The 72,089-nt window shown below is 42.9% G+C and overlaps 2 protein-coding genes across 2 annotated transcripts in view; one reads left to right on the plus strand and one right to left on the minus strand.

The window, feature by feature from the left end:
• LOC123762453 (uncharacterized) overlaps window positions 1-3,656 on the minus strand; it is a 13,574-nt gene extending 9,918 nt beyond the window's left edge. Inside the window, exon 1 of the mRNA XM_069324069.1 lies at window positions 3,495-3,656. Coding sequence (XP_069180170.1) covers window positions 3,495-3,645 — 151 coding nt within the window. The 5' untranslated portion in view covers window positions 3,646-3,656. The remainder of the gene's footprint in view (window positions 1-3,494) is intronic.
• A 9,504-nt stretch (window positions 3,657-13,160) lies between these two features.
• LOC138364441 (replication factor C subunit 3-like) lies at window positions 13,161-44,255 on the plus strand. The gene is made up of 7 exons (XM_069324077.1): window positions 13,161-13,388; window positions 18,649-18,786; window positions 21,775-21,940; window positions 23,041-23,240; window positions 29,272-29,390; window positions 36,223-36,391; window positions 43,931-44,255. Exons 1-7 carry the CDS (start codon window positions 13,302-13,304, stop codon window positions 44,117-44,119), a joined length of 1,068 nt encoding a protein of 355 aa, XP_069180178.1. The 5' UTR covers window positions 13,161-13,301; the 3' UTR covers window positions 44,120-44,255.
• Window positions 44,256-72,089: the final 27,834 nt, after the last annotated feature.

The following is a 72,089-nucleotide window of genomic DNA, read 5'->3' on the forward strand; positions in this document are numbered from 1 at the left end:
GGTATGGGAATTGATTTGGAGGAAGGAGATAATAAAAGTACGTGTTTGTGGGAGAAAGGAATTGGCAAAATGATCAGGGAAAGAGAAGGGCCTCAAAATAACAATTCACTTAGGGTATATTACACTAACAGTAGAAGTCTAAGAAATAAAATTAACGAATTAAATGCTCTTGTCTGCACAGAAAAAATAGATATTATTGCACTTACCGAAACGTGGATGAATGTAGAAAATAGAGAACTATTAGCTGAATATCAAATAAATGGATTTAAACTATTTCACACAGATATTAGACGAGGAGGGGGAGTAGCCATATATGTTAGGGACAATTTGAAATGTAGTCTCAAAGAGGGAATCAAAACAGAGCCACACACAGAAACTATTTGGATAGAATTATACGAAAAAGCAAATAATATTATAATAGGAGTTATATATAGGCCACCAAATTTAGACAGAATGGAAGCAAAGCATCTATGGGATGAAATATCTAGAGCATCTAGATCTAACAGTATTTATGTCATGGGTGACTTTAATTTTAGTGGAATAAACTGGTTGAACAAAACAGGGAATAGTGGAGCAGAAGATTTTCTAGAATTAATTGACGATTGCTTTCTTACGCAACACATTAAGGAACCAACACGGGAAAATAATATTTTAGATTTAGTGTTAACTAACAGGGAAACACAAATTAATGACATCGAAATAGGGAGTGAGCTAGGGAACAGTGATCACAAAGAAATCAGATTTAGCATAGAATGGAATAGACCTGTAGGAGAAAATTCTGTTAAAGTGCCAGATTTTCGAAAAGCTGATTTTAATAGCCTTAGAAATTTTTTGGGTCAAATTGATTGGAAAGTTTTGGGTATGGGGTGGGAGCCGGTCTTGGAGCGAGACATGAACCCAGCAATAGGTGACGTAAATGGGGATTTCGATGTGGATTCAATATATAACTTATTTAAGAATATTCTAAACAAAGCACAGGAACGTAGTATACCATACAAATTGAATAGATCGAATACCAATGACCCAAAGTGGATAACAAAGAACTTGAAGAACCTTATAGGTAAAAAGAGAGCTTGGTACAAAAGGATTAAAAATGGGGAGGTCACTTTAGAACGGGAATTCGTACAACTGGTTAGAAATGTTAAAAAAGAGATAAGGAAAGCAAAAAGAAACTATGAAGTTCGCATAGCAGGGCAAGCAAAGACAAATCCTAAAGGGTTTTTTCAGTTATATCGTACTAAGACTAGGGAAAGGATAGGTCCATTAAAAACTGAGACAGGTCAAATAACAGATAGTGATGAAGAGATGAGTAGTATTTTTAATAAATATTTTGTATCTGTATTTACTAAAGAGGAACTTAACAATATGCCTTCAGCCGAACAAGTCTATGTGGGTGGGGACGAGGACAGGTTGACGAGTTTAGTAGTTACCAGGGAGGATGTTCTTAAACAAATAGTAAAACTCAAACCAAACAAATCCCCAGGGCCGGATGAAGTGTTTGCCAGGGTGCTTAAAGAATGCAAAGAGGAGCTTTGTGACCCACTGTCAACCATATTTAATAAATCAATAGAGTCAGGCAGAGTGCCAGAGTTTTGGAAAGTTGCTAATGTGATACCAGTTTTTAAGAAAGGAGATAGATCACTTGCGTCTAACTATCGACCAATTAGCCTAACGTCTATTGTGGGAAAGTTACTCGAATCTATAATAGCAAATAAAATTCGTCTTCATCTTGAAAAACATAAATTAGTAATTGAGTCGCAACATGGTTTTATAAATGGCCGTTCATGTTTAACAAATTTGTTATCTTTTTATTCTAGCATTGTTGAGGCAGTTGATAGTGGTAAGGATTGCGATGTTGTGTACCTTGACTTTAGCAAAGCTTTTGATACAGTGCCACATGAAAGACTGATTAAAAAGTTTAGAGTCTCATGGTATTGGGGGTGCTATATTAAGCTGGATTAGGGCATGGCTATACCAAAGGAAACAGAGAGTTAGTATAAATGGAGTCAAGTCAGAGTGGGAAAATGTTGTAAGTGGGGTGCCTCAGGGCTCTGTCCTGGGACCTCTGTTGTTTATAATATATATAAATGATTTAGATTCAGGTTTGAGTAGCAACATTTGCAAATTTGCCGATGATACGAAAATCGGTAGGGAAATTAATTCGGAGGAGGACTCACTATCACTTCAAGTTGATCTAGATAGGGTTTTGAAATGGTCGAAGGATTGGCAGATGCAGTTTAATGCTGATAAATGTAAAGTTCTGAGGTTAGGTAATGATGATAGGGTTACAAGATACGAGCTAGATGGTGTTGAGATTGCGAAGTCGAATTGCGAAAGGGATCTGGGAGTTATGATTAGTAAGAATTTAAAACAAAAGGATCAATGCATAAATGTTCGTAATAAGGCAAATCGGACACTTGGATTTATTAATCGCAGCGTTAGTAACAAGACACCTGGTGTGGTTCTCAAGCTATATCTTGCTCTAGTTAGGCCCCATTTAGATTATGCAGTTCAGTTTTGGTCGCCATATTATAGAATGGATATAAATTCACTTGAACGTGTCCAGCGTAGGATGACTAAGTTAATTCCCCAAATTAGAAATCTTTCATATGAAGAAAGATTGACAAAGCTTAAGTTGCATTCACTGGAAAGGCGAAGAGTTAGGGGTGACATGATAGAGTGGGTGAATGGACATAACAAAGGGGATATTAATAGGGTATTAAAAGTATCAACACAAGACAGAACACGAAACAATGGGTATAAATTGGATAAGTTTAGATTTAGGAAAGACATGGGTAAATACTGGTTCAGTAACAGGGTTGTTGATTTGTGGAACCAATTGCCGCGTAACATTGTGGAGGTGGGGTCCCTCGATTGTTTCAAGCGCGGGTTGGACAAGTATATGAGTGGGATTGGGTGGTTATAAATAGGAGCTGCCTCGTATGGGCCAACAGGCCTTCTGCAGTTGCCTTTGTTCTTATGTTCTTATGTTCTTACTTAAAATTTTCTTAGATTAAGGACCTGCCCGAAACGCTGCGCGTACTTGTGGCTTTACAAGATTGTAATTACTATGCTATGTATCCTCACAATCCCAATGTACCTTCTTGTATATATATATATAAATAAATAAATAAATAAATACAGTATGCTAAATTTACGTATAATGTTTTAAAGGATCTTCTTGATTAGAAATTCATTTTCAATTCGTGTTTACGAACAGCTACACCATTGGAAAGTGTTTAAAACGTAGAGATCCTTTAACCTTTGACCTTTAACATTTGGTGTTTATTGTCTATCATTTTAAATGTTGGAACTGTAATGTTCTATACATGGGGAAATTACCTCACGAAACTTCAAACACCGTATATAGTAACTGCGGCCGGACAGTGGTCGTCGTTCGGGTGACTGGCCGTATAACCTATATGAAGCTGAGTTACATATTTATTTGAGGCCAAAAGTTAAAAATTCAGCAACGTTGAGAGAAATCTACTAACCTGGTGGCACCAGCGACCACAGGGAGGAATGGGTGTAGAGGCCAGCTAGAGGTTGCTGCAGGTGGGTTGAGTGACCAGAGTGTGTGACGACTGTGGTGGACCAAGATGATACAGCCAAGCAACAACGGCGCAATATACCAGGCGTGAGCATGTGGGGTAAACCCCGACGCCAGTTGACTTACCATCTCGTCCATTTCATCAACCGTTATTTTTACACCTTAGTCTTCTTATACATAAAATTTGCTTCCCTGCTCTCGTATCTGATAAGATATATTAAATGTGAGTGTTTCATATTGCTTTACAAATGTTTGAGGAATGAGTTTTACCTCAGAAAATGTTTTATAAATGTGTTCGGCATTTAGAGTCCGGGAGGAGGAGTGGGGGATCACCAAGAATGAAGGGACAGACACATACACGTCGTATTCCTGTGTGATAAGTCATCTGCTATTTAAAAGAATTCGAATATATTTTACTATTGCTTGATAGCATTTGAGAGCATAAAGCCTCTGTATAGTTGTAAAGCACTAACCAAGCTGAGGACGCGGGGTGAGTGAAATATAATCATAGCCTAATAATCTAAGTATACTGTGTTTAGGTTTTCCCATCAGGCAACAAGTTACATGCAACAAAGCAACAGTCGCTCATCGTAGCTCTAATGTTTACATTCAATGACTTTTTTTAATTTAACAAATAATATTATGTTTATGTAGATTAGGATTCGTTGAATAAATTGGACAGTTAGCTTAATAAAAGATTGGGTGATAAGGTTAGTCGTTAGAATGTTCAATATTGTTCAAAACCTTAATCATGACTTTCACTTATGAGATGGCAACTTGTATTCTGGAAGTGCACTTACTGCGGCGGTGCAAGGACACTCGGCAGCGACGCGGTGCAACAATACATACAGGACCTGACAACTTCTGATCACTTTTCACCCAATCTCCCTCACTAGTTGTCTCTGTAAATGTCTTGAAAGGATGCAGGCGATGAGTCACAATAACGTGGCTAAAGTATGTTGACCAGACCACACACTAGAAGGTGAAGGGACGACGACATTTCGGTCCATCCTGGACCATTCTCAAGTCGATTGTGTCATTCTCACAATCGACTTGAGAATGATCCAGGACGGACCGAAACGTCGTCGTCCCTTCACCTTCTAGTGTGTGGTCTGGTCAACATCTTGAAAGGATGGTTCTCAACCATCTCCTTTACAGAATTAGTAACATGTTGTCTCCCCAGATATATGGCTTTACGGATATATGGATATATGGCTCCAAATATAGTGTTAATATTCCTGTCAACCTTTGGAGATGAATGAGATGAGGTGAGGCGTTGCCCGGGCAGCACGGTGAGGTGTTGCCCGAGCAATATAAGCGGCAAGAATAGCAAACATTAACTAGTCTACTTTCAAGTGTGGTCTAGAGCAGACACTTGCGAGATACTGTACCGACGCTCAGTGCGCTCAACTCACACCAAAGTATCACCTGTGTACTTCTGTATATTCGACCAAATATATATATAGTATCTTAGTGTCTGTGTTTATTTGTCACCAAATAGAACGGTTACATTGGTGACCCCGGAGAGTTTCGACGATACCCAGCCACGATGGACTACAACATGGACTCTCACTGGACCTCCACTGCTGCTGCTTGCTGTGGACCGCAGGTACCTGTCATGGAACGTTGCCAACACCCTTGCCATAGCTATGATTTTCATCGCGATCGTCTCTGCATTTTCATCTACTACGGCTTGCTGCTCCACGATCACTACTCACTCATCTGGCAGCTTCATCAGTAACTACATAATGTGTGATCTACAGCCTGTCCTGCCGACTCTCCGTCGCTGCCAGGGCACTGCTTGTTCTACAGGGGCGCCCACGAAAGCTGCTCTTTCGTCAGATTCATCTACACGTTCACTGCATTCTGATACTCTGCCGACTCAAGCACTTTGCGCAGTACAGGACTTACAGCTTGCGTTTCCGACTCTTCGTCGCCTCCAGGACAATTCAGCTCTAGCAGTGATTACCTCGTTGTCCTAACTACGTGCCTACATTACCTCCTAATGTCCTGGTGCCCGAGCCCATCCGCCCCGGATCTAAATGCTCCACCAGCGACCCAAGGACGCAACAATTATGCACATTCTTCTCTCCTGCTACACCGAGCTTGTCCACACACTGCCTACATCTTTTGGTACCAGACTACAATTTCCACAATCAACAATGTAGTACTCGGCGTGTACAGTCCTAATCAACCCAAGACGCTACAGCTTCGACACAGAGCAGACAGCAGACTACGACCGCATCGAGCCGCCACGCTCTCGCTCCCCGAGTTTAGACACTCACAAATCTCAATCGAGCCGCCACGCTCTCCCACATAGAGCTCCACGACTCCGGCCTCACTCAGCTCTCTGCTCTGCTCCAGGCTTCGTCTCAACGTCTGCGACACTGCTAAATCCAGAGACACATCCGCCGACTACGCAGTTCACTTTTCGACCCCAATTACCAGCCGCACCACAACCTGATCCTACGACGACGGACGATCCTGTACGACCTCCCACCCTACGACCCCAGTTAGATGACATCAGCGAAGAGGAGGAAGTTAACTTTGATGGTTATGTAACGCGAGCAGGGCGTACAATTCACCGACCAGCTAAGTTCCTTGATCAAGTATTTTTCCTTTCATCCCCTGGGAGGGGGAGTTCTGTAGCGAGTAGATTATCCCAATAATATTCTCGCTCCAAATATAGTGTTAATATTCCTGTCAACCTTTGGAGATGAATGAGATGAGGTGAGGCGTTGCCCGGGCAGCACGGTGAGGTGTTGCCCGAGCAATATAAGCGGCAAGAATAGCAAACATTAACTAGTCTACTTTCAAGTGTGGTCTAGAGCAGACACTTGCGAGATACTGTACCGACGCTCAGTGCGCTCAACTCACACCAAAGTATCACCTGTGTACTTCTGTATATTCGACCAAATATATATATAGTATCTTAGTGTCTGTGTTTATTTGTCACCATACTTTACGTAACAATAGAACCGTTACAGCTTCAACGGTGGATAAGAGGTTATTTATCCAACAGGAAGTCTGTTGGATACTGTTCAAGGGCATAGGAGTGTAACGAGAGATTTTGAACCTGGCACTCCACAGGGAGGTGTCTGTTCAATGTGTTAATCAATGCACTTTTAAGCTCAGTAACTAGGAGACCCAGCGAACACATCATTAGCTATGCGGATGATATACTGATCCACACCAATGGGGTACACCAACACCCAAAATGTTCTGAACGCTGTATTGCACACATGTCAGGAACTAGGCTTAGTCATCTCAGTAGAGAAAACAAAGATCGTGAACCGACGTCCACCCAGACGAGGTGGGGCCGTTCGCAAGATGCAGCTGCATGATGGCTCTCTGCTCGACTATGTAACCAGATACAAATACCTTGGTCTTGAAGTTCCACTGTACCACAATGTTGTAGCCAGACTGGGTCATCAATGTAGAGAGAGGCTCCATGCTCTCAAGGCTGTGGCAGGCTACCATCCAAGCTATGGTGCAAAGGTGAGAATTGTCAAAATGATGTATCTCTCATATATTAGGTCTCTGATTATGCTGCACCCATGCTTGCCCTAGTGCCTGAGAGAATGCTTGGAGGGTTCGAAAAGATGCAAAACGAAGCCATGAGGATTATCCTCGGGTGCCCCCGTACAACTAAATTACTAAACATGAGGAAGGAACTGAATATTTCATGTGTAAGTGATCGTACCACTGAAATTAATGCTTTAATTGGTATCAAGATGCTTAGGCTAACCCACCCTAACCCCTGCATTGAAGCCCTCCAAGCCTTCTTTCTTGAAGGTCAGCATCCCTCCAAATGGATTGCCGTAACTGCCACTGTGCTCAGAATGTATAACTTTCATCACCTCTACCAAGAGAGACACCAACGACATTTTCCTGCCCCATGGGAGATCACTCCTTTCCAAATTACTGTCCCCCCCTTTCCCACCCAAGAAGCTGATTAAAGAACAAGCCTTGCTTCGACAAGAAGCAAAATACAATGCCTTAAGCCAAATTGATGCTGTAGTCAGAGAGCGCTTCCTTTCCCAGATTATTTACACTGATGGATCCTTGCATCAGTCCTATGGTGCAGCTGGAAGTGCAGTTGTTGTGACAGGGAGAGATGGTTCCTTCTCCCATGAGTGTGGAGCGCGTATCAGTAACTGGGTCTCCACTCTTCAAACAGAATTGGTTGCCATAATCATTGCACTCGAACGTGTAAATAAATCCAGAGTTGACACGCTAATTGTAAGTGACTCCTAATTGTCATCCTTGACTGCTCTCAGCTCTCATAACTGTGACGTGCTTATCTCTGAAGCTAGACACAGATATAATGAAATAATCAATGATGGGGTCAAAGTTTGTCTCCTGTGGATTCCTTCCCATATTGGTCTCCGAATGCATGATAGAACTGATGAGTTGGCCAAGACTTTTGCTCGTAAAGAAGGAATTGATTACCAACTTGGACTGCCTTTGAGCAGCCTGAGGGCAGCAATATTCCGAGAACATCAACTAAATTTCGGAGACTTGAGGCAAAGTGAAATTCACACCAGTTCCTCTATCTGTCATCATTCTATTATGCAGGAAGTACCGCACGTCTATGGGTCATCCAATAAGGTTAGCAGACTTCTAGATGTTACCACTGCTCTACAAATTAAGGGACCCAGAATGTGGAATGACCTTCCCTATCATGTCAATGACTGTACCTCTCTCAACCAGTTTAAGAGAAAAACTAAGTACTACCTAATTAACTCTATGTAACCTACCTTATCCCCTAAATGTCAACCCATGTCTTACTATTTTCAAACAATGCTGTTTGTTGACCAACTTGTATAACTACTGATTTCTGCCATGTCCCCTCCCCCCCCAACCTTTTTCAGTTTTCTTCACAATTTATACTTTAATCTCAATTACTATTAAGCTTTATTCTAAGTGGGTTTTTCTTCCCTCACCTCACCTTGCCCGAAACGCTGTGCGTACTAGTGGCTTTAGGTATTGTATGTACTACGTAGCTCTATCTAGAAATCCAACATTATGTTTGTAACTCATCTACTATGTATGTACTTTTACTTGAATAAACATTTTGATTTTTACTTTTTTGAAATGAAGGAGCGCGGTGATAGTGATGTTTACAGAGGTGCATTTTTGATTGATTTGTAGCAAGTATATTATGTCAGTAATATACTTGCTCCATATTCTCATTAGCTTATGTGCAGATAATGAGATGGGCCTCTTAATTCTACTTGGTCCACAAATTACAATTAAACCATATTTATTTATTTAAAAAAGCAAGAGTAACGCCAGTTCATAAAGGAGGTAATCCGTCAGACATAAACAACTATAGACCAATATCGAACCTACCCATACTATCAAAAATATTTGAAAAAATTATCTACAAACAGCTCTACTCCTACCTTGTAAAATTCGACATTCTTAGCCCCTGTCAGTTTGATTTCCGCTCCCAAAAGAATACCAACGATGCAATTATTAGTCTCCTTGATATAATTTACTCAGCCCTTAACAAAAATGAGTTTCCGATTGGACTCTTCATTGACCCGAGAAAGGCCTTTGATATATGTTAATCACAATTACCTCTTACGTAAACTCCATCATTATGGAATCCGAGGCCATTCACTGGACTATATCCAATCCTATCTTAGTGATAGACACCAATGTGTAACCATCAATAATATAACCTCTCCCACTCTACCAATAACCGTTGGAGTGCCACAGGGCAGCATCTTGGGACCTCTCCTATTTCTTATATACATCAATGATCTGCCTAATGTCTCTAACATTCTGATACCTATTTTTTTTTTTTTTTTTTTTTTTTTTTTTTTTTTTTTTTTTTTTTTTTTTTTTTTTTTTTTTTTTTTTTTTTTTTTTTTTTTTTTTTTTTTTTTTTTTTTTTTTTTTTTTTGAGATATATACAAGAGTTGTTACATTCTTGTACAGCCACTAGTACGCGTAGCGTTTCGGGCAAGTCCTTAATCCTATGGTCCCTGGAATACGATCCCCTGCCGCGAAGAATCGTTTTTTCATCCAAGTACACATTTTACTGTTGCGTTAAACAGAGGCTACAGTTAAGGAATTGCGCCCAGTAAATCCTCCCCGGCCAGGATACGAACCCATGACATAGCGCTCGCGGAACGCCAGGCGAGTGTCTTACCACTACACCACGGAGACTGCACAAACAAAACAAATTTTGTTTGTTGATGATACTACCCTCATCTACTCTAACCCCAACCCACATACACTAAATAATGTTGTTATTAATGAACTAAAAAAAGTCCACTTATGGATGTCAACCAACAAACTAACACTTAACATAGAAAAGACCTACTACATCTTATTTGGAAGCAAATCTACAAATGCAATTCAGCTTCAGATAGACAATGTAAACATTAGCAATAAAAATGACGGAAAGTTTCTTGGCCTATTCCTAGACAAGAGACTCAACTTCAGTACCCACATACAACACATAACTAAGAAAGTCTCTAAAACAGATGGGATACTCTCCAAAATCAGATATTATGTACCTAACTCTGCTCTCATCTCTCTATATTATGCATTAATCTATCCCTATCTTAATTATGGTATCTGTGCATGGGGTTCAACCACTGCAAACCACCTCAAGTCCATCATCACCCAGCAAAAATCTGCTATCAGAATAATAACAAATTCTGCTTTCAGACAACACTCAGCCCCCTTGTTTAACTCCCTAAACATGCTAAACATAATCTCACTCCACAAATTCTCTTGTGTCAATTACATTTACAAAACCCTGTTCTTAAGTGCAAATCCTGCTCTGAAACTCTCCCTGGACAGATGTAATAGGACCCATTATCACCACACCAGAAATAAATATCTCTTTGGTATCCCCAGAGTCAAACTTAATCTGTGTAAACACTCTATGCAAATAAAGGGACCCAGTCTTTGGAACTCACTCCCTAATGAATTGAAAAGCTGTCCAACTTTTGCGACATTCAAAAACAAAACTAAAAAGTACCTAATTTCATCTTCATAGTTTTTTACCTTTTGCTGTAAAATTACACTGTATGTATTGCTACCCAATCTCCCAATCCTTATGTACCCAATCTGAACATCTTTACCATTGTGATCATTGCTGTCTTCTTATATGTGCTATCAATCTGCTGTATGGTGTCTATTAATCTTGTTTAAATTACCAATCACGTTGTCAATGCAATCAATCAGAGCTTTAATATACCAATGTGCTTTACTATACTTACTAATCTCTCTCATCTCATTTTTTCTTGCAATGTATCTGTTATCATTTTATTAATTCTGCTAGAATTTACCTACTTAAAATTATCTGTTAGATTAAGGACCTGCCCGAAACGCTGCGCGTACTAGTGGCTTTACAAGATTGTAAATACTATGCTATGTATTCTCACAAACCCAATGTACCTTCTTGTATATAAATAAATAAATAAATAAATAAATAAATTTATTTATTTATATACAAGAAGGTACATTGGGTTTGCGAGAGCACATAGTATGGTGTTTACAATCTTGTAAAGCCACTAGTACGCGCGCAATGTTCCGGGCAGGTCCTTAATCTATTAGATAATTTTAAGTAGGTAAATTCTTGCAAAATTTATAAAATGTTTGCAGGTACATTGTAAGAAAAAAAATAGAGATATTAGTAGGTATATTAAAGCACATTGATAGCTCTGATTGATAGCATTGACAAGCTTGATTGATAATTTGACAAAGATAAATAGGCACAATAAAGCATATTGATGGCACATATAAGATGACATCAATGATCACAATGGTAAAGTTTTTTGGCTTAGGTACAAATATCTCTACCAGTACTCAAAATGTACTACGTTCAAGCAGTTAGGTCACTCATTGACTGTGTTGCTCCTGCTCTTACATCCCTCAGTGATAACTAATGGGAGAAACTGGAAATGTCTCAAAATGATGCCCTCAGAACAACGCTGGGAGCAACTATATGGACGCGTCTAGAGAATCTAAGAATGGAAACCAACTTACCAGCCTCAGAAAACTGGATCAAAACAAAGAATAGCCACCATAACAGCAAAACTTGTTGGAACCACCGACAGACTGTCAATCAAAGATAGTATACACAGATAGCTTCACAGAAACCTTCAATATAGAACAAGTGCATGGACGGATAATATGGTCAAGGTTCTAGAGAAAGTGGACTTGATATGGACCATTAAAATCAAAGGGGAAGATAGACCATATCAACACTTTCGGCAGACTCCTCCATAGGAAGAATCGAGTCTAAAGATAATCACTGAAGGATTTCCAGTTAAAAAATCAGCATGTGCCTGACTCGCAGAGGCTCAAAGAGCTTCGATCTGCACTCTTGTCCCGCACTCGAGCTCTGACTCCACCCACATGCAGAGTGCTATGCTCTACACACTCGCCCCTCATCCAAGCTCTCTATCCCCGGCCTCACTCAGCTCTCTGCCCTGCTCCGGGTTTCGTCTCAACTACTATGATATTTCACTACAATGCCAACAAACCGACTGCTGTAACCAAGACTATACTAAATAAATACCCCGCCCCCTCCCCCATCAACCAAATACGTACACGTAAACACACGTTACAGTGTTGCCTCCGGAGGCGGCTACTTTATTGTGCACCCCATACTCATCCTGTGAGCGGTAGCGCAAAAGGCGAAAGATTTATGCGTTTTGAAGGAAAACCAGAATTAGGGGGGTAGAAATAGCCTAAGCTACTCTATCCCTTTGAGATGTATTTATTGCTTATCTCAATAAACATACTTGAACTTGAACTTGGTAGCGCAAAAAAGGGATTACAGAGGGCATAAAAGATCTTTATCTGACCTCAACGGAGATTATTACACTAACAATTTCATCTATCCTTCACACCTTACAATTACAATATCAGCTAGTTACAGAGAATGTTTCATTTCTATAGCAATGTATTTACAGTTAATCATATACATTGATGGTAGGTCTTGTCGTTGATACATAATTGTGCTATGGAGATATTACAGGGCCACGGGGAAGCTGCTGTTTGTTATTTATTTATCCTCACAATACACTACTTGCTTCTTAAGCCCATATGTTGTTTATCTACTGGAAGCGAAATATGGATACAGCAGCCCATCCTCCTATCCAGTGCAAGGATTTCAGATATTTTATCCTTTTTGCAACCATCTTTGACCAGGGAGTGGGGGTGAAACCTCGATATAAGCATTTATATATACAGTGGCTGCCTGTTTTTATGAATTATTGAATTATTATTAATGTTCTTATTATTAATGTAATTATTATTCATAACACAATGAATTATTATTAATATTATTAAATCTGTGGGGATATTGAATAAATATGTTGCAGATTTTATTAGTCGTAAGTGGGATACGTGGAATTTTGTGGGATAATTTAAATAGCTGCTATAAAATTTGTGATATGGCTGTTACACCTATATACATGTCTTCATTCAATATTGTCTCAGCATATAATTTAGCCCACATTTACTAAACATTATAAGAAATTTATTTCAGGCATGAAGACCAAAAGTAAAAGCATCAGCGATGGAACTGTTCTAGGCTCGTATTCCATCAGAATTATCTGGGATAATAATAGGCTCGTGTTTACGTAGGGTTGTTTATTAAATATTTCCCGCGCAGTGGTTTTGTCGGCCTCTTATTTATTTTTCACTCTGAAAGTTTTTGGGCGGTGTAGAGGCTTACTGGTCTTTTCTTTGACCTTCCTCAGCTGGAAGGATAACAATGAGCTTGTGGGTTGACAAGTACCGGCCGAAGGAGCTGAGTAAATTAGACTACCACCTGGAGCAAGCCAACCACCTTAGGAAGCTGGTGAGTGGTGCTATTTACCTGGTTGATGGGGTTCAGGGAGTTCTTCTACTCCCCAAGCCCGGCCCGAGGCCAGGCTTGACTTGTGAGAGTTTGGTCCACCAGGCTGTTGCTTGGAGCGGCCCGCAGGCCCACATACCCACCACAGCCCGGTTGGTCCGGCACTCCTTGTTGGAATAAATCTAGTTTCCTCTTGAAGATGGCCTTCTGTGAAGTCATTTCCGTGAAGAAAATTTCACCCACTCTTTTTCTCCAATGTTCTACTACTTTTCCCTTCCGCAATATACTATCTTTCAATCCTGTCCTAACATGCTGTCCTACATACCTTTATTATACTAGTCACCTCTTACCTATCTCACTCATTACCCTCTATATAATAGTAAAGTAAATTTTATTCAGGAAAGAACATACATAGTTGTTTTACAAACATAATTATAGATTATAATTATGTTTATAATCTATAAGTCTCATAAGTTTATAATCTATAAGTTTATAAATCTATAAGTTTATAATCTATAAGCAGTCTCCGTGGTGTAGTGGTAAGACACTCGCCTGGCGTTCCGCGAGCGCTATGTCATGGGTTCGTATCCTGGCCGGGGAGGATTTACTGGGCGCAATTCCTTAACTGTAGCCTCTGTTTAACGCAACAGTAAAATGTGTACTTGGATGAAAAAACGATTCTTCGCGGCAGGGGATCGTATTCCAGGGACCATAGGATTAAGGACTTGCCCGAAACGCTACGCGTACTAGTGGCTGTACAAGAATGTAACAACTCTTGTATATATCTCAAAAAAAAAAGATAGAGCTAGTACATACAATACCTAAAGCCACTAATACGCATAGCGTTTCGGGCAAGGTGAGGTGGGGAAAAAAACACTTTAACTAAAACTAATAGTAATTGAGCTTTAAGTATGAATTGCATTAAAAAAAATTAATAAAATAAGATAAAAAAAAAAAGGGTGGGGGGGGGAACATGGTAGAAAATAGCCAATATACAAGTTGGTCAACAAACAGCATTGTTTAAAAATAGTAAGACATGGGTTGACATTTAGGAGTAAGGTAGTTTACATGGTAGAGTTAATTAGGTAGTCCTTAGTTTTTATCTTAAACTGGTTGAGAGAGGTACAGCCTTTAACATGACTGGGAAGGTCATTCCACATTCTGGGTCCCTTGATTTGTAGAGCATTTCTAGTTTGATTAAGTTGTACTCTTGGAATATCAAACAGGTATTTGTTTCTGGTGTGGTGCTCATGGGTTCTGTTACAACCTTCTAGGAAGCTTTTAAGGTCAGGATTGACATTACAATTCAGAGTTTTAAATATATAAAGTACACAAGAGAGGATGCGCAGTGACTTAATATCTAACATATTCAGAGATCTGAGTAGGGGTGCCGAGTGCTGTCTGGGGCCAGAGTTAGATATTGTTCTAATAGCAGCTTTGTGTTGGGTAATTAGAGGACGTAATTGATTTTGGGTAGTAGAACCCCAAGCACAAATACCATACCTTGAGGTTACCTTGAGGTGCTTCCGGGGCTTAGCGTCCCCGCGGCCCGGTCATCGACCAGGCCTCCTGGTTGCCGGACTGATCAACCAGGCTGTTGGACGCGGCTGCTCGCAGCCTGACGTATGAGTCACAGCCGGGTTGATCAGGTATCCTTTGGAGGTGCTTATCCAGTTCTCTCTTGAACACTATGAGGGGTCGGCCAATTATGCCCCTTATGTGTAGTGGAAGCATGTTGAACAGTCTCGGACCTCTGATGTTGATTAGAGTTCTCTCTCAGAGTACCAGTTGCACCTCTGTTTTTCAACAGGGGTATTCTGCACATCCTGCCATGTCTTCTGGTCTCATGTGATGTTATTTCTGTGTGCAAGTTGAGATAAGGATAGATGAGAGAGTAATAGAGCGTCACCAAGATTAATGATAATCTTTATTCAGGAGAATGTGCATACAAAGAACATAAGAGTAATGTACAATTGTAGGGACAGGAATACACATACTAATGAAGCCACTAATACGCAAAGCATTTCGGGCAAAATATAAATAAACTTAAAAATTTTAACTAAAAGTGTGAGGAGATAGAACACCTGATACTAAAGGAGAAGTAAGCTAACAAAACGAGGACGTTCATGGATAATAACAAATGAATGCAAAAACAGGTGATACTTAAGGATGACAGGCAGAGACTTTTACATTATGGAGACTGTACATGTAGCAATAGTCCAGTAGTTTATTTACATTAATAATATAATGAAAATACAAGGTGTAGTTTAGAAAAGCAACTAGTCTCTTTCTCATAACATTTTCTTTAAACATAACAGAACACATAATAAAATAGCAATTTAAGGTTGATGGTTAATTTAAGGTTATGTTAATTTTAACTTAACAGAACACATAATAAAATAGTAATTTAAGGTTAATGAGGCCAACACCAAAAATAAACAAGGAACATAAAGGACATGAGTATACACTTTAACAAAGAAATACAAGAAATTAGATGACAATGAATGTAGAAAAGTACATAATACTTAGTAAATAAAAATGTAAGGTAAAAGTAACACAAAAATAACTTATTACAAGAGAAAATGTGAGTGAAACTAGTTACATGGTTTTGATTATAAGATAATAACACCATATTAAGTAAATATTTCCTAGTCTCTTTTAAACTGGTTGGGAGACGTACAGCTTTTAATTACATTTGGGAGGTTATTCCACCATTTGAGACCCTTGATTTGGATTGCATTTCTGCTTTGGTTGAGTCTCACTAGGAATATCAATGAAATATTTGTTTCTCATGTAGTGATGTTTACTTCTAGGAAATGCTTAAGGTCAGGATTATTAGCATTGCAATTCAGAGTTTTATAGATATAGAAAACACATGAGAGTATGAGCAGAGACCTGTTGTTTAACATGTTCAAGGACCTTCTTGTACTTGTCCATGTGTACTTCACCTTCCATTATCTCTTTTTTATGTAATACTGCCTCCAAATATTTCAAACTCATTACTTCTTCCAGTGTCTCATCCTAAATTTATCCTTCAATTCAAAAAAATTACTGTACAATGTCTTGTATTAATGTATTAAGCACCAGAACTGTAGCTTATGTGTAGACAATTTTGATAGTTATCCTCTCACAGCCTGGCCTAGTGCCAGCCTTCTTTGGTGATTTTCTGGTAAATGAAGCTGTTTGTATTTGTGACTCGCAAGATGACATAATCTCAACCAACTGTGGTTCACTCAGGTTATTAAATTCCTAAAAAAAAGTTGCAAGTGTTTATTCAGTTCACTCTTGAGAACAGTTAGAAGTTAGAAGATTCAGTATTAGTTTTATTTAGAGGGAGGGTGTTATGCAGCTTTGAACCTTTAAAGTTTATACAACTCTTGTATTGTACGTGTTACATTCCTAGTTTATAATGGAGTTATTTTGCACATTATGCCTTGCTACCTAATCTTGTTAGAAATTATTTTGCAATTAGATTTGGAAACAGTCTCTAATATTTTCCAAATTTTCATGTATCTCTGCATGCATGCATTCCAGGATGTACAGAAGAATTTTAAGTAGTTATTGTAATTTAGATGTTTTATTGAGTGTATTTATGGAAAAAATTGCTCTCTGTGTATTCCCTCGGTCAGCATTTTCTCCATCTTAAATGAAGCAGTTAATGTGCAGCAACATTCCACCATACAGTATTAGTGGCCTTTTAAAACTTTAGGAGTTTTAAGCAAGAGGTGTCAAAAAAAGTTACCACAGGGATAACTGGCTTGTGGCGGCCAAGCGTTCAAAAAAGTACCATCATTGGTTTGGTGTTTCTTGTTTGAAAGGTTCTTGTTATTCATTCAATAATTTTTCTTGCAGTTATGACAGTTATTATATTGTGTTTTTAACACTATAGCACTCTTCGAATGTGACTTGCGTCCGATTTTTTTCACTTGAGTCCGAGCATTGGACAGGTCTTGTGTCTGATAAAAAAATATTTGTATAAAATTCATTTATTATCCGATCGACTTCAGGATAGTTTCAAAATGAGCGCCTTTAGAGTGCGCACAATTTGATAGCAAAATGAAAGATGTAACACGAAACTTGATGTCAGAACACTTGAAAGATTATAAATACATTTTTAGTCAAAATTTTAAAATATTTGTTAATATTCTATTTATTGTGCTATTATTATGGGACTAGTTTTAAAATGCATGCCTTTAGATTGTGAACAACTTGATACCAAAATGAAAGATATAACACAAAAATTTATGTCAGAACACTGGAAAGATATGAATAATTTTGTGATGATTAGCGTCCAAAATTAAAATATTTGTTAAAATACCAGTTATTGCTCTATTATTATGGGGAATAGTGTTAAAATACCCGCCTTTATATTGCGAACAATTTGATATCAAAATGAAAGACGTAACACAAAAATTGATGTTATCAAACTGAACGAGTATATACATTAGGCTGAGGTGTGCAAATTGGTGTTCGTTCACGGGTAATTTTAGACTTTGCTGCGGGGAGTCACGTTGTGCTTTTGGACATTATATGCATATATACACCTACAGGGAATTTAAATGCGAACACAATGATACCAAAACGAAAGACGTAGCACGAGAATTAAGGTGAGAAAACTGAAACACGTATACACATTTTACGGATTTTGTGCGCTCACGGGTAACTTTTGCCGATTTTAGGCTTTGCTGCGGGGAGTCACGCCGGGCTTTTGGACATTATATGCATATACACCTGTAGGGAATTCTATTGCAAACACAATGATACCAAAATGAACTACGTAGCACGAGAATTTAGGTGAGAAAACTGAAACGAGTATACACATTTCGGTGTCGCCGCGTGCTCGCCCGTACAATCGCCTGTACGCCAGGGGCGTGGCCTCTAAGTTGGCAGCGCGTATGCCCTAGGCGCGAAAGTGTTAAAATAACGTTTTGAGTGAAAATGGTTGAGTAGGAATAGGAGAGAGCTTGGACCCCAGACCGGGCTCGGAGAGTAGAACTCCCGAAACCCTCTGCAGGTATCTCCAGGTCAAAACTGGCCTTGCATGGGTCAGTAGGCCTACTACAGTGCCATTGCTAAAGAATCTAACTTCACAGGCAGTTGAAGTTAAAAATTTAGTAGGAATATTGTGAATACAGTACTGTATTGCTAATGTTTATACTGATATAACTACTATACTAATTATAATAATATAATACAATGTATTATGTATATACTATTCTTGTGTAGTTGTTATTGAAATATGCATATATAATTGTGTTTCCAGGTTGAATGTGGTGATTTTCCCCACCTGCTCATTTATGGGCCTTCGGGAGCTGGAAAGAAAACGCGTATTATGTGCCTGCTTCGGGAACTATATGGACCCGGTGTGGAAAGACTTAGAATTGAACATCAAAATTTTGAAGTGAGTTTTCTCTTTCACCAGTTGTTTATTAAACTTGACACACTTGTATTGAATTTCCCTGCTGGTCTGCTAGAGTTGTGGACTACCACTGGTATAACATAAGCCTCTGTGGTCTGCTGGAGGTATGTGTGATGAACAGTAAGCCTCTGTGGTCTGCTGGAGATATGTGTGATGAACAGTAAGCCTCAGTGGTCTGCTGGAAGTGTGTGTGATGAACAGTAAGCCTCTGTGGTCTGCTGGAGATATGTGTGATGAACAGTAAGCCTCAGTGGTCTGCTGGAAGTGTGTGTGATGAACAGTAAGCTCTGTGGTCTGCTGGAAGTGTGTGTGATGAACAGTAAGCCTCTGTGGTCTGCTGAAAGTGTGTGATGAACAGTAAGCCTCTGTGGTCTGCTGAAAGTGTGTGATGAACAGTAAGCCTCTGTGGTTTACTGAAGCTGTGTGTGGATTAACACTTGGGAAGCACAAAATATGTACAGGTATATCATACTTACCATTGTTATTATGACAGGCCTTGAATGAATTTGAGCCCACTTTTTAAGTGTTTTTCCCATGGTCCAGGGAGCACAGGGGCGACCTTACCTCAATACATCATTGAAGACTGTCCATGCTGTGACATCAAAACACATCAAACTATTCAACACCCCATTCTGAATTATCATTGGGACCTCCAGTAAGATAGCTATTAATGGTTCTGGAACAACATAACTAGCAACTAACCCCTATACCAGCCACAACCAGGTGACAACACTAGTTAGTGCAACCAGGTTGGGGGTAGGTGGCCACGCCTACACTTTGTACCTGGTGCTCACCAAGCAAAGCATGCTGTTCTGCAGAGAGAGAGTTGGCTAATTTAACTGGTTATTCTTTGAGAATTGATCTCTGCTCAGGGGAGTTCTGTGCTGTTTGTATCACGAAGTTGTGCCCACTTGTTTTGTATTTCACTAAACTTTCTCATACACTGGCTTCATGTCAAGGTTTTCTTCCCTGGTGCTGATTGTTGAAGACTAACTGCCACCTGGTATGTTTCCTGTGAGGTAGTTCAATAACCTTCAGTGTTACTGAACTACCCTATTGTTGGGTAGTCTTTGGAACAGTGTTACCCAAGCCAAGTCCTTGATGCTGGGTTTGTGTATTAACACAACATATTTCCAGTTTGTGCACATAGCCTTGTTTGGGGTGACTCAGTGCAAACTACAATACAGGTAATTTGATATTTCTTTTGAAAAGAATGACTTCTTTTCTTTCTTTTTGATTTGTTCATGTTTTCCTTTGCCCTTCACCATCATCTAAGCTGAGGTGTTTGGTAAGCAAATGCTGAGTAAGTTTCTCTTGTAGCTGTACTTCTATTTTATAGTGTTGACAGGGTTCCCTTTAGTTAATTTTTGAGTCGTCAGGCAGCTACAATGAGATACTATACACATTGCATGGACTCCTGGTGGAACCTTGATGACGAATGGACATCTGGACATCTGCTTTTCCCTGGGGGGCTGCCAGATCATGTGATGCAATTTTATCCGTTGGGTCTCAATATTGCTGTCACACATTCCTATTCGGTGATTCAGATTGTTACGATGCCTGGATCACTTATCTCCTGTGATCAAGGGAAAGTTGATGGATTTTTATAAGATTTCTTGCTGGTTCTTCGGGTGGGGAGACGGTGTCTAGTGCTAGCTTGGTCGAGAGGTGCCGGGAGTTGGTTGGTCTTGGTGAGCATGTGGTGTGCTTTCAGGGCATAGTGGGGTGGCTGGCCCCGGCTTTGCTGGAGGGCATTGAAAGACTGCATTTTGCCCATTTGGGTATGAGTTTAGGAGCAGCTGTTTTTTGCCTTCACTACCCAGTGTTCTCTGTGTGGGTTAGGGGCCAGTGCTTGCCTTCCTGATGGACTACTAGGGCTCCCCAAACATTTGCCTATCGGTATGTTTATGTGCTGTGCTAAGGTTAAAAGGATTATGGCCACATTATTCACTGCTCATAGCTCCTTAAGGCTCTTGTACCGGTGGTGCTGATCTCGACTGGTGGTGTGCATAAGGTGCTCGACTGGTGGTGCACATATCACCTTAAGGTGTTTCTAGGTATAGGGAATGATTCAAAACTCATGTGAGTGCATGCAGCTCATGTCCTGTGCCCCAGGGCTCCAGTATATAGACACCATCCTAAAAAGAATTTGTCAGCATCTGTACTGGCTGTGAGAGCCTCAGTACTGAGAGAGCGACTAAGGCTGGAGCATGCAGCTACAGCTCACAGAACCGCTGTGCAACTAGGGCCACAGCACCACTTAGTAATGAATAAAATAGGTAACTGCAGTTATTTTGCATTGATAGTGTCATAGATGATCCTGACTGTGATAAAGACTATGTACAACATTCAGATATCGGTGAATACAATATTAGTTATGATATTCATAGCATGAGGTAAAGACACAGCCCCCAGCCATTGTTTCCTGCATCTACACATCATGAAACAATTTCATGTTCCTTCACAATATAACCTTGTGGAAATGGATTCATATTTGGGATTTTGTGACAAGAGTATGATAATAACAGCAGTTCTGTGGCTAGTCATAGGAAAATGTGTAGAATATTGGAAGCATTTTTTTTGCATTAGTGATTGCTGGTGTTAGTCTGCTCATATCATATGGCTCCATGCTGTGTTTTGATTTCATCACCACACCCACCACACCTGCTTATTAGTTTATTATTGTGCATAATCATGTTGATGGTAATATATAACTTGTATAAATACAGTAATGCAATAAAAAAAAAACTGTTTGATCTGAGAATATAATACTGTATACGTGTCACTACATATAAGAGCACCATATTTTTGAGCATAGCGATATTTCACACATTTAACTAGATAAAATCCAAAAATTAAACACTTTTGAATAATATTACTGCAAAAAAACTAGATAAAAACATTCACAGACATGGAAATAATTATGTAAATTGACGTTTCATTACATTCAATGCTGGTTTTTTCCATCAGAGTCCCTCCAAAAAGAAGTTGGAAATTGTAACTATTGCCAGCAACTACCACTTAGAAGTAAATCCCAGCGATGTTGGCTTCTATGACCGAGTTGTGATTCAGGAACTCATTAAAACTGTAGCATCTGCACAGCAGCTGGACACCAGTGGCCAACGAGAATTTAAAGGTACACTTTCCCACAAAGCAAAGTACTCCCAGCCAAACATTTTACTACTGGATTTGAATATAAGGTCCTTAAATCTCCTTCGTGTCATTCCCAACCTCTTCTGTACAGTATTTGCTTAGCTATTATTTGCACTTATTTTTTTAGATTTTTGTAGATAGAGCAGTCACCCATCCTTGTGTAAACTGGAGGAACACTGATGTTTCCACCATTCCTCACCCATTCCCCCAGTGTTGTCTAGAGGAACACTGATGTTTCCACCATTCCTCACCCATTCCCCCAGTGTTATTGTCTAGAGGAACACTGATGTTTCCACCATTCCTCACCCATTCCCTTTGCTCACCTATTTCTTCCTGTTGACCTCCCAACAGGGCCTGTGTATAACTGTGTCGCACTTATTCCTATTATCGTGGGAAGACACTCTGAGCTCTCTCTCCTGCCAGCCTCCAAATAGCCCAACTGTTTGCAGTGTGTCATTGAGATAGTTATTAAGTACATATAATTATTCTAGGTTTAAATATCACCTCTATTCATATAATTGTTCTAGTTTAAATATGACCTCTATTCATTATTCAGTATTACTTGAGGTTGTGTTGTAATGCATAATAATTATAATTTACTGTAATTATAGTGTGTATTGAAATTACTGGACAGTACTGTATTTCAAGACATTACTGAATATTTTTTTCAGGTAAACTCTTTAATAAAAATATAGTGTAAATCATATTTCTGATATAAATTACTGTACCAGTATTTATATACAGTAAGCGAATTGTAGATTGTCTACGTTGCTGTCATGAATATTTCACAGTTTGATTCATTTTTCCAAAGTGAATGGCAAGATTGTCACATGTATCACGATTGGGCTTAAACAGAGGCAAGAAATGCCCATTTCGTACTTGACTTATGTTGAACTGTTTTTATGGTATTTATTATTGGGAATTGGAAGTGTGGATAGATAATTTTTGGACAACTATGCTTTAACTGTACAGTATATGAATTGAGTAATTGACAAATGATTTGAGTACTACAGGTTACTTTAGCAGACTCGTTTGTTCTGGTTTTCTTGTGTTGCACACAATAAATTAAGATCTCTCCTCTAGTGGTGGTCTTGACGGAAGTTGATAAGCTGACCAAAGATGCCCAGCATGCCCTTCGTCGAACAATGGAGAAATATATGACTACTTGCCGTTTGATTCTCTGTGCCAATTCTACATCCAAGGTGATTCCAGCCATCCGCAGTCGGTGCTTAGGCGTGAGAGTTGCTGCGCCATCCTCCGAGACTGTGGCCCAAGTGCTTCAGGTTAGATATTATTATGTTTATAGTTGTAGTGTACAAAAAAATGAAGAGAGCAAATAAGGCTAAATTAAAGTGTGTTGATGATGGAGTATTGGAATGGTACAGGCAGAGGTGGACGGGAGGGGGAAGAAGGGATGTGGCAAGATGGCCATTCATGCAGAAGGCAGTGAATTTCCTTAAGTCATCCTGGTATTAAGCAGATAACAGTAAGCAGGGAGAGAAAGCAGGTTAACACATCTGGTGCTGACAAATATCCCGAGACATTTCATGAGATCGTTCAAGACCGGAATTTCAGTGTCATTACTCCATTTTCCACATTAATAGGGCAGAGGGTTAAAGCCTAGAGGAATGAGAACAATATGGGTAGGAAAAGAAGATTAAAGATACTAAAAAGATGTCTTTCATATACATAACTACAAACTTTATAACCACTGCACCTCCAAGTGGGGCCAGGTTCTGGCACTGGTTCCCGGTAGGACTATAGAATTATGCAGCTGCTGTGAGCTAGTCGATGATACATTATCACTGTTAGTAGCTTCAGGGAGCCACCAGGGTCCATCCAGAAATTGATGTTTCATTACATTCAATGATGTTTTTCTGGGGGGTGGGGGGAGCCCCATCGGCTCCCCGGAGCTAACTGGGCTGATATGAATGTATTAGACCCTGGCATCAATTAATGCGCATAGAGTTCTAGGCCTACCGGGAACCACAAGCCAGAACCTGGCTCCCCCTCAGAGAAGCACGAGGAGCAATGGCCTATAGAAACACCCGTGTGGTTGGCAGCATTATATGTCTGCCATCAACTGGGTCAGGCACCCAGAAAGGTAATCGCCTCAAAACAAACCCCTATTCTGGTTAAAATATTGCTACTGAAAGCCAAACTATTGGGCAGAACTTCCCAAATAAAAACGAGCAAACGAACATGATGTCACCGAGGTAGGAAGAGGAAAGGGGAGCCCCAGACCCCTGTGCCGACTATCCATACCCCAGTCACCCACCACCCACTCATCAGTCACCCACCACACATACACCCACCAAGCCCACACCTGACACCCTCCACACATACAACCACACCATGAACCGTGAAGCCCTTTCACGGTTCGTCTCATTGATGGGGCTATGAGGGAGGGGGGAGGCTCATGCCATTTGCTCTCGCCTGGTCCCACAATTTGTGAGCCTTTTGGGTCATTTCATGCGGCCTGCGATGGCATTGGGTGGCCCCTCTTCCTTCAGGAGGTTCTGGGGTTGGCGGGGCAGGCCTCTTCTCCTGCGCTTTGTCGGGTCGTCTCGGAGTGGGATTGCTTGGGCATGGTTGAAACGACCTTGTCCCTCCGGTGGGTTTCCTGCCTGTTTCCGGTTCCAAAATGCGACTGCGGATCTCAGGTTCATTCTAGACTTGTCCTGTCTGAACCCGTGGATTTATTGTCCCCTACTTTTGGATGATTACTCTGTCCCAGGTCCACTTCCTTTTGGAGCTGGGTGCTTGGAAAGAACCAATACGTGTCCCTGGACCTCAGGGACACGTATTGGCTCGTCCCGATTCATCCAGCGTTGGGGTTCTCGCTTTCTTTTTCTTTCTTTCAGCTTGAATATGGCTCTTCGCGTTTTCACATGCCTTACCCAGGTTGTAGTGGTCTGTCTGCTTCTTTAGGAGTTCAAGTTCTGGCCTACCTTGACGACAGGCGGGTGTGGGCTCCCAGTTGATCTGCGTGTCTGCTCAACTGGGCAGACAATTGCGAGGGATTTGGTTCTTTCCCAGGTCACCGGGTTCGGGTTCCTGGTGGACTGGCAGAAGTCCTACCTGGTTCCCTCTCAGGTTGGGACTTGTGTGGGACACTCATTCTGCTTCCTTGTCTCTCCCACGGAAGGCTCTGCTTTATCTGCAGTCCCTCCTTCACCTGTTCTGGGTGGCTCCTGGGTCAGGCGGAGGTTGCTCGAGGGTTTGTGCAGTAGCCTGATCTTTGCCATGATGGTCTACCTGATCTTCACACACACGGGTTTGGCTTCATCAGCTGGTCTTGGTCATTCGGGGATGTCCCTTCTGCCTCTCTCACGATCGCTGGGTTCAGCTTCCGGGGGCCTTGCATCAGTTGCTGCGTTGCTGGCTTCCTCTTCGGGTTTTTTCGGGGTTCAGTGCCTTGGCGCCTATTCTCGCCCCTCGCCCAATGTGTTCACGGACTCGTGGCTGGGGCTATGTGACCAGTGCTCACCAGGCCGGCCAGGGGCGGTGGGGTCTGTCCTTCCGTTGGGTCCACAGCGAGGTGTGGGAGTTTGCGGCGTTGTGGATGGTGCTTCGAAGGGTTCGGGTCGCTCGCGGATCGACAATCCAGCTCCATTCGGACTGCTCCGAATGGTGACTCGTCTGCCGAGTTCTTAAGGTCGATGCCTTGCGGTTGGACTGGTTGAGGCGGGGTTACCTGTACCTCTTCATCCTGGTTCAGCTATTGCTCCAGATCCTAGCTCGCTTTGAGACTTACCAAGGGAGAGTAGTCCTCTTGGCTCCTTGGTGGCCTGCCCAGCCTTGGTTTCAGGCGCTGCTTGCTCGGTGTCCGAGCCCGAGGGTCTAACCGCAGCTCCACCTCTTTCAGCAGATTGGACCTGTCCGTTACGTAACTGGTTCGATCTTCTCCACGAGTCTTCGCGTCTGGTCTTTTGACGCGGGTCTATCACCAATTGTTTGGTGATCAGGTGGTTTCATTAACCACCGTGCTGCGCCGAGTTTATTGTGAAATTTCCCCCGTGTGCATGAAATAAAGTGTTCCCAAAAAATTCATTTTTCTTCGTAAAATGATAAATGTCCTTCCCTGAACATGTTTATGTAAAAATAAATACCAAATTCCACTTACTTTGGCTGTGGGGACGTGGACAAGGTGCGCTGTGATGTCATCAGGGCCTGGTCGCCCGTGCATGAATCACCCAGACACGGTCGTGTGCGCCATTCAAGTACCGAGTGTTGCCACAAATATATTTTCAATTATTTTGTTCTATGTATTTCCAATGCGGTTTTATTTGTCTTTTTTATCATATATGATGCATATTTGTTTCCTTTACAATATGTATACAGTAGAACGTTCATAATGTTCCATGGAACTGTGATACATGTGTCAGTAATGTGTCCTACAATAAATGTTTATTGTCGCATATTACTTGTTAAAAATTCACTAAAATTACAATATATAGTTTCACACACTATTTACACAGTAACACACTATATTACACACTCAGTACTTCGGAAGTGAGTAATAATCAACGAAGCAGTCCATGGTGCACAGCGCAACTTCCCTTTCGTTGCACCGGGTACAGATAAATTTTTGCTTCCTGTTTCTTCATTCTGTGTGCTTGCAAATAACGCACTCATGTACACCCTTGGCTTTAGTATTGTAGGTTGTATGTAGCCAAGCTTGTAAAGCATAAGGTAGTATTGAAAAGATTATAGGAAAAGATCAATTTGTAAGGTAGTCTTGAAAAGATCGCTTTGTATGGTCCCACACAGGAAGAGATTCAGCTTGCCTCAAAGAGTGTCCATCAGTCAGAAAGAGATTCAGCTAGCCTCAAAGAGTGTCCGTCAGTCAGGAAGAGATTCGGGTATTCTTGAAAATATCTATGGAAAACACAACCATGGAAGCCGCTAACATTGTTTATCTATGCCACTTGTATCAGATGCATCATCATTGAACACAGAAAACGATTCATCTATGTATCATCTGAATAAATTGGAGATAGCATAGGATTGCAAGGGTGACGCTCAGAGCTACAACTGATACGCTCGCTGTATCGTCCTCATAGGTGCTGTCCTTATTGCGCCTAGCTTCACGAATATTATGACCCTTATGTTTTTCAAACAATAAGGTTTGAATTTTACCGATAGCGTTATCTTTCAACACTGCATCGGACAGGTGTTTGGGAGCCAGAGGCGCGTGCGCGCCACCCATGGTTGCTCATTCAGTACTAACCCAGCCAGCAGCCCTAGGGCATTCTGGGAATTTTTTCCAAGATGGCTGCCTCTCACTGAGGGTCTTAAGAGTCCATTTCGTACACAACTAACCTCGCACACATTTAGAATGGGTACGGAAAAATCAAAAAGAGTTTTCTCGGTTGGCGCAGTTTCAATGGCGCAGGTGGGATAATGGTGTCCCACTTGCGTGCTTCGTCTCGGCGGCAGTATGCAGTTTCCTGGCGGTCCTACCATTGTTTCTTGTCCCTCCATAGGCTTAGTTCTGTTTCGGTTCGGGTTGTCCTGTCTTTCCTTTCGTGGTTTGTTTCAGGACCGTCATTTTATGCCGAATTCTGTCTCCTCGTATCGTGCGGTGCTGGTGGAGCCGCTGCAGCTTGCGTTTGGGATGGATGTTACTTCTCCGTTCCTCAAGCTGTCTTGTGTGTTGTTTCACCTCTGACCTGCTCATGCGCCGCCTGAACTGTCCTAGTTGTTGGACTGGGTGCTCTCCTTTCTCTCTTCTCGGTTTGTGGTTGCCCCTTTGGTTCAGGATTGTTTTTCCAAGGCTCTCTTTTTCCCTGTTGACATTGACCTCTGAGGATCAGGTCGGGAAGCTTCATACTCTCCTTCCGGCGCAGGGGTTTCTGTACTTTTGGTCCTGGTGGTAGGTTTGTTCGTTTGCAGCCGTCTCCTTCTTTTCTGGCGAAGGAGGAGACTGCTACTTTCCGGAGGGGTCCTTGGGTGATGCTTGGTTGGTTAGGCCGGGGGTGCATCATATGTTGTGTCCGGTTGTGGCTCTCTGCCGTTACCTGCATGCCACAGCCTCAGTGGCCGGGGATGCGCTTTGGATTGACCCGGTTTCCCTTCTTCCTGTTCCGGGTTCAGGTCTCCCAGATCATCCACAGGTTATTTGGTTCATTCAGCCTGCGGTCTATCCTCGTGCCCACGCCGTTTGTATATTTGCTGCTATCTTCGGTAGCATGTCTTGGGTTAACATTCAGGCATGGGGTTTTTTGGAGGTCGAACAGGTTTCTGGCTGCTCACTACCTAGTCATTGTTTCTGTCCCTGGTCGGGCATGAGTCGCATTGGGTTGACAGTTGCGGCCAGTTGTCTTGCCTTTGCGTTGAGGAGTGAGTGGCGATCGCCTCTCTGGTATGTCCCTCTTGTGTTATCTTTGGGTAAGTAGCTCCGGGGAGCCAATGGGGATCCCCCAGAAAACCAGAGTTGAATGTAATGAAACGCCATTTTCTGGGTGAGACCCGGAGGCTCCCCAGCAATCCTCCCTCCCTCCGGTCTGCAGTTTTTTGCGTGTTTTGTCATCCAGCCTCAGAACTGGGGTGTGGATAGCTAGCGAGGGGGACTGGGGCTCCCCCTTCCCACTCGCAGGGAAGGGGGATGTGGTGCACAGACAGCTGCGCGGTGACGTCATGCTCATTTGCTCGTTTTCATTTGGGGAGTTCTGTCCACTAGTTCAGCTTTCAGTAGCAATATTTTAACCAAAATAGGGGTCTGTTTTGGGGCGCTTACCTTTCTGGGTGCCTGACCCTGTCGATGGCAGACATAGAATGCTTCCAACCACACGGGGTGTTTCTATAGGCCATTGCTTCTTGTGCCTTTCTGAGGGGGGCCAGGTTCTGGCTCATGGTCCCTGGTATCCCTAGAACTCCATGCACACTGACTTATGCCAGGGGGTCTAATACATTCATATCAGCCCAATTAGCTCCGGGGAGCATCCGGGTCTCGCCCAGAAAATGGCGTTTCATTACATTCAACGCTGGTTTTTTGTTTTTTTAAATCTTGCTTATTTTAATGAGAAGCAGTTGAAGAACCAAGTTTGTCTTAATAAATCACTCATACCCAAAAATCATACGTGCCTTGCTTGCCCTAGTTTGGGAATAATTATTTAGGATGATTCAAGAATACCCTTGTGGAGTTTGTTACTGTATTGCCTCCAGGGCTCTTCTTGGTCATCAAAGCTTACAAGTCTTCCCCAGAAACTAAGAGTGTAGTATTGTTATGACCCCATTTATCAATCATTTATTACGAAATAGTTACTGCATATGCAAATTTTAAAGCAAAAAAATATTTGAAAATTTCAGAGTACATGCAAAAAGGAGGGACTTTCTCTTCCTCTAGAATTAGCCAAAAAAATTGCTGAAAAGTCCAACCGTAACCTACGACGTGCCCTGCTGATGTGCGAGGCCTGTAAAGTGCAACAGTAAGTGGGTAACCTAGTTTGTGGTAATATTTTCTTAATATTTTTGTTATACTATGCCATGCTCACCTCACTTTACCACTGTTGCCCTCACTGGTATATATTTGTGAGATCAGGGATGCTCTGCATACCTTACCTTGAGGTTACCTTGAGGTGCTTCCGGGGCTTAGCGTCCCCGCAGCCCGGTCGTCGACCAGGCCTCCTGGTTGCCGGACTGATCAACCAGGCTGTTGGACGCGGCTGCTCGCAGCCTGACGTACGAGTCGCAGCCTGGTTGATCAGGTATCCTTTGGAGGTGCTTATCCAGTTCTCTCTTGAACACTGTGAGGGGTCGGCCAGTTATGCCCCTTATGTGTAGTGGAAGCGTGTTGAACAGTCTCGGACCTCTGATGTTGATAGAGTTCTCTCTCAGAGTACCAGTTGCACCTCTGTTTTTCAACGGGGGTATTCTGCACATCCTGCCATGTCTTCTGGTCTCATGTGATGTTATTTCTGTGTGCAGGTTTGGGACCAGCCCCTCTAATATTTTCCACGTGTAAATTATTATGTACCTCTCCCGCCTGTGCTCAAGGGAGTACAGTTTTAGGCTCTTTAGTCGGTCCCAATAGTTTAGATGTTTTACTGAGTGGATTCTAGCAGTAAAGGATCTCTGCACGCTCTCCAGGTCAGTAATTTCTCCAGCTTTGAAAGGTGCTGTCATTGTGCAGCAGTACTCCACTCTAGAGAGCACAAGCGTTTTGAAAAGTATCATCATCGGTATAGCATCTCTAGTGTGAAAAGTTCTTGTTATCCAACCTGTCATTTTTCTTGCAGTTGTGACGGCTACTTTATTGTGTTCTTTAAAGGTAAGGTCTTCCGACATGAGTACACCCAGATCCTTTACATTGCCTTTTCGTTCTATGTTATGATTTGCCTGAGTTTTGTACGTGGTTTCCGTTTTTATATTTTCATTTTTTCCATAGCGCATGAGCTGGAACTTATCTTCGTTAAACACCATATTATTTTCTGTAGCCCATAGAAAGACCTGATCTACATCTGACTGGAGGTTCGCCGTGTCCTCTATGTTGCCTACTCTCATGAAGATCCTAGTGTCATCTGCAAAGGATGATACAGTGCTATAGGTTGTGTTCTTGTCTATGTCCGAAATGAGGATGAGAAAAAGTACTGGAGCAAGTACAGTACCCTGGGGGACTGAGCTCTTCACGGTTGATGGGCTGGATTTTATTTTGTTGACTATTACACATTGGGTTCTGTTGGTCAGGAAATTGTAGATCCATCTGCCTATTTTTCCGGTAATTCCTTTTGAACGCATTTTATGTGCAATAACACCATGGTCACATTTATCAAAAGCTTTTGCGAAATCTGTGTAAATTACATCCGCGTTATGTTTGTCTTCCATAGCATCTAATGCCATATCATAGTGGTCCAGCAACTGCGACAGGCAAGAGCGCCCTGTTCTGAAACCATGTTGTCCGGGGTTATGGAGTTGCTGTGATTCCATGTATTTTGTGATTTTACTTCTTAGCACTCTCTCAAAAATTTTTATGATGTGCGATGTTAGCGCTATCGGTCTGTAATTTTTTGCCTCTGCCTTATTTCCTCCTTTATGAAGTGGTGCTATCTCTGCTGTTTTTAGTATATCAGGAATAACGCCAGTATCTAGGCTTTGTCTCCACAGAATGTGGAGGGCCTGCGATAGTGGTTTTTTACAGTTCTTTATGAATATGGAGTTCCAAGAATCCGGGCCTGGTGCAGAGTGCATAGGCATACTGTTTATGACTTCTTCAAAATCCAGTGGGGATAGGGTGACGTCTGATATATGATTTGATGTTGGTATCGTATCCATGAAAAATTCATTTGGGTTATCAATCTTTAGTGTGTTTAATGGCTCGCTGAAAACAGAGTCGTACTGCGTCCTCAGTAGCTCGCTCATTTCTTTGTTGTCATCGGTAAAAGTTCCATCTCCCTTTCGCAGGGGCCCGATACTAGATGTGGTTTTTGATCTTGATTTTGCATAGGAGAAAAAATATTTCGGATTTCTTTCTATTTCACCGATGGCCTTTTGCTCTCTTTGCCTCTCCTGGGTTCTGTATGATTCTTGTAGCTTCCGTTCAATTGTTTCTATTTCTCTACCTAACCTTCTTCGCCGTTCTTGAGATAGGGTGCGACTCTCCGCACCCTATCTCCGCAAGTTGTTCCGCGATTCGTTTTCTTCGCCTATACTGTATAGGGAACGACGTTCCCGTTCCAATCTGCATCTCTTCCTCTTTTTTCTTAGGGGTATGCGGTTTGAACATATTTCTAGTGCTACTGAGCTTATTTTTTCCAGGCACTGGTTCAGGTTTGCATTTCCTAGCTGTTCTTCCCAGTTTATTTCTGTGAAGTCCTGGTTTATTCGCTCCCAGTTTATCTGTTTATTATTGAAGTTGAATTTGCTGAAATCTCCTCCACCGGGAATCTGGACTGGTTTTGAAGGTCTACTCCCCATGGTTGTCATAACTTCAATTAAGTTGTGATCTGAGTAACAGGTATTTGTAATCATTATGTTCCTGATCAATTCATCATTATTAGTGAAAATGAGGTCCAGCATGTTCTCCTTCCTAGTTGGTTCTACTATTTGCTGGTTTAAGGCAAACCTGTCGCACATCCGTAGCAGGTCATTTGCATGTGCCTGTTCATTTAGGCTACTTCCTGGTATTCTTTCTGATATTACTGTATTAGCCAGGTGCTTCCATTTCAGGTGCCGTAGGGTGAAGTCCCCAAGCAGGATGATGTTCGGAGCTGGATTTGTGAGGTTTTCCAAGCAGTGTTCTATTTTCATTAGTTGGTCTTTAAACTGCTGAGGGTTTGCCTCCGGTGACTTATATACAAGGACAATAACTACATTTAGAATCTCTATTTTGATTATGCATGGTGATAATTTAAATGAAACATTTTGTTAGTTGGAATTGGAGTGTTTATTTTGTGTCTGACTGCTGCTTGTGACTTAGAGACAAGAGCTCATGCAGGGCTGCTCCTAGGGTTGCTGGGTCTCATGGGCCTCATTATTCCATGACAGACATGGAATACTCCCAAAACAGTGGGGTTTCCTTACACCATTGCTCCCTGCCCCTCCCTGAGGGTGCCAGGTTCTGGCTCATGGTCCCCAGTAGGCAGAATTCCAATTGACTGAAGCCCCCAGATTAACACAGCTAATATCAGTCCGATAGCTCCAGGGAGCCGCCAGGGCTCGGCCAGAAAATGGCGTTTCGTTACATCCAACGCTGGTTTATTTCTTCACTAGATATTTGTGTTGACTGAACTTCCCTCAGGTGATGGCCTATCAGGCACCTGCTAATTTGTGAGCATTGCACTCTGTTGAATAGAAACTCCAAACATGTTTGGCAGAAATTCATCATTACCCTTCAACTCGTGAGTTGTTTTCTTTGCATTTGCAGTCATGTTGCTGCATCACCTGTTGATTCCCTTACAGTTGTTGTTCTGCTTGTTTCCTGTGCCTAAGAAGGAATTTCTTTATCCCTGGTTCACCCCTAATTCTTACAAAGCTCATTCCAGTACAGTAATCCAGATGCTCACCATTTCCCAAGTACACAAGATTTTACAAGCTAGTTTTAGTTTATATTGCTGACTTTGGAGGATACCAGTAGCATCTGTCTTTTTACCTTCAGTTTAGTGATTGAGTTGGGTGTTGAATGGGACACCACAGTTTTACTTTTGGGTTCTAACTTTGAGGTTGATGATGGTGCCTGGACTATGAGAGTACCAGCCAGCTGAGGTGGATGGTACTCTGGGAGCTTCATTGCCAGGGTCATGGTACTGGTCTTCCTTGATGGCTGGTTAAAAATTCTCGTGTTGTGTTTGTATCAAGGTCCCCTTAAGGTACAACTACAGGCTTCCCCAGGATGCAACCCTCAACAGTTGGCTAACTCCAGGGTAACTGTTAGGTAAATAGAGGCATCGGGTGAAAGGAAATGTACCTAACCATTTGTCCCACCTGAAAATTGAACCCGGAATCATCACTTCATCAATTGAGAGTTGAACATAGACTACTATGGTACAGTACCCTTAATGTGGTGTCCTGACCTGAGGGGGTTGGGGCTAATGGAGCTTAAACCTCCAAAAAGAGGTCTGGTTGCTGCACCAGACTGTTACTTGTGTATAGGTGGACAACGTTCCCCAACCACTATCTGCCGCAACAGACAACCGACTTCGGCAGCCACACTCCCGCTACCGCCTGTCGACTAACAATGAACTCTGGAGTTCTTAAAGTTTTCTCAGATCACCCTGCCTCTTGGTCTTGGAGAGGGGTTCAGCGTCACATATCTAGGGGTGCGGTTCCAACACTGGCCTCGTTGTCCTGTGCACACACTCTATTTGAGCCGCCGTGACTCCCCACTCTCTCTTTGTTTGGATTGATCTCCCCAATCCCCCTATTGTCAACTAGTACGTTCTGTCACCCTGTCCACAGCTGTGATCCTTTTTTTTTCTCTCTCTCTGCTTTCTGGGAAGCCTCACCAGGACAAGTACAAAAGCCAGTCAACAATACATATTTAATAAACAAAAGAACATATACAGTACATGAAATAAGAACAGTAAAACAATAGCATACAACACTAGGCTGCTGCAACCTGGTAGCAATCCAATACCATATCCTGGCTTCATGTTGACCAGACTTGTTGGCCAGATCCTGGCTTCACCAACCGTCCATATCAAGTGACTGCTCAACTCTTGACGTGCCACTTACTACTCCCTCACTAAGTGGGGTTAAATCTCTTTGTAAAAATATTGTACAACCAGTCCTAAAATATATATAAAATTCAGCCAATGGCTGTAACACGACTTGTCACATCAATGTCGCACAATCAGTCCTGAAAGTATATAAAGTACAGCTTGTGGCTGAGTCACTAGAAACATCTGCATAAATATTCCCCAATACAAAAATATCAATCTCTTACCTTCCACTGTGCCTTACATGCCAATAAGCATTCAAGCACTCCCCTTATACATCATGTGTGATAACCATGAACCTCTGGTCTGCTCCTAGAGGCTCACTATCATGTATAACTCTAGGTTCACCCAAAATTGTCAACAAGGTTCTTCTGCAGTCCTCCTAAACTGCTACACAATGAATTTCTCCTCAAACACCAGTGATGCTTCACCGCTGATCCCACAGACACGTGAAACTTCTCTTCACTGCTCTTCCACACTGCTTCAGGTCCACTTCTCACTATGGGGTTATGGTCTACCACAGAGTTCAGCCTTCACTTCTCCACCTCGAAATTTGCTCCATCAACTTTTTTTTTTTGAGATATATACAAGAGTTGTTACATTCTTGTATAGCCACTAGTACGCGTAGCGTTTCGGGCAGGTCCCTGGAATACGATCCCCTGCCGCAAAAAAATCGTTTTTTCATCCAAGTACACATTTTACTGTTGTGTTAAACAGAGGCTACAGTTAAGGATTTGCGCCCAGTAAATCCTCCCCGGCCAGGTTACGAACCCATGACATAGCGCTCGCGGAACCCCAGGCGAGTGTCTTACCACTACACCACGGAGACTGCTGGTGGTCTTCTTCCCTGGCCTCGAAGTTATATCAACTTCTTCCCCCAAACAAACCTGCAATTTCCATTGCCATGCCAATAAAAATGTTTTCCTACTAAAACATAATTAAATATATTCACACAAAATAAGTGTCCTTCGCTTGACATCTCTTTATATACTCTAACATGTCGCGAGGGGGTACTCCCCCGTTCGGGCAATTCCATGCTTTGCCTCGCTGGCAGCCGCCGCCGCCTCACTCAGTCAGCCACTGGTCTCCGGAGAGGGTGGACACGTCACTCTGCCCTCCAGGACGTTCCTCCATCTCTACCCTCTTGTTTCAGCTCACTGCCTTAATAAAACGCATCTAATGTATCTATAAACACTTGCCATGATCGCTGGGCACATGATCAATCACAGGCATTCATTAACAACTGGTTAAATAGACTTGCCACAGAATTTATCTGATGCGGGGCGTTCACTCGATGACGCTCGACATGGCGCTCACACAGGTCACCCACAAAATTGCTATAGGAATGCCTCACCAGGCTTCTTCTAATCCTGACTCGAGCACTAAGTCGTCTTCAGGCTTCATACACAAACGCCTGACTGACTCCCTCCTCTTGTAGGGGCACACAACTAGGGGTTCCTCCTTTGCTGCCAGGAGTACAAACACAATGCAACCTCCTCTCACGACCTCTGCTGCTCGAGTGAGGTCAAGACATTCACAGCGAGCCTCATTCCTTGTCAGCAAAATCTCGACATCTCATGTCATGTCCTTATTTACACATTTATCCTCTGCCCATGCGTTTAAACTGTTCATTAACACTTGCCAAGTATTTCATATATATTCACATATCTATATTTCCTTTGACCTCTCACTTGGGGCTAGTTTGTTGAATAACTCTCAGGCAGGTAGACTCGTTTTTCAGGCTACCTGGGGTCATAACAGTGAGCCCCCAGTTGTGTCTCATGTCTGCTAGTCAGGTGCTTGTCTTTTGCTAGTTGGCCTTTACGGTATTGCCGTTCTTTTCAACTGGAAGATATTCCAGTCTGCACAGTTGGAGAAGACTCAGTCCCTGAGTTGGTTGTAGTTGGTCATGCATAGGAATGTGTTTTATTACACTTAATCCTCAATTATTTATTAATTAATTTTTTCTAAAATTCTGTTAAGACATGAAATATTAGTTTAAAGCGTTTACAAGCTCAATCCTGGAAGATGGGTCAATTGCTATCAATTGTCAATTGCTATGTCAATTGTTGGTAAACAAAATAATAATGGCTGACATATTTTACAGATACCCCTTCAGTGCCCAGCAGGAGATATGTGTCCCTGATTGGGAGACGTTCTTACAAGGAACTGCTGCCAAAATTGTTGAGGAACAGAGCCCTAATCGATTGCTAGAAGTCCGGGAAAGAATATACGAGCTCCTGACACATTGTATACCTCCAGAGGTTATTTTCAAGGTAGGAAGTTAAACTAGATAATGGAATTGGTTATTTCTTCAAATGTCTAATATGTGTATTATTTGGTTACTAAACAGCTTACAGTGGTGTCCATGTAAACATTACTGTCCGTTACTATCCAGAGGTATTTTCCTACAGTTATCCATCAGTATTATGTAATAGTTTAACACTATTGCACTCAGGTGCCGCGACCCGTCGTCACTCATTTTTCTCCCGATTCTGAGCGATTGACTATGGCTCGCGTCATGTATTAAAATATTTGTAAAAAATTTAATTTTTATCTGATCAACTTCTATGTGGTTTCAAAATGAGCGCCATTGTATTCCCACATTCCTCCATATGCCGCATGGCATCCTGGGTTGTCAGGCCACGTGGTCAGCCTAGTCCTTTGTTTACCTCGCTTGTGACCAGCATGCTGCCCGCTCGCATCCCAAACTTGTGTAGATCTCTGCTATTATCGGCATTTATATTTGTTCCCGTGTTGTTTCAACACTTTATATATATTACACGATGGATCATGGTCAAGGGCAGAGCAGTTCAACAACGAAAAGAGCGGAGAAATCAATCAAAGAGGATAAGATAAGTATGCTTTACAAGAAATTTAGCAGAGTGAAGCTTACACCAACAAAAATCCCAGGTTTAGTTCAAACATTCTCCGATATTGAGTCAGATGTTGAGGGGCAAGAATGGAACAGTGATTTCAATAGTGATAATTTAGATACAGAGACAGCAGATGATGGTGATTCAACGAGTGAGGATTGCCCTGATCACTGATCACTGACCTTCACCAGGGTGAAAACCATAACACTTGCCTACCTTCACGATGCCTATTTTATTCAAATATACCATGAACTCACACTAACGTGATATATATCAGCTCACCTTACCACTGTACCACCCCGACTTGGTAAAAGTTATATTACCGAGATTCCACTCAAACCTCTGGAAGTCTTGAGGCTTGGGCTGGCTTCAGTAGAAACCTCCAGTGTTTAAGAGATTTCAGTGGAATCCTGGTTGTATAACTTTTACCTAATAAGTCAGTGTGGTACAGTGGTAAGGCGAGTGACCAGGAGTGCTTTGGTTGCGGGTTTGTGCCATCTCGAAGCTTCAGTTGATTTTCTCACCTATTTTAGTGCTAGATGAGCAAAGACATCAGGTGAAAGGAAACGTTGCCCAAGTGCTACTGTCCTGGCACAGGAATCAAACTCGAGGACCTTTCAGCTGGGACACAACTGTGGTTGCCATTACACCGCGGGCTGTGTGGTACCAGCACCCTACTTGAGCTATGCTCCATGCAGCTACTGAGGGGGGTTGCCCCATTAAAAACTTTTTTCTGTGGGGAGCCCCTACGGCTCCCTGGAGCTTATCGGGCTAATGTATGTTATGTTAGACCGGGACATTAGCTAAGGAGTTCAGACCTACCAGGGACCAGTGCCAGAACCTGGCCCCTTCAGAGAGGTTTCAGGGAGCAATGGCCCTGGAAAACCCCATATGGTTGGGGGTTTTCCTTATCTGCCATCGACCGGGGTTAGGCACCCAGAAAGGTAGGCGTAACAAAACAAACCCCACATGGTAAGAAACTACAACAAAAACCGAACAGAGAGGTAGAAAACTCCCTACAATCCCAAGGAAACTAGCAAACAAGCAAACATCACACTTTACTGCCGCGCCGATCGTCCGCGCAGCCCTCCCCACCCCGGGAGGGGGAGGGGGGAGCCCCGGACCTACCGCGCCGGCTGCCAAGTTCCAGTTCGTTCGCTAATGTCAACCGGGATTGACGCTTCTCTGGCCTCAGTTTCCTAGGCGGTGTTTGCCTTGTGTGGCGTTCACTGCCGTTTGTTGTGTTGTGCGGTGGCCAGGAGTACTTCATCAGTGCCGGGGCTGCATGTGCTTAGTGGCTGACTTCCCTAAGCGCCCTGTGAGTACTGCCCTTGCGTAACAGGGTTATCTTCCCTGGGGCGTTCGGGAACCATTCCCGTAGAGGTTCTTGCTGCTCGGCATTTGCCTCGCCCTTGGGGCCAGCTGGGGCTTGGGGCCCTTGTTTGGCCCTGGGTAGGGATTGGTATTGTGCTGGTTAGGGCGTCAAGGTGTTGCGCAGGCTGCCACCTAAGCGGCGGCCGGTTTCTGTTGCCTCTGGAGATGGTGTACTTTTGCGGGGTTTTTCTTTTGTTTTTCATTTTTCTTGCCTGGTGGGGGTCTGCCTAAGGTGGTTATAGTTCCACTGGTAGTGTTTGGCGGCCCTCTGCTAGGCCTCCGTGCTTGTACACGTCTCAGGGGTTTTCAGTGTTTTCAGGTTTTCGCCCCTTTCTCTCCATGTTCCCGGCTCCGGACCGTCTGCGGGTTTCGGGGTCGGGGCGGGGTTTAGTTGCGGCAGAGACTCGGGCGGTTTTCGGGGGCTGCCCCGTTCGGGTTGGGGACGGAGGTTTGAGCCTGTGCCTCCTGCCAAGGCTTCTGGGTCTTACCAGCGGCCCTTTCTTGTTGCCTTTCCCATGGACTCTTGCTTTTCTTTAAGGGCGGAGGGCTTGGAGGACGGCTCTGCCCCGGGGCCTCTGTTGTTGGTTCCCGGGGCTGTGGGGGTTGCCTGCTAGCAGTTCTGGGGCGGTTTTGCCCCTTCCGGGGTTTTTTCTGCTGTTGGGCGACGTTTTTCGCCCTTCCAGTCTGCTAGCTTCCCACATTTGCTGGCGTGTTTTTGTGTATTTAGCGTCAGTCACAGCCCCTGCTGGCGGCCATTTTCGTCTGCCGGTTTCACGGCGTGGCCACCAGGGCGGCGTTGCGGTTTGTTTACATGCGTCTGGGTGTGCGAGAACGTTTGGGTGTTGATTTTGGGTCTCAGCCTATGGGTTTAGGCTCAGTGCCCCTGGCTGGTATGCTTGCTCCCACACCTTGCCCCTCGGTTTTCGGTCTGTTGGGACCGTTTTCCCAGGGCGTTCTGCTGGGGGCTGTGCTTTGCCTTTCAGTGGTGTTCTCCGCCGGCAAATGTGGTGGTTTGGGCTCCCCCTGGTTCGATTCTGGGTTCCTTTGGGTTCCTTGGTTTCGTTCTGGAGGTTTCTTCCTCTTGGGCCCCCTTTTGTGGGTTCAGGGGACTTTGTTTCCTCGTGTGACCCGGTTCTGCCTTTTGGGGTTCCGGGGTCTTCCTGGCTTGCAGACTGAGCTTTTTGGGTCTTGGCACATGTTGTGGTTGTGCTGGGACTTTGTGGTTTTGCTGTCGAGGTGGGCCTTTTGATGCAGTTTTGTGCCTTCTTTGCCTGGCCGGCGTAGTGCTCTCTGCCACTAGTCGGCGGCTTGTGCTTTTACGATATATGTCCTCACCTAGTTGTGCTTGTGGGGGTTGAGCTCTGGCTCCTTGGTCCTGCCTCTCAACCGTCCATCACCAGGTGTATAGGTTCCTGTGCCTCTTGGGCTCTATCATGTCTACATGTGACATTGTATGGGGGTCAGCCTCGTTACTTGTGTGTGGAGTCACCACATTACTTCCTAGTGCTTTCCCGTTCCCATTCTGACACTAAAAAAAAAAAAAAAAAAAAAAATTAATTCTAAATGTGGCTCTTTTGGGTACTCAGTTTCCACCTGTGTCCCCTAGTGCGTGTGCCCCTTGTGTTACATAGCCTGTCCTTATCAACCCTGTCGATTCCCTTGGGTATCTTGAATGTGGTGATCAGGTCTCCCCTCACTTCATCTTCCAGCGAAGTGTGGTTTCATTCCCGTAGTCTCTCCTCATGACTTCGGTAGTGTACTTTTTCTTTCGGAAGGGGTTCTGTTCCCTTCTCTGTTAACTGGGCGCTGGGGGAGCAGCTTGCTCTGTTGCCTCTCGCTTGGTCCCGCTGTTGGTGGGCGCTTTGGGTTGTCTTCCGGCCTCTGCTGGCGTCGGAGGACGGCTTCTCCCCCTTGGGGGGGTTCAGAGCTGGCGGGGTGGGCTTCTTCCCCTGCGCTTCGTCATTTCCTCTTTGTGGGTGCGTGGGGCGTGGTCGATCCGCCCCATCCTTCTGGGCTTCCCGTCTGCTCTTTGCAGTCATGAGCTTTTCCCGTCTGCACTTCTTCTGGACTTCTTCAGTCTGCGCCCTGGATCCTCTGCCCTCCTCGGAGGACTGTTGTCTCCTGTTCGGATTCTGTTAGGGCCGGGTGCATGGATGGTGGCCCTGGACCTCCAGGTCACTTCTTGGCATGTTCCTCTCCAGTTTTTCTAGAGCTAGCACGGTTGGTGGTGGGGCTTCAGGTTTTTATTGCCTTCCCTATTTTGTAATGGGCACTTCGTATACTCTTTGCATCTTTACCGGATCTTCATGCCCTGTCTGAGTCTGAGATTCGGTGTCTGGCCTACCTCGACGACTGGCTGGTGTGGGCTCCCAGTCAGTCCGCTTGTCTGCTCGCCAGGGGATGGTTCTTTCCAGATCGCCGGGTTTGGTTTCCTGGTGCTCTGGGGTTTTTTCCATCTGTTTCCGTCCCGGGTTCGGACCTGGGCCTTGTTTCAGGCTCTTGGGCCCCTCATTGTCTTCCCTCCAGAAGTGTTCCTGCGGCTGTGGTCCCGCCTTTGGCTGTTCAGGAGGGGGTCCCGGGTTGCTCAGCGGTTGCTTGGGCGGTTGTGCGAGAGTCTGCACTTCGGCGCGCTTGTCTGCCCGCGGAGTCGGGTTTGGCTACGGCGTCGGTTGGTTCCTGCAGAGACTCCCCTTCCGCCTCTTGCATTCCTTGGGTTCCTCCGGGGATCTTGTGTTGGTGCTGCGTCACCAGCTTCCTCTTTGGGGTTTTCGGGGTTCCGTGCCTTGGCACCTCCCCGAGCCTTCGCTCGATGTGTTCACGGACGAGCCGTCTTTCGGCTGGGGCTTTGTGAACAGTGCTCACCAGGTCGGCCGAGGTTGATGGAGTCTCTGTCCGTCGGGCTCACAGCACAGTTCAGGTGTTCATGGCTGTCTGGTTTGCACTTCGGAGGGTTTGGGTCACTAGGTACTCTACCATTCTGCTCTGTTTGGACTGTTCTCTGGTGGTTCTTGCCGGAACCACAGGGGTTTGGCTGACCGTGTGGTTCGTGTCCGGGGTGTGTCCTGCGTCCTGGCGGACAGCTGTCTCGGTTCATTCCTCTTCGTGGGTTGGCCAGTCATCGCCGATTCGTTTTGTTGCCTCTGTCGGGCATATGGACTCCTGGCCATGGACGTCTTCGGGTCGGCGTGGTCTAGGCGTCGCCCATTTTGAGGCGCCCTTCCCACCTGCGAGGTCTTCACGGTGGAGGCTTTCGGCAGGACTGGTCGAGGTGGGGGGTACCTGTTCCTCTTCTCCCGGTCCAGCTGTTGCTTCGGGTTCTGGCTCGGTTGCAGCCCATTCCCACGAGAACAGTCCTTATGGTTCCTTGGTGGCCGGCCCGGCCTTCTTTTCAGACGCTGCTTGCTAGGTGTCCGTACCCGGGGCGTTTCTCCTGAGGCTTCGCCTCTTTCAGCAGGCCGAATCGGTCCTGTCCGTGACTGGTTCGGCCTTCTCCTTGGCTCTTCGCGTCTGGTATTTTGACGCGGGTATCACCATTTCTATGGTGTTCAGGTGGCTTTGTTGACGGTGTCCCACCTGCGAGCTTCGTCTTGGAGACAGTATGACATTTCTTACGTTTTCTCGTGTTTTGTTTCCCCTCCGGCCTGCTCATGCGTCGCCTGAGCCATCCTGGTCCTTGTTCAGGGTGCCTTCTTATCTTCCCCTCTGTTTGTGGTAGCCCCTTCGGTTCAGTTTCCTGCTCTTTGGTACTGGTGGTAGCTTTATAGGTGTGCAGCCTTTCTCTGTCCTGGCGCCGGTCGTGACGGCTGCTTTCCAGAGGGGTTCTTGGGGTATTGGTGCTTGATTGGTTTGGCCGGGGGGTGCATCCTGTGTTGTCCGGTTGTGCTTTTTGCTGTTGCCGGCGTACCGTGTCTGGGGATGCGCTGTGGTTGATCCGGTTCCTTTGTTCCCTGTTTTCAGGGCTCGGGTCTCCCAGGTCGTCCGCAGTGTTTTCCTTCTTCCAGCCTGCGGTCTGTCTTTGCGCCCGTGCTGTTCAGACGTTTGCAGCTTTTGCTGCTGTGTTGGTGACGTCTCTGGCTCATTTCGGGCGCAGGGATTTGTGGGTAGCACGGGTTTTTGGCCGCCCATCCATATGTGCGTCTGTTCTTGGGCGTTCTTGTTGCCTTGGGTCGCAGGTTTGCGACCGGTTGTCTTGGCTTTGCGTTGCAGAGTTTGTGGCGGCCGCCTCCCGGGTTAGCCCTTTCTTTTCCTTCTCTTTGGGTATGAAGCTCCAGGGAGCCGTAGGGGCTCCCCACAGAAAACCAGCATTGAATGTAATGAAACGCTATTTTCTGGGTGAGCCCCGGAGGCTCCCTGGAAACCCTCCCTCCCACCGGTCGGCGGTTTTTTCGCGTTGGTTGAAGCTTAGCTTCCGAACTGGAGCTTGGCAGCCGGCGCGGTAGGTCCGGGGCTCCCCTCTCCCCCTCCCGGGGTGGGGAGGGCTGCGCGGATGATCGGCGCGGCAGTAAAGTGTGATGTTTGCTTGTTTGCTAGTTTCCTTGGGATTGTAGGGAGTTTTCTACCTCTCTGTTCGGTTTTTGTTGTAGTTTCTTACCATGTGGGGTTTGTTTTGTTACGCCTACCTTTCTGGGTGCCTAACCCCGGTCGATGGCAGATAAGGAAAACCCCCAACCATATGGGGGTTTCCAGGGCCATTGCTCCCTGAAACCTCTCTGAAGGGGCCAGGTTCTGGCGCTGGTCCCTGGTAGGTCTGAACTCCTTAGCTAATGTCCCGGTCTAACATAACACACATTAGCCCGATAAGCTCCAGGGAGCCTCCGGGGCTCACCCAGAAAATGGCGTTTCATTACATTCAACGCTGGTTTTTTGCAATTACTGCATTCCTTTTGGTTGTACAGTACAGTATTAATAATTATATTGAATGCCTTGGGTATATTTATACCCCTGGTATTAAGTTACTTTAACAATATTTTCTATTAGAACATGGAATCTCTTAACAATGTTTTATTGATTTATTTCCTTTTATTTATTTTTTGGTGATAGATACCATTGGAAAAAGCATATAATATATTTGGTGCAGATACACAAACAAATAATTAAATAAAATTGCAGTTCCTTATCCCTATAAGGCTAAAGAAAAATTTGGGGATTACATAGAAGTACCACAGATGGAATCAAGTACCAGAGTTATAGATAGATAAACATTGCTGGCATTCAACGTATCTGTTGTGAACATTACTGTTAAAACTAACATTCAGTATTGGTGAAGAGAGTACCTCATAATGTTACATTACCATCCATCAACCTGACAATACTCTTACAACTAACTCTTAACTAGTTGCTATCTGTGATTACCTCCTATGCTTAAATCACCATGTGTGATGTGTTCACATGTCATATGCATGATGATGTAAGACTTAAGTAGTTGAGCTGTTAAAGGTTAAGGTAAGGTAATTATCAGGAGAAAGTGCTAGCCATTATAAGAAGCATTATATTGGTCACCTTCTTATGTGAGCATTATTTCTCAAATGTAATTACTGATCATAATGATTCTTGAAATATTTCCAGGGTCTGCTGAAGGAGCTGGTGCGGAACTGCGACGGAGAGTTGAAATGTGAAGTTACTCGATTAGCGGCATACCACGAGCACCGCCTCAACCTGGGCTCCAAGGCCATATACCACATAGAAGCCTTTATTGCTTCCTTTATGGCAATTTATAAAAAGTTCTTGGAGGAGAGCATGTCTGCCATGTTTTAGGAAGCAAACGTAAAATAGAAGTTTCCAGTGCTGAAGTGTATTGTGTTGTCTTCAGATTAGCTGAATTATTTTATAATGGTGTTTAAATATATTTTTGATCCAAGTAAAATTTTTACCAATAAAATTTTTGAGATGGTTTGCTTGATTAATCACTGCCTTAGTATTGTAACTTTCCTGAACTAATTAGGTGTAAGTTTCTTTCTTCAATAGTAGACCAAAAGAAGACAATTGACTGTGAAGAGTTCATGCCTTTCATAATCTTACATTACAAAATAATGAATTAAGTAGCTGGCATGATTATCATTCTAATAAATATCAAAATGTGGTAACAAGAACCTAAAAGAGATTTTTCTAAAATGAGACGAGAGGTTATATTTTGTGTAAGGTCTAAGCAGGAGAGGAGGTACCAGTGAAGCAGTGCTGCTGGAGCTCGCCGGTACCTCTGCAAGTGGATGGTGGAATGGGTGAAAGGGAGAGAGGATGGCTTGTTGGTGAAGTTAATTAATTGCGGCAGGAAAATATTAGTATTACATAACTAATAGGTTAATAATGTTATGATATTTCTTTTTTTCTAGAGAGATTCAATAATATTTAAATATTTATGTACATAAAAAGTAAACAGGCTGAATTGTACTGTATGAATCTGGAAACATAATACCCGACACATGTGAATGCTTCCTGTCCATTTATGCCAGACAAACGATATGAGACAAATTTGCCAACCTACTGCTTTGGATACGAATATTTAGCGATATTGTTCATGGCTTTAGCATCAGTTCATTAGACAGGTATCTAATTCATTAGACAAATACTTCCTGACAGCTGGGTGGACAGCGCTTTGGATTCGTAGTCCTGAGGTTCCGGGGTCGATTCCCGGTGGAGGCGGAGACAAATGGGCAAAATGTTTCTTTCACCTTGATGTCCCTGTTATCTAGCAGTAAATAGGTACCTGGGAGTTAGACAGCTGCTACGGGCTGCTTCCTGGGGGTGGAGGCCTAGTCGAGGACCAGGCCGCGGGGACACTAAGCCCCGAAATCGTCTGAAGATAACTTCATCTCAAGATAGGCAGGTAAAACGACAAAACTGCTACACACAAATTTACATAATTTAGTGCTTTTTGGGGTGGTTCTAGTATTGCGTGAAATACTGAGTTGGCAACCCTGCTTTTGTGTTTCAGTGGTGTTAGTAAAGTGGTGGCTGGTGGTCCCTGGATTTCTCTCTAATACAGAAGCATTTTTTCTCACAAACACCCCCATCATGGCTTCTAAGCAAACAATGTTGATTTCTTTGGTAGATAAAATGAGGAGTGTAAGAAGAATAACGTACAAGAGACTGATAATGATAACACTGAAAGTGGCATAAGTTGTGTTTTGACTGCTTCTAGTTCAAATATTCAAACTGGATACATGTGCAATTCAGAAAGTAATGGTGCATTGAAGTCTAACGTATCCCTGCTGAGGTATTTGGACTGAAGAAAAAAAGGAAACCTATCCATGGTTAGACGTCAGGAAAGATAAACTTTGGTGTAAAGTATGTGCAATCATAAGCAATATAACACGTTTCACTTCTAAGAGTTTAAGACTATCAAATGAGTGGCAGATATACCGAGTATCCTGTAATGTAGCAGAGCGAAGTACACTCTTGAAGTCTCAAAAAAATTGTTGATCATAAACTATGGAAAGCTCACTGCTGCTTTGTGTTGAAAATGTTGCTAGTGAAGATGCTCTTGGAAAATTGTATGAAGCCATGAATGCTTCGCATCTGAAGACAACTTGTTCCATTTTGTGTTCTGCATATTTAGCTCAGAATGACAGACCAAACTCTGATCACTCTGGCTTACTGGAATTACAAAAACAAAATGGTGTTGACATTTGGAATGGGACTGCATTCCTGCACTAGTACCACAGAGATAATTAATCACATACCCAATAATATGAAAAATAAAATTTGCCAGCATATCAAGCAGATAAATGGCAAAATTTCTGTTCTCATTGATGCACCAACAAACCTGAGCATTGAAAACAACCTTGAGAGTTTACTTGAAATATGAAAGTGATAAGGAAGGTAATCCCCATTTCCCCCAATAGTAGCAACTATTGCTGGGCATCTATTGTGCTGTCTCAATTATCATGGGGTTGAGGACTTATATTTGAAACAGAACCTTGTAGCATTTGCTAGTGATGGGGCAAGTGTCATGCTAGGTGTCAAATCTGGCATTGCAACAATTCTCAAGGAACTTTACCCTGATATAATAATCTGACACTATCTTAATCACAGATTAGAACTTGCAGTAGATGATGCAGTGAGAGAAGTTCATGGAATTAATAATTTTAAAGCATTTATGGACAAATTGTACTCAGTTTACAGAAGATCACCTCTAAATCAAAAGGATTTATCTGAATGTTCCTCTCAATTTGAGTAACAGATTTACAAAATAGACCGTGTTCTGAGCACCAGGTGGGTGGCCAGAGGCCATGTTCTGAGCACCAGGTGGGTGGCCAGAGGCTGTGTTCTGAGCACCAGGTGGGTGGCCAGAAGCCGTGTTCTGAGCACCAGGTGGGTGGCCAGAGGCCATGTTCTGAGCACCAGGTGGGTGGCCAGAGGCCATGTTCTGAGCATCAGGTGGGTGGCCAGAGGCCGTGTTCTGAGCTCCAGGTGGGTGGCCAGAGGCTGTGTTCTGAGCACCAGGTGGGTGGCCAGAGGCCATGTTCTGAGCACCAGGTGGGTGGCCCGAGGCCGTGTTCTGAGCACCAGGTGGGTGGCCAGAGGCCATGTTCTGAGCATCAGGTGGGTGGCCAGAGGCCATGTTCTGAGCACCAGGTGGGTGGCCAGAGGCCATGTTCTGAGCATCAGGTGGGTGGCCAGAGGCCGTGTTCTAAGCTCCAGGTGGGTGGCCAGAGGCTGTGTTCTGAGCACCAGGTGGGTGGCCAGAGGCCATGTTCTGAGCACCAGGTGGGTGGCCAGAGGCCATGTTCTGAGCATCAGGTGGGTGGCCAGAGGCCATGTTCTGAGCATCAGGTGGGTGGCCAGAGGCTGTGTTCTGAGCACCAGGTGGGGGGCCAGAGGCCATGTTCTGAGCTCCAGGTGGGTGGCCAGAGGCCGTGTTCTGAGCTCCAGGTGGGTGGCCAGAGGCCATGTTCTGAGCACCAGGTGGGTGGCCAGAGGCCATGTTCTGAACACCAGGTGGGTGGCCAGCTCGTTTTATACAGTTTCAGCAGTGTGGAAAAATTATGAAGCACTTTGTTTTAATTTTGAAAAAGCAGTGAAACAAGATTTGGAAGTATTAGAAAAACCTATGAAAGTCTGTTGAAAAAGCTAACTTAAGAACAGTTTTTATTGGATTTAGCTCTAATGTATGACACGTTGTATGAACTTGGTTTACTGTCAGGGTGTCTACAGAAACGCTCTACTTCGATTGTGTATGATGACAAACTGATTCAATGGAGCATAAGGTCATTGCATAGACTAAAAGAGAAACCTGGCACTAGAACTGTAGATGATCAAAAGTCAATTGAAAAGGGGAAGTTTGGAGGCATTACCATAACAAGCAACAAGACAATTGTCTCTATTAATTATCAACAGTTTCTTGCTATTCTTGTGAACAATTTGTAGCACCATATGCTCACGACAACATCCATGAAAGGCTCTCTAACTCCTGAACCTCAAAGTATGTATAAATCACTATTAAGTGAAATGTGTGTACAGTACTTATCGACCTCCTGCATCGGTACTTTGCCTGTTTTGGGCGAGTGCTTCAATAACGGATGAATGCCGTCTTCTCCGGGAGGTGGAAGGGGGGGGAGTCCCATGTGGGATTCGCACTCTCACCATGCGCCTCAGGAGTCCTGTTCCATCGTCGTTCATGCTGATGGGTCACTTTCTTCGTGTGTTTCATGTGGGCCAGCCCTGGACTTGTTTCTGGTGCGGACTATAGGGCCACCAGGCTGCGGGTTGTGAGTCGTGCCGGGTCACCCCCTGTTAACCTCTACTGGGAGGAGGATTGAAGGGGCTCCTCACTCCAATCGCGAGGGGGCTGTCTCCTGTGGTGTGCGATCGTCCGGTGCTCCCTATTGTGGAAGGTTTGGTTCTCGGGGGTCGTACTTTAAAGGCGCATCTGCCGGAGGTTGTGATGCAGGGTGTTGGGAGTGATAGCTCAGACAATCGGTGTACTGGTGGATACTGTGTACATACAAAAGAATGGGGGTGGTAGGAGAAGATAATATTAGTGTTCAGTGAGAAACCACAAGGTCTCCTCTGAATACTTTTTATTTTCTTCTCCGAGGCAATGGGTCCCCACATTGGCACCAGAGGTGGTACCCTCACAAACTTTATTATATATATATATATATATATATATATATATATATATATATATATATATATATATATATATATATATATATATATATATATATATATATATATATATATATATATATATATATATATATATATATATATATATATATATATATATATATATATATATATATATATATATATATATATATATATATATATATATATATATATATATATATATATATATATATATATATATATATATATATATATATATATATATATATATATATATATATATATATATATATATATATATATATATATATATATATATATATATATATATATATATATATATATATATATATATATATATATATATATATATATATATATATATATGTGTGTGTGTGTGTATATCACGAAAATAAACACGTGATTAAGAATGTGACAATGTCAGACCACGGAGGAAAAATTAAAAATTTTCATTTTTCCTCCGTGGTCTGACATTGTCATATATATATATATATATATATATATATATATATATATATATATATATATATATATATATATATATATATATATATATATATATATATATATATATATATATATATATATATATATATATATATATATATATATATATATATATATATATATATATATATATATATATATATATATATATATATATATATATATATATATATATATATATATATATATATATATATATATATATATATATATATATATATATATATATATATATATATATATATATATATATATATATATATATATATATATATATATATATATATATATATATATATATATATATATATATATATATATATATATATATATATATATATATATATATATATATATATATATATATATATATATATATATATATATATATATATATATATATATATATATATATATATATATATATATATATATATATATGCATGCATGCATGCATGCAATTGACGATCACAAAACACTGATCATTTTATGCGGAAAATCCACAGAGAAATATGAAATGAGGTGAACGTTTCGGCTTTGTTAAAGCCTTTGTCAACACCAGACTGACTAAGGAGAAGATTGATTGATAAAGATTAAGCCACCCAAGAGGTGGCACAGGCATGAATAGCCCGTAAGTGGTACAATTTTTTTTTTTTTTTTCCCCAGTGTTCTGAGGTTGCATTTAACCATCAAGCTGTTATCGTGGGGGAGGATACTGCTTCACAGTCTTTATGAGGGTGTCCAGCTGCTGGACACCTTTGTTGACCAGGAGAGTGGCTGTGTTGATGGCTTCAGGGTGGCCACTGCATGATTCAGGAACTCTTAAAGCTCTTCTAAGGTCATTGGTTGCTTCACATTCCAGAAGATAGTGAAGTAATGGCTTTTCTGTGACAGTTTGGCAGAAGATGCACTCTCTCTCTCGGGGTTCACCAATCTCCCAGTTGCACCTGTAACCTAGACGTAGTCTATATAGCCTAACTGCTATTTCCCTGTGGATTCCTTTTGGGATATTTAACCTTTCTAATTTGGTTGCCTGAAGATACCATGTTGCAGATGGTGAACCTTCAGCTATTCTCTGGTGTAGGTAGGCTTTGTTGAGATGTGAGAGTTTTTTGGTGATGATGTTTTTTATGTTCTCTAGGCTGGGTTGAATTGTTTTATGTATCACTGGATGACGAGTTGCCAATTTAGCAATTTCATCAGCTTTTTCATTTAATGGGATTCCAATATGGGATGGGATCCAGTTTAAAGTTATGTTGAGGCCTTTGCCTTTAGCGACTGCTCCTTGATACAAAATGGTGGTAATTATTTCCACATTATCTTTCCACTGTTTTTGTCCTAGTATTTGAAGTGCAGCTTTTGAGTCTGTGTGTATGATTGCATTTTTAGTGTTTTGTGCAATCACATATGCGAATGCCTGTTGTATGGCGAACAGCTCAGTTTGGGTTGATGATACTAGTCCTCCCAGTCTCCAATATGCCTGAACGCTGGTCGTGCAAAGAGCAGCGCCAGCACTATCATTTTCTGTGTCCACCGATCCGTCTGTGAAGATGTGGGTGGCTCCTGCTACTGCTATGCTATACATTTGCTCTTCTATTATGCGCCTTAGGATTGTCGGATCATAGGCAGCCTTTTTCATTGGGAGACTTTCTATTACTATTTTGAAAGTAGGCTCTTCCCACGGCGCGGAAGGAGTGTAATTTGGGTGTGGATGATCACCCTCTCTATCAAGAATCATGTTTTTTAAATGTAGTCTGTTTAGGACTTTTCCTGCTCTTGCAACCCAAGAGTTTCCATTGTTTTGGCCTAGTCCAACCACCAAAGCCTGCCGTACTGGGATTGGATCAGAAGAAATAATTATCTTACTGATAATTGTAGCTGTCCTTTGTGATATTCTTTCTTGTAGAGAGGGCAAACCCGTCTCCAGTCTAAGAGTTTCAAGCCTGGTCCACATGGGGGCTCCCAGTGCAGCTATCATAGCATTGTTTTGGGCAACTTCAAGCTTTTTCCACTGTTGGTGTGATAGATTTGTGAGTGCAGGTGCGGCATAATCGATCACTGATCTGACTGCCTGTACATAGTATGTGCGAAGGACTTGCAGATTGGCTCCTCCAGAAAGGGAGGTTAGCGACCTGAGGATTGCCGTCCGGGCCGCAGTTCGCTCTCTCAAGTAAGTGACCTCAGCATTGAAATTCATGTGTGTGTCCAGGATGATTCCTAGATACTGATAGGTGTCGACCCATTCTATTGGTTGACCCTGTACTGTGAGTTGGATGTTGGGCTTCGCTATTTTTATGGGCATGGCCTTTGACTTTGAGGGGTTGAGTTTGATCCCAATCTGTTTTGCCTCTTTACTGATGCAGTCTAAGCATTTGGGTGCAAGGCGCGCCGCATCCCTTCCTTTTATGATGATGACAAAGTCGTCCGCGTAGTTTAGCAGCCTGCAGTGATGTGGGAGTTTCAACCTCATTATTCTTTCCATTAAACAGTTGAAGAGAAGAGGGCTAAGAATACCTCCTTGCGGTGTACCATTTTCATGTCTTTTGTACTTAGAGACTGTGCCATGAAGTTTTACTCTTGCTTCTCTGTTTATGAGACAGTTTTTGGTCCAGGAGAGCAGGTTGCCTCTGACCTCTTTGTCAATGAGGCAGCAGAGAATAGCTGGGGCGCTAGCCAGTTCAAAGGCTTTTTCGAGGTCCAGGAATATCAGCATCCCTGGTCTGTCATTCAAGTGGGCTAACAGAGTTGTAATACATTCCACTGTGCCAACCCCTCTTCTATAGGCATACATATCATGGTGCAGTTTAGGCATTTTCCACTCCAGTCTGTTGAGTGCCATTCTGTCAGCCGTCTTGGCTGTACAGCTTTGGAGAGAGATGGGCCTGGGATTAGCTGGATCTTTGGGTTTTGGGATCGGCACTATGTCTGCTCTATTCCAAGCAGAAGGTCTAGTTTGAGAAGTCCAGGCTAAATTAATTAACCTTAGGTATGCAGCGTCTCCCTCTGGGCCGAGGTTTCTAATCATTTTATAGGTTATTTTGTCGGCTCCAGGGGATGTATCCTTGGAGTTTTTCTTAGCCCGATTGAGCTCATCCAGTGTGAAGGGGGCATTAGTATCAGAGACTTCTTCACATGCTGTAAGGATTCTGTGCCACCTTTCTTCCTCTAGTTCGGTCTGTACTGCTAATACATCTGGTGGAAGTTGATTGCTGGCTGCTCTCTCTGCAAACCTGGTTGACAGTACTTCGGCTTCCTGTTGAGGATCCTTGGGGTGTGGAGCTTTAGGTGTTTTATTCCCTTTGGCCCGGTGAATTTGCTGCCACATCTCCCCGAGAGAGGTGTGTTCATTCAGGTGTGAACACCATTCTAGCCACTTTTGTTCTTTTATTTGTCTGGTCTCTCGATGTACATGTTCCTTGACCTCACAAAGTAAGATCCTGTTGCGGGCACTTGGCTGCTTTTTGTATAGCTTTCTTGTTCTATTGAGTCTATGGTTGAGTTCTTTGACACGTTCGCAATAGTACCAATGATCTTTATGGTGTCCGGTGGACTGTTTTTTCAGTGGGATTGAGTGGTTGGCTGCACTTTGAATCGCTTTGACAAATTCTTGTTCTGCCTGATTAATGTCTTCGGGAAGATCATAGTTTCTTTGCCACTCTGAAATGAGGTTTTGAAATCGGTCCCAGTTTGCTAAAGCAAAGTTCCAGGCTTCAGATGGAGGCGGAGGTGGGGTGGGTAGGTCTAACTGAAGATCAATTTGGACCCCATAGTGGTCGCTTGTGAGTGTGGGCTCAACTGACCATGTTGCTGCATCTCTTAGGGAGGCTGAAACGAAGGTCAGGTCTAATCTGCCTCCTTGGATGTGGGTAGGTTCATTCTTGTTTAGGATTTGTATTTCTGGAAGCTGGTCCAGTAGATGTGTAATGTGTATGCCGGCTTCATTTGTTTTGTTCGAGCCCAGTGCCAATCGATGATGGGCATTAAAATCTCCACAAATGAATGTGTTTGTTGTTGTCGCGTGTCCAAATAACACAGAGAGATCCATTTCGGCTTGTGGAGACCTGTACACATTGAACACTTCAAGTTTGTCGTGTCTTAGCTCAATGGTGACTCCCATTACCTCTGTCCCTGCTCCACAATTGGGTGGGCTGGTTATGGATTTGGAGATCAGGTCACATTTTACATAGATTGCACATCCCCTGGATTGCCCATTGATCCATGGAAGGAAGAAGCCTCGATAGCCTGAGATTTTAGGTTCTAATCCGGCTCGAAGCAAGCTCTCCTGTAGTATCAGGATGTCTATGCCTTTGGTTGCTGCTATGCATTGCAAGTGTTGCAATTTAGTGCGCAGTCCTTGCGCATTCCATTGCAGGATCTTTAGAATTCTAGGTTCTTGGAATGTGCTGATAATTCCGTGGTATCCATGGAGTCTGATGAACACGCCATGGAGGTTGCAATTGGGGTATAGGTTCTTAGTGGTCCTGAAATTGCCTCATCAATGTCGCTTTCCGACGACCTGGACTCTATCTGCTTTTTATGGGGGTGCCTCTTGCCCTGCTATCTTGACGGTGTGGATATTACATCTTCGAATTTTTTGAGCTTGTGCTCAATTGTCTTCCGAGTCTCTGTGGTTTGCATGATTCCATGTGAAGACAGCAGACTTTCGATTAACTCAGTGACCAAAGTTTTGAGCATTGGCCAGAGAGCGTTCAGTTCAGTGGGAGCACTATTTAATGTTGTGCAGGTTGAGGGCCTAGTGGCTTTTAGACCCTTCTCGGTGGTAACTTTGGCACTGGAATTGCTACTCCTATTAACCCCAGTGTGCTTGCTGGATGAAATGGGAGGCCGACTGCTTTGAACATGAGTCTTGTGTCCTCCATCTTTCTTTTTGTCCTGTACTGTCTTCTCACCCTTCACCATGGCCGATGGTGAAGGGCCGTGTGCCCTCTCTTCCTGAATGGGTAGACCCCACGCGGTTTTAGTGGGCATGGGAGCTGGTATTCGTTTTGGTGGGGGTTTCGGCTCCGCTGTTGGCGTGGTGGGGTTCGTTTGAAGCCTTTTGAGCCTTTCAGGGCATTTCAAGTTCCAGGCATGATGTGCCTTGGAACAATTTGGGCATTTTGCCTGAACAGGGTGGTTTGCCTTGAATTTATCAATACATGTTTTTGTATCATGGGGCTGGCTGCAGACTCCGCACCTCACTGGGCGTTGGCAGCCATCTTTGTGATGCCCAAATCTCTGACATCTAAAGCATCTTAGGGGTTCTGGGGTGTAAGGCCTGTGTTGGAACACCCCCCAGATTCCAAGGTCAAGTTTTTCCGGGATCCGTCCTCTTACTGTGAGAAGGACTTGTCGAGTTTCTTGTTTTGTTCGTACTTGGCATCTCTCTGCTGACACCACATAGTTCAGCTTTTCGGGATGGCTAAGGGCCATATGCAAGGGATAGTGGAGGACAATGATTTTACTTATTTTATCCTCTGGTTTCAGTTCCTCACATTTTGCGTAATTTTTTAGAATCGTAGCGGCCGACTCGTCTTTTGGCCTCAGAATGTATTCTCCTTTGAGATTAGGTTTTGCCCTGACCTGGAGCTGGGGGTACTCTTTTTCCAGGTCCACTACAGTAGCGTAGGAAGACTTACCTTCCGTGTGCTGCACTTTGAAGACCGGAAACGTAGATCTAGTCTGAGGCGCTGGGAGAGCTGGAGAAGCTGGAGAGATTAATGGGCGATGGGTCGTAATGGAGTGGCTTGTCCTGTTAGCCTTATTCACGTGATGCCACTCGCCGTCACTTTCGGAACTGGTATCCATTATCGATGGTCTTTTCCTACTCTGAGCAGCATTGCTGGATCGATTATAAGTCAATTGGGATTCCATGATGAAATTTCAAATGATCACTTGTGGAGTGGTCTGGTGAGTGAAGGACGTGACGTCTGGTGTACAACTACACAACTGAATCTCTGTGTAAGGAGAAGGGAGAAGGGGAGGATATATAGGCCGACACCTGACCAACCCATCCTTAGGGTTGGTCAGGTGTAATTAACCAAAAAAGGTATAGCTTAGCTTAGAATGGTCAAAGAGGATTAAGCGGTCAGAGAATAAGGATGAAAGATTAAAGAAAAGCCTCATGAACACACAATATATGAATATACAATTATAATGAGACATTGTAAGCCTCTCTATCAGAGTTGTTTCTTAAACTGTTGTGCAATATTATAACTTAAAAATGGATCACGTTTGTACATTCCAGTACTAACATTAAGAAGATTTGGACACTGACTGATTAGAGCAGACTCAATCAAATTCCGTTTCACGAAATCCCCACAATTGGTAATGCTTTTTGCCCCATTCCAGTTAATATTGTGATCGCATAAATTCGTATGTAGATACAATGCATTAGACGTTTGGGCAGTTCTAATACTATAAGCATGTTGTGACAACCGCAATTGTAAGGACTTTCCTGTTTGTCCAAGGTACACAGAATCACAATCATTGCAGGGAATCGAATACACACAACCTGCTGTATCAGGGGAGTTTTTTATTAAATTAAATATCTAGGCTAACAAGTCGATCCCCCTCTCTTCCTTACATGTATGGTCTTATAAAAACTCATAAGCCATATAATCCGGCAAGGCCAATTATTAGTTCAATTGGTTCGGCGGCTTATAAACTCTCTAAGTGGTTAGTTAAAGTTTTGTCCCCTATAGTTGGTACTATTTCCAACTCACACTTGACAAACAATGTGGACTTAGTTAATAAGCTATCCACACTGAATTTAAATTTTGATTTTAAACTTATAAGTTTCGATGTGACCTCTTTATTCACTAAAGTTCCTGTTGATGATCTGTTAGAATTTCTACGTGAGGAACTGCCTAAATATAATTTGAGCTTGCAGACCAATAAAGTATTGGAACTTATTAAATTGTGTATAAAAGACAATTATTTTAGTTTTAATGGAAAATTTTTCAAACAAACATTTGGTATGGCGATGGGCAATCCCCTGTCCCCAGTTTTAAGCAATTTGTATATGGAATTCTTTGAAACAAAAATCTTATCCAGGATTATCCCGGCTAATGTAGTTTGGTTTAGGTATGTTGATGATATTTTGTGCTTATGGCCGTGCAACAAAGACCAGATAGTTTTTCTTAATGAACTCAATTCTTTGGTACCTTCTATAAAATTCACTTGTGAAACTGAGGAAAATGGTACTCTTCCGTTTTTGGACATTATGATTCATAGAGTCACTAGAAAGTTCAAATTTAATGTGTATAGGAAACCTACCAACGTGGGGTCGTATGTTCATTTTTATTCGAATCATCATAGTAAAGTTAAACAGGCAGTATTTTCAGGAATGTTTCTACGAGCTTTGAGGATTTGCAGCCCTGAGTTTTTTGATGAAGAGATTGCTAAAATATATGAAATTGGGAAGAGTTTACAATATCCTAAGAGGTTTTTGGATTTCTCGTTTGTACAAGCCAAGCGTACGTTTTATAATCACGTCCCTAAGGCGAAACCAAAAATTATTAACTCATTGGTGGTACCTTATGCGAGTGGACTTGAAAAATTGTCTCTGATTTTTAAGAAACTTAATATAAATTTGGTGTTTACTAATAGTACGATCAAATCCAATTTAATAAAAAACTCCCCTGATACAGCAGGTTGTGTGTATTCGATTCCCTGCAATGATTGTGATTCTGTGTACCTTGGACAAACAGGAAAGTCCTTACAATTGCGGTTGTCACAACATGCTTATAGTATTAGAACTGCCCAAACGTCTAATGCATTGTATCTACATACGAATTTATGCGATCACAATATTAACTGGAATGGGGCAAAAAGCATTACCAATTGTGGGGATTTCGTGGAACGGAATTTGATTGAGTCTGCTCTAATCAGTCAGTGTCCAAATCTTCTTAATGTTAGTACTGGAATGTACAAACTTGATCCATTTTTAAGTTATAATATTGCACAACAGTTTAAGAAACAACTCTGATAGAGAGGCTTACAATGTCTCATTATAATTGTATATTCATATATTGTGTGTTCATGAGGCTTTTCTTTAATCTTTCATCCTTATTCTCTGACCGCTTAATCCTCTTTGACCATTCTAAGCTAAGCTATACCTTTTTTGGTTAATTACACCTGACCAACCCTAGGGATGGGTTGGTCAGGTGTCGGCCTATATATCCTCCCCTTCTCCCTTCTCCTTACACCATTTGGTCACCACTTGGTCCAGGAGACATCTCCCGTCACGCAGGGTGCAGTCGCACCTCCACAGATCTCCAGTATCATCTATTGATACTGGTGATGGCTCAAAAGGGCCACCACTTACGAGCTATTCATGCCTGTGCCACCTTTTGGGTGGCTTCATCTTCATCTTAACACATTCACAAGGGAGACATCTCCCGTCATGCAGGGTGCATTTGCACCTCCACAGATCTCCAGTATCAGCTCCTGATACTGGTAATGGCTTAAAATGGCCACCACTTACGGGCTATTTATGCCCGTGCCACCTTTTGGGTTGCTTCATCTTCATCTTCTCCTTAGTCAGTCTGGTGTTGACAAAGGCTTTAACAAAGCCGAAACGTTCACCTCATTTCATATTTCTCTGTGGATTTTCCGCATATATATATATATATATATATATATATATATATATATATATATATATATATATATATATATATATATATATATTTATATATACACAACTATATTCTACCCACCTCAAGACTCCGCTCCAATATAGAAGCATCAAGAAATATGGACCAATAGGCTTTCTACAAACACTTCTATTCAATATCCATTGTTTCGTGTTCTGTCTTGTGTTGATGAAATTAATACCCTATTAATATCACCTCTTGTTCTGTCTTGTGTTGATGAAATTAATACCCTATTAATGCCACATCTTGTTCTGTCTTGTGTTAATGCCACATCACCCCTTCCACCTCACTCAAATGTAGATATAAAATCGGAGATGCGTAAGTTCTATTCAGTTGTGTATTTGTGAACTAAAGTCTTTGAAAATGTAATAAGTTTTACGAAACGCGCTCGTGTCGCGTCAGACTAGAAATAAAAATGAATTTTGGAGAATTGATTTTTGATTTACCTCCAACAGTGAAAAGAAATGTACGAAAGATTGAGAAAATTCGTGTTAGAATTATTAATCTTACTTTTTCGGTCATATTTAATAATATATGTTTATATATACACAGTATATATATATAAATGAAATACACGAGAGGATGTGTAGTGATATCTAACATATTCAGAGATTTGAGTAAGGGTACCAAGTGATGTCTGGGGCCAGAGTTGGATATTGTCCTAATAGCAGCTTTGTGTTGAGTAATTAGAGGAAGTAAATGATTTTGAGTAGTAGAACCCCAAGCACAAATACCATAGTTGAGATAAGGATAGATGAGAGAGTAACAGAGCGTCACCAGGGCAGGGCGAGGTACATAATATCTGATCTTAGAAATAATGCCAACAGTTTTTGAAACTTTTTTTGATATATTTAGAATGTGTCCCTGGAAATTCAGCTTGTGGTCAATAAGAACGCCACGGAATTTGCCATCTGCTTTGTTACAAATTTGGGTATTGTTTATCCTGAGATTTATTTGATTTGAGGATTTATTGCCAAACAGAATATAGAAAGTTTTGTCAATGTTGAGGGTGAGTTTGTTGGCAGTTAGCCAAAGATGGACTTTATTTAGCTCGGTATTCACTGTGACATTTAGAGCGAGGTCAGGACTGGAATAAATGAAGGTTGTGTTGTCAGCAAATAGAATTGGTTTGAGGTGTTGGGAGGCATTTGGAAGGTCATTAATGTAGATGAGAAAGAGGAGAGGGCCAAGTATGCTGCCCTGAGGAACACCAATGTTGATGGTAGGGTGGGAGTAATTGAATTATTCACAGAAACATACTGGAGCCTGTTAGTAAGGTAAGACTGAAGGTATTGCAGGGAGTGTCCTCTGACTATAATGATGTAATTTAAGAAGGTTTTGGTGGTTGACAGTGTCAAAAGCCTTACGCAGGTCCACAAATAACCCAACAGGGAACTCATTTTTATCTAGAGCTGCATATATCAAGTTAAGCATACTAATAAGTGCATCGTTAGTGCTTTTTTTGGGTCTGAAGCCATATTGACAAGAGCTAAGTACATTGTGTTTGGCTAGATAAGAGTAAAGTTGCTTGTAGATTAGTTTTTCAAATATTTTTGACAAGTTTGGCAGGATTGATATAGGTCTGTAGTCGTTAACATCAGTGAGATCACTACATTTGTGGACGGGGGTTACTCGCGTTTTTTTTTAGAATATCTGGAAAGGTTTGGAGTTCAAGTGACTTGTTGAAGAGCAATGCAATAGGAGCTAAAGATGTGGAGGCTTTTTTGTAAATTAAAGTTGGTATCTCCTCAAGGGCACTAGACTTGGTTTTAAGGGAAAGGATTATCTCATTATCATCAGTTGAATTTGTAGGCTTTAGGTACAGAGACTGTGGATAGTTACCTGTAAGATAGTCCTGAACATCAGTACTGGAAGATGGAATATCATTTGCAAGGGATGACCCAATGGAAGAGAAGAGCTTATTGAGCTCAAAAGCAGTGTCAGAGGCTGAAAGCTGACCATCGTTATTGGACAGGAGTATTGGTTTGTTATTTATAATCTTTGATCCCAATATTTGTGAAATTGTGCTCCAAGTTTTCTTAATGTTGCCCTTTGTTTGGGTAAATTTATCTAAGTAGTATTTAATTTTGGCTCTTCTAATTATTTTAGATAGCAATAACGAGTAATTCTTTGAAAATTCTTTGGAGACGATTCCTAACCTATACTTCTTCTCGAGGTCATGTTTATCGCCTGACTATGCATATTGGAAATATTATTAATGGCTGTTATTTTGAAGCGTAATTGAGGGTGATTGCACATATTTGAAGCTTTAAATTATGTCCTTTTACATGTAAATATGACCATAAGAGTAAATTGAGATTTTAAATTTTCTGTGTTAGGAAGAAAACGCATGCATAGCGTGGGGAACTTCTTTAATTGTTTAATTTGTTTAATAATAGTAATAATTATATTAATAACATTTATAATAATTATTATAATAATAAATTTATAATAATAATAATATGTATAATTATAATGTTTATAATAATAATGATTACAATAACATTTATATTAATTACAAAATGATTTATAATATTAAATATAATAATAACATTATTATTATTTGGCTACAGCAGGCCACTGAAGCAGAGCCCTCCAAACACTAGACCACAGCAGGCCACTGACGCAGAGCCCTCCAAATACTAGACCACAGCAGCTAGGCCACTGACGCAGAGCCCTCCAAACACTAGACCACAGCAGGCCACTGACGCAGAGCCCTCCAAACACTAGACCACAGCAGCTAGGCCACTGACGCAGAGCCCTCCAAACACTAGACCACAGCAGCTAGGCCACTGACGCAGAGCCCTCCAAACACTAGACCACTGACGCAGAGCCCTCCAAACACTAGACCACAGCAGCTAGGCCACTGACGCAGAGCCCTCCAGACACTAGACCACAGCAGGCCACTGCTTGTGTGAGTTGCTACTTATCTGCTAGCAAGAGCATCGAGCAGAACTTGCACTCTAGGGTGGGTGGCGGCCTATCAACATATATAACGAGCGTTACACATGACCGAGTCTTCATTATTATGGAAGATCTTCAGTAAGTTTATGCTTTAGAACGATGAAATAAAAGGCTGAGGACTCCTCCTTATGGAGTTCCCAGTTCAAAGTGTTTATACTCTGTGCTTTTAACGCCATTAAACAAAATGGTGTTAAATTAGGTGTTCTACTAGACAAATAACTTTGTATCCATTACAGAAATTGACCTTGTATTCCTAGCTCAGCAAGCTACTCTAGTATGATTTACCTGTTTTCCTTGTCAATTGCTGCTGATAGATCGACGAAGATTGCTCGAGGGGAAGCTTGAATATTGACAAAGTATTCAGGAAAAGATTATTGTGTGCTGGGCCCATTTGGGTCCTCTTGTCCTAGCTTCTCTCAATTTAAAGATACTGTCCTTCACCACTTTGTCTATTGCCCTCAGTGTCTTGTATGATGAGATCATATGGTCTCTGTTTCTTCTGTCCTCCAGGATTGTGAAGTCCAGGTCCTTCAACCACTGGAATTTACTGGTCGCAAATCCCTAACTGTAGCCTCTGTTTAACCCAACAGTAAAATGGGTACCTGGTTGTTAAACGATTTGGCAGGTCGTATTCCCGGGACCGTAGGATTAAGGACTTGCCCGAAACGCTACGCGTGCTAGTGGCTGTACAAGAATGTAGGAACTCTTGTATATATTAAAAAAAAAAAAACTCCTCTAGCTTAATCTTTTTAGCTCTGGGACTAATCTAGTCGCTAACCTCTGCACTTGTTTAAATTGTTTTGTTTTACAAGATGTGCATTCCAGGCTGGTGCTGCATATTTTAGTACTGGACTAACAAAGGTTGTGTCGAGTGCGTTGAAAGCGTTCTGATTTAGGTTTCTAAACAATGTTCTAATGTTTGCCAACGTCTCATATGCTGCCGATGCTATCCTGTCTACGTGTACCTCTGATGGTTGTGTTGGAATTATATTTACTCCCAAATCTCCTTCTTTCTCCTATTCCTGTAGTTGCCTTCCATTTATGATCAACTTTCTTCCTTCCCCACCCTCATTAACTTACACTTATTAGGATTGAACTCCAGCAACCATTTGCTTACCAATTCTTAGAGTTTGTCAAGGTCATTGTGTAACATTCTGCAGTCTTTCTCTGTTCAAATTCGAATATTCATGAATATGCCTTTGTCTATTTATCCAGGTAAAAGTACATACATACAAGATAAGTTACAAACATAATGTTGGATTTATAGATAGAGCTACGTAGTACATACAATACCTAAAGCCACTAGTACGCACAGCGTTTCGGGTAAGGCGTGGGAACAAACACTTAGACTAAAACTTAATACTAATTGAGATCAAACCATAAATTGAGGTGAAAAAAAAAGAACAAGGGGGAGGGAACATGGTGTAAATCAGCAGTTATACAAGTTGGTCAACAAACAGTAATGTTTGAAAATAGCAAGACAAGGGTTGACATTTAAGGGGTTATCTTGAGAGGATTTCGGGGCTTTTAGTGTCCCCGCGGCCCGGTCCTCGACCAGGCCTCCACCCCCAGGAAGCAGCCCGTGATAGCTGACTAACACCCAGGTACCTATTTTACTGCTAGGTAACAGGGATATAGGGTGAAAGAAACTCTGCCCATTGTTTCTCCCCGGCGCCCGGGATCGAACCCAGGATCACAGGATCACAAGTCCAGCGTGCTGTCCGCTCGGCCGACCGGCTCCCCGTAAGTAAGGGGTAAGGAGGGTTACATGGAGATTATTGGCATGGGGCTCAGAGATGGTAAATCGTGCCTCACAGGGTTATAGAATTCTATGACCAGGCAACAAAAATTAGGCGAGAAAGAGAAGGGTGGGCAGACTGCATTTTCTTGGACTGTCAGAAAGCTTTTGACTCAGTACCACATAAAAGGCTGTTACGAAAGTTGGAGCAACAGGCAGGAGTAAAAGGTAAGGTGCTCCAGTGGATAAGGGAGTATCTAAGCAACAGGAAACAGTGAGTAGCTGTGAGGGGGGGGTTAGGGGGAAGCATCAGAGTGGCGAGATGTCACCAGTGGAGTCCCACAAGGCTCTGTACTTGGACGCATCCTGTTTCTAATATATGTAAACGATCTTCCGGAGGGTATAGACTCATTCCTCTCAATGTTTGCTGATGATGCAAAAATTATGAGAAGAATCAAAACAGATTGTAGCGAGTAGATTATCCCAATAATATACTCGCTCCAAATGCATTGTTAATATTCCTGTCAACCTTTGGAGATGAATGAGGTGAGGCGTTGCCCGGGCAATACGGTGAGGTGTTGCCCGAGCATATAAGCAGCAGAATAGCAAACATTAACAAGAGTCTACTTTCAAGTGTGGTCTAGAGCAGACACTTGCGAGATACTGTACCGACGCTCAGTGCGCTCAACTCACACCAAAGTATCACCTGTGTACTTCTGTATATTCGACCAAATATATATATAGTATCTTAGTGTCTGTGTTTATTTGTCACCATACTTTACGTAACAATAGAACCGTTACATTGGTGACCCCAGAGAGTTTCGACGATACCCAGCCACGATGGACTACAACATGGACTCTCACTGGACCTCCACTGCTGCTGCTTGCTGTGGACCGCAGCCACCTGTCGTGGAACGTTGCCAACACCCTTGCCACAGCTATGATTTTCATCGCGATCATCTCTGCATTTTCATCTACTACGGCTTGCTGCTCCACGATCACTACTCACTCATCTGGCAGCTTCATCAGTAACTACATAATGTGGGATCTACAGCCTGTCCTGCCGACTCTCCGTCGCTGCCAGGGCACTGCTTGTTCTACAGGGGCGCCCACGAAAGCTGCTCTTTCGTCAGATTCATCTACACGTTCACTGCATTCTGATACTCTGCCGACTCAAGCACTTTGCGCAGTACAGGACTTACAGCTTGCGTTTCCGACTCTTCGTCGCCTCCAGGACAATTCAGCTCTAGCAGTGATTCTCTCGTTGTCCTAACTACGTGCCTACATTACCTCCTATTGTCCTGGTGGCCGAGCCCATCCGCCCCGGATCTAAATGCTCCACCAACAACCCAAGACGCTACAGCTTCGACACAGAGCAGACAGCAGACTACGACCGCATCGAGCCGCCACGCTCTCGCTCCCTGAGTTCAGACACACAATTCTCAATCGAGCCGCCACGCTCTCCCACATAGAGCTCCACGACTCCGGCCTCACTCAGCTCTCTGCTCTGCTCCAGGCTTCGTCTCAACGTCTGCGACACTGCTAAATCCAGAGACACATCCGCCGACTACGCAGTTCACTTTTTCGACCACAGTTACCAGCAGCACCGCCACCTACGACAACGGACGATCCTGTACGACCTCCCACCCTACAACCCCAGTTACCAGCCGCACCACAACCTGATCCTACGACGACGGACGATCCTGTGCGACTTCCCACCCTACGACCCCAGTTAGATGACATCAGCGAAGAGGAGGAAGTTAACTTTGATGGTTATGTAACGCGAGCAGGGCGTACAATTCACCGACCAGCTAAGTTCCTTGATCAAGTATTTTTCCTTTCATCCCCTGGGAGGGGGAGTTCTGTAGCGAGTAGATTATCCCAATAATATACTCGCTCCAAATGCATTGTTAATATTCATGTCAACCTTTGGAGATGAATGAGGTGAGGCGTTGCCCGGGCAATACGGTGAGGTGTTGCCCGAGCATATAAGCAGCAGAATAGCAAACATTAACAAGAGTCTACTTTCAAATGTGGTCTAGAGCAGACACTTGCGAGATACTGTACCGACGCTCAGTGCGCTCAACTTAAATGGGGATTTCGATGTGGATTCAATATATAACTTATTTAAGAATATTCTAAACAAAACACAGGAACGCAGGTTACCATACAAATTGAATAGATCGAATACTAATGACCCAAAGTGGATAACAAAGAATTTGAAGAACCTTATAGGTAAAAAGAGAGCTTGGTACAAAAGGATTAAAAATGGGGAGGTCACTTTAGAACAGGAATTCGTACAACTGGTTAGAAATGTTAAAAAAGAGATAAGGCAAGCAAAAAGAAACTATGAAGTTCGCATAGCAGGGCAAGCAAAGACAAATCCTAAAGTTTTTTTTTTCAGTTATATCGTACTAAGACTAGGGAAAGGATAGGTCCATTAAAAACTGAGACAGGTCAAATAACAGATAGTGATGAAGAGATGAGTAGTATTTTTAATAAATATTTTGTATCTGTATTTACTAAAGAGGAACTTAACAATATGCCTTCAGCCGAACAAGTCTATGTGGGTGGGGACGAGGACAGGTTGACGAGTTTAGTAGTTACCAGGGAGGATGTTCTTAAACAAATAGTAAAACTCAAACCAAACAAATCCCCAGGGCCCGATGAAGTGTTTGCCAGGGTGCTTAAAGAATGCAAAGAGGAGCTTTGTGACCCACTGTCAACCATATTTAATAAATCAATAGAGTCAGGCAGAGTGCCAGAGTTTTGGAAAGTTGCTAATGTGATACCAGTTTTTAAGAAAGTAGATAGATCACTTGCGTCTAACTATAGACCAATTAGCCTAACGTCTATTGTGGGAAAGTTACTCGAATCTATAATAGCAAATAAAATTCGTCTTCATCTTGAAAAACATAAATTAATAATTGAGTCGCAGCATGGTTTTGTAAATGGCCGTTCATGTTTAACAAATTTGTTATCTTTTTATTCTAGCATAGTTGAGGCAGTTGATAGTGGTAAGGATTGTGATGTTGTGTACCTTGACTTTAGCAAAGCTTTTGATACAGTGCCACATGAAAGACTCATTAAAAAGATAGAGTCTCATGGTATTGGGGGTGCTATATTAGGCTGGATTAGGGCATGGCTTACCAAAGGAAACAAAGAGTTAGTATAAATGGAATCAAGTCGGAGTGAGAAAATGTTGTAAGTGGAGTGCCTCAAGGCTCTGTCCTGGGACCTCTGTTGTTCATAATATATATAAATGATTTAGATTCAGGTTTGAGTAGCAACATTTGCAAATTTGCCGATAATACGAAAATCGGTAGGGAAATTAATTCGGAGGAGGACTCACTATCACTTCAAGTTGATCTAGATAGGGTTTTGAAATGGTCAAAGGATTGGCAAATGCAGTTTAATGCTGATAAATGTAAAGTTCTGAGGCTTGGTAATGATGATAGAGTTACAAGATACGAGCTAGATAGTGTTGAGATTGCGAAAGGGATCTGGGAGTTATGATTAGTAAGAATTTAAAACAAAAGGATTAATGCATAAATGTTCGTAATAAGGCAAATCGGACACTTGGATTTATTAATCGCAGCGTTAGTAACAAGACACCTGGTGTGGTTCTCAAGCTATATCTTGCTCTAGTTAGGCCCCATTTAGATTATGCAGTTCAGTTTTGGTCGCCATATTATAGAATGGATATAAATTCACTTGAACGTGTCCAGCGTAGGATGACTAAGTTAATTCCCCAAATTAGAAATCTTTCATATGAAGAAAGATTAACAAAGCTTAAGTTGCATTCACTGGAAAGGCGAAGATTTAGGGGTGATATGATAGAGGTTTACAAGTGGGTGAATGGACATAACAAAGGGGATATTAATAGGGTATTAAAAGTATCAACACAAGACAGAACACGAAACAATGGGTATAAATTGGATAAGTTTAGATTTAGGAAAGACTTGGGTAAATACTGGTTCAGTAACAGGGTTGTTGATTTGTGGAACCAATTGCCGCGTAACATTGTGGAGGTGGGGTCCCTCGATTGTTTCAAGCGCGGGTTGGACAAGTATATGAGTGGGATTGGGTGGTTATAAATAGGAGCTGCCTCGTATGGGCCAATAGGCCTTCTGCAGTTGCCTTTGTTCTTATGTTATCTGTGAGTGGGACCAGGCCGAAGGGAATACCAACCCTCCGGGGACAACCTAAGCTGCCGGTAGAAATGAGTAGCATACAAAAGTAAAGGTGTAGAGCTGTAAAGATGTTAAGATGTAAGGATGACTGGGATGTTAGAAAGAACTTTTTCAGTGTCAGAGTAGTTAATAGATGAAATGCATTAGGCAGTGATGTGGTGGAGGCTGACTCCATACACAGTTTCAAATGCAGATATGATAGAGCCCAGTGGGCTCAGGAATCTGTACATCAGTTGATTGCCAGTTGAGAGGTGGGACCAAAGAGCCAGTGCTCAACCCTTGCAACCACAACTAGGTGAGTATGCACACAAACACACACACGTACACACACAGACACAAACATACACACACTAATGCCTCTATTCACCTTGCAGTAAATAGGAACCTGAAAGTCAGGAAGCTGCTAAAGGCTGCATCTTGGGGATGTGTGTGTGTGTTAGATAAAAATATATGTTGTTTATATATGATGGAGGAAAAGAGGCCGAGAGTCGGTACATTAGACAACCGACGTTTAGAAAGGCGGGGTCCAAGAGCTAAATCTTGGAAATAATAAATTAAAATATTTAATACACACACATACATGTTTCACATGAATTTGGCTGAGGGCACACTGAGGGCTGGTGGCCCCGTCGACGGGGCAGGAAGTCGGCGGTTGATCAAAGGCCTCCCACATCCTCCACATACCTGAGGATTATTCCGGCTTAATTTTAAACGGAAGTAATGTCTTGGCGTTTACGGCTTCAGCGGGTGGGTGGGTCCGTGGGTTTATTACACTATGAGTGAAAACAATCGCCTATTCTCTATTTTATATTGCCGCTTGTAGAGCTAGAAGCTGTTGCCTCTTGTGTGCGTTGCACAAGGGGATTAATATCTTTCAATATTTCCAGTATTTTTAAAGGTATCGCTTAAATACCGAAGATACTGTTATTGGACACCGCTTAATTGACAATGTCTCAACAACGCAGGCTGAAGATGTGCGTGGCTCCTGCTACTGCAATGATGCTCATTTGCTTTTCAATGATGCGCCTTAGTTGTCCCCTCTCTAACTTACCGTTCTAAATACCCCTTCTCCATCTCTCGCAAACATTCCCCTTCATACATCTCCCCCCCTTTCCTACTGTCCCCCTGTCCATCTTTGTCGCCTTGTCCATCTTTGTCCCCCTGTCCCTCACTTTGTCCCCTTGCCCACATTTTCTGTCCTCTGTCCCCGATCCCTTTCCCCCTGTCCCCTTGTCCCCCCTCTCCATCTCTCTGTCCCCCTGTCCCTCTCTATCCCATTGTCTCTCTCTCTGTCCCCCCCTGTCTCTCTTTGTCCCCTGTTCCTCTCTGTCCTCCTGTTCCTCTCTCTGTCCCCCTGTCACTCTCTGTCCCCCTGTTCCTCTGTCCCCCTGTCCCCCTGTCCATCTCTGTCCCCCTGTCCTTCTCTCTGTCCCCTGTACCTCTCTGTCCCCCTGCCCACTCTTTCTGTCCGCTGTCCTTCATCTGTCCCCCTCCCTTTCCTCCAGTCCCCCTATCCATCTCTGTCCCCTTGTCCCTGTCTCTGTTCCCCTGTCCCTATCTCTGCCCTCTGTCCCCCTGTCCGCCCTTTCTGCCCCCCTGTTCCTGTCTTTCTCTGTCTGTCCCTGTCCCTCCCTCTGTCCCCCTGCCCACTCTTTCTATCCCCTGTCTCTCCTCTGTCCCCTCTCTCTTGGTCTCCTGCCCCCCTCTCCTCCCTCTGTCCCCCGGTCCCCCTCTCTGACCCTGTCCCTCTGTCCCTGTCCCTCTGTCTCTGTCCCTGTCCCCTTCTCTGTCCCTGTCTCCCTCTCTGTCCCACTGCCCCCCCCCCTCTGTTTCCCAGTCCCTCCTCTGGCCCTGTCCGTCTGTCCCTGTCCCTCTGTCTCTGCCTCTCCTCGTTTCTGCCATTCTCTGTGTCAGCTTATCTCTCTGTCTCTTTCCTCGCTCTATCTCTGTCATTCTCTCACTGACTTTGCATATCCTTATCTATCCGTCTCTGTGTCTAACATTCTCTCCCTGACTCTGTCTATATCTATTTCTCTGTCTCGGTCTTCATCTCTTTCTCTCTCTTTCTCTCCTTACATACATACATACATACATACATACATACATACATGCATGCATGCATACATACATACATACATACATACATACATACATACATACATTTATTTAACACATGTGGTACACGCACAAGGGGACACAGGTGGAAGCTGAGTACCCAAATGAGCCACAGAGAGATTATAGAAAGAACTTTTCAGTGTCAGAGTAGTTAATAAATGGAATGCATTAGGCAGTAATGTGGTGGAGGCTGACTCCATACACAGGTTCAAATGTAGATATGACAGAGCCCAGTAGGCTCAGATATCTGTACATCAGTTGATTGACGGTTGAGAGGCGGGACCAAATAGCCAAAGTTCAACCCCCGCAACCACAACTAGGTTAGTACATACATACATAAGATACAAAACAGTGAAGGATTCCCAGGTAGAACAATCAACCACAATGCCCATTACCCCTTTACCCTGTTGTCCTTAACTACACAACTATACAAGAGTCATTAACACGTGTAATGGCTGATCCCCCATCACGATAGCATGAAGACCAATTGCCTGACCCGAAGTCCGTCTTGCTCCTCAAATAATTTTCGGGTTAACATGAAAACGTCTCTCGAGTTTATCTCTCTAATGTTGTTTTCCCATCTTTCATTTTATCAGCTTAGTTCCTTTATTATGCCCCAATTACTCATCCATTGAGCGGTAGTTAAACTGAACCCAAATTTAAAAAAAGTTCCTTTTGCTAAGCAAGCTACAGTCTTGATAATGTCAGATATATTGTTTGTTAACACATTTCTCAACAATAAACAGTCAGTTTTATCAAGCTAACATATCCTAACACAACGAGTGAGAGTATTAACTGGTCTAATTATTTTATTAGACCAGTATATATATATATATATATATATATATATATATATATATATATATATATATATATATATATACATATATATATTGTGACGATAATCTCCTTCAAGAGATTGAGCCTGCTCTTCCCTCCAAAAGTTCGTCGATACATACATCTATATAAAACTACTATGGAAGAAAAATCCAACAACGACAACACCAGCAAGGTTTGCCAGAGCGCAAAACGTATGCAGCCAGGAACACCTGCTCCACCTCAAACCGCCAAACTACCTGTCTTGTCGCCTGCTCGTCGCTGATTGGCTGCGGGGTCCAGCTGCAACTGCACTCCACCCACCATACTACTTGATGTCTGGGGCCGCCACGACCTCAGTCTTCAGAATATCCCGTGCTTTCGACAAGTTAACACGTCTCGTTGGTAGACTAAGCCCCAGGCTTAAGTGTACTAAGAGAGGTGGCAGCTTGAAGCCAATATTCCGACACCTATTTACTTTGTTTGCCATAAACTTGTTATTTGCTCACTTGTCTTAACGTAACTTTTCATTTTGCCATTTGATTATTCTTATTACTTTGATTGATTTTATTATACGAATTTGTATGTCCATTTTATTCATGTTTTGCTTTCTTTAACGTAATTAAAATTTCATTGTTAAAATTTACTTGTGTTTTGTGTGTCTTCTCCTTACCTTACCACAGACGAAGTTCCAGATTTTCTATTTTTTTTTGTTAATATGTGACGAGGCCATACCCCTAGCTTTGAACAGCCGAACACCAACGCGTTACCGTCACAATATATATATATATATATATATATATATAACTGAAAACTCACACCCCAGAAGTGACTCGAACCCATACTCCCAGAAGCCACGCAACTGGTATGTACAAGACGCCTTAATCCACTTGACCATCACGACCGGACATAATGAGGTGATAGCCGAGGCTATATGAACCACCCCACCGCCGGCACTCGGATAGTTATCTTGGGCATAGCATTTTACCAAATCACCTCATACTTTGGGGCACACGTGAGGAACACAAATGCGAACAAGCCTGAATGGTCCCCAGGACATATGCAACTGAAAACTCACACCCCAGAAGTGACTCGAACCCATACTCCCAGAAGCCACGCAACTGGTATGTACAAGACGCCTTAATCCACTTGACCATCACGACCGGACATAATGAGGTGATAGCCGAGGCTATATGAACCACCCCACCGCCGGCACTCGGATAGTTATCTTGGGCATAGCATTTTACCAAATCACCTCATACTTTGGGGCACACGTGAGGAACACAAATGCGAACAAGCCTGAATGGTCCCCAGGACATATGCAACTGAAAACTCACACCCCAGAAGTGACTCGAACCCATACTCCCAGAAGCCACGCAACTGGTATGTACAAGACGCCTTAATCCACTTGACCATCACGACCGGACATAATGAGGTGATAGCCGAGGCTATATGAACCACCCCACCGCCGGCACTCGGATAGTTATCTTGGGCATAGCATTTTACCAAATCACCTCATACTTTGGGGCACACGTGAGGAACACAAATGCGAACAAGCCTGAATGGTCCCCAGGACATATGCAACTGAAAACTCACACCCCAGAAGTGACTCGAACCCATACTCCCAGAAGCCACGCAACTGGTATGTACAAGACGCCTTAATCCACTTGACCATCACGACCGGACATAATGAGGTGATAGCCGAGGCTATATGAACCACCCCACCGCCGGCACTCGGATAGTTATCTTGGGCATAGCATTTTACCAAATCACCTCATACTTTGGGGCACACGTGAGGAACACAAATGCGAACAAGCCTGAATGGTCCCCAGGACATATGCAACTGAAAACTCACACCCCAGAAGTGACTCGAACCCATACTCCCAGAAGCCACGCAACTGGTATGTACAAGACGCCTTAATCCACTTGACCATCACGACCGGACATAATGAGGTGATAGCCGAGGCTATATGAACCACCCCACCGCCGGCACTCGGATAGTTATCTTGGGCATAGCATTTTACCAAATCACCTCATACTTTGGGGCACACGTGAGGAACACAAATGCGAACAAGCCTGAATGGTCCCCAGGACATATGCAACTGAAAACTCACACCCCAGAAGTGACTCGAACCCATACTCCCAGAAGCCACGCAACTGGTATGTACAAGACGCCTTAATCCACTTGACCATCACGACCGGACATAATGAGGTGATAGCCGAGGCTATATGAACCACCCCACCGCCGGCACTCGGATAGTTATCTTGGGCATAGCATTTTACCAAATCACCTCATACTTTGGGGCACACGTGAGGAACACAAATGCGAACAAGCCTGAATGGTCCCCAGGACATATGCAACTGAAAACTCACACCCCAGAAGTGACTCGAACCCATACTCCCAGAAGCCACGCAACTGGTATGTACAAGACGCCTTAATCCACTTGACCATCACGACCGGACATAATGAGGTGATAGCCGAGGCTATATGAACCACCCCACCGCCGGCACTCGGATAGTTATCTTGGGCATAGCATTTTACCAAATCACCTCATACTTTGGGGCACACGTGAGGAACACAAATGCGAACAAGCCTGAATGGTCCCCAGGACATATGCAACTGAAAACTCACACCC

Source organism: Procambarus clarkii, chromosome 2 (assembly GCF_040958095.1).
Source record: "Procambarus clarkii isolate CNS0578487 chromosome 2, FALCON_Pclarkii_2.0, whole genome shotgun sequence".
Taxonomy (NCBI): Eukaryota; Metazoa; Arthropoda; class Malacostraca; order Decapoda; family Cambaridae; genus Procambarus; species Procambarus clarkii.

Coding starts and splice junctions, on each gene's coding strand:
- LOC138364441 (XM_069324077.1), top strand. CDS start 13,302: ATGAGCTTGTGGGTTGACAAGTACCGGCCGAAGGAGCTGAGTAAATTA. Junction 13,389..18,648: donor CCAACCACCTTAGGAAGCTG/GTGAGTGGTGCT, acceptor TTGTGTTTCCAG/GTTGAATGTGGTGATTTTCC. Junction 21,941..23,040: donor TGGCCAACGAGAATTTAAAG/GTACACTTTCCC, acceptor TCTCTCCTCTAG/TGGTGGTCTTGACGGAAGTT.